We start from the raw sequence: 72,089 nt of genomic DNA on the forward strand, positions 1-72,089 counted from the left end.
GACAATACTAGGTTGTTCTTCGGGAATATAAGTCTGGTTTATCAATTGGTTCATGTTCACCTTGATTTATCAAAAGACTGAATAAAACTCATAGGTATATTCATGGGAGACAGATTTATCTATCACCATAGACTTTTCTGTGTGATACAGATTTGTTTATTAAAGTCTTCGACTTTGGGTCGTAGCAACTCTTAGTTGTGGGTGAGATCAGCTAAGGGAATCAAGTACGTAGCATCTTGTTAGGATCAGAGGCGTAGGAGCATAATTGTACCTTGGATCAGTGTTAGATTGATTAGGGTTCAACTACAGCTTCCTCTGGAATATCAACAAGAGTGGAGACATACGCCTTATTGCACTTCCTAGTTCTTCTGCTGGGATAATGTTTTGCCATATGTCCGATTCTACGACACTTGAAGCATTGTACTTCATCGTTATCCTTTTTATGGAAAACTGATAGCGTATCAGGAACACATTTATCAAAAAGATAAAATGTTCTTAATTCGTTGTGCTAAAAGCACAATAGTTGAGTCAAGCTCTTTCTCAACGGGTGCCTTAACCTCTTGTCAACGTTTCTCAGTTTGATTCTTCAGTAGAATTTCTCTATCAAAGATATTTAGCTTTCCTACAAGAGAGCTTTGAGAAAGTGTAGAAAGATCATTTCCTTCTATTATGGCATGTTTCTTAGACTCGTATCTGGATGGTAACGATCTGAGAATTTTGCATACTATTTCCTTTTCAGGTATGGCCTTTCCAAGGAAAAAAGATGCATTAACAATCTCATAAAGTTTAGAGTTAAACTCCTTGAAAGTATCGTTATCATCCATATTGAGATGTTCCCATTCAGATGAAAGTGTGAGAAGTCTAGCTTCTTTTTCAGATTCATCTCCTTCGAATACAGTCTCAAGAATATCCCATGCTTCTTTAGAAGTTATACAAGCCAGCACATGATGTAGAAGATCATGACTAACTGCATGTATAATGGCATTCAAACCATCAGAATTCTGCTTTGCAAGAACTCTTTCTTCAAGAGTATAAGACGCTAAGCGTTTAAACTCAGACTCTGAATAATCCATCGGACGTTGGTGTCCCTCTTCGATTAATAACCATGTGTTAAAATATCGGTATTGAAGAAAGGCTTTCATAGCCGATTTCCATAATGGGTAATTTGTCCAATTAAATCTTGGTGGTACGTCAACTGAATCACACATTAGATTCATTCTTATAGGTTGGATCGCACCAAACACAGATTGTTAGATCTTTTCGTGTTTGCCTGCTCTGATACCTATTGAAAAGGTGAGGGTACCCAAATATACCTCAAGCTAAAACTTTTCCTACCTATAAGTCCTTTCTCCGAAAGTGATTGTCTATGGACTGAGTCGAGACAATGCAACTAATCGGTACATACTTCGTGTGATCGTCTATGGATACGATATCAAGACAATACAACAACGAAGTATGTTACTTGACAAAAAGGTCCGGACTTAACCAAACACAATAGGATTCACTTATCAAGTAAATAGGAATTAACGTTTGTCAGATTTACTTTAATTATAATAAAACAATTATAATGCGGAAATATAAAGTAAATGACACAACAAGATTTTGTTAACGAGGAAACCGCAAATGCAGAAAAACCCCGGGACCTTGTCCAGAATTGAATACTCTCAGGATTAATCCGCTACACAAAATTACACCTAACTTCGTATAGTTGAGACCAAGCAACTAAACCTATAGTTCACCTAGTTCCGTATGTATTCCCACGCCTCCGACCTATGAATAAGTCATGTACTTGGAACAATTCCTTTGGTTCGTATTCCAAACAGTAAAGGAACAACAAATCTGTTTGGTATCAACTCTATTCAACCAAGTGATATGAGTCGGACAAAGGCTCTTTTATTTATCTTAACATAAACTTCTTCGTCAGGTCCTTAGATCTATCTTATGTTTAATTACTGAGGTAATCGTTTAAGATTAAGCCAACAACACTATTAATCCAAATAATTGTGTTGATGCCGATCTACTCAATTAATAAATACAATCTATCACAAGGATAAACCAATTATTAATTGGATCCTCTTTTACCGAAACAAGTATTGTGCACACCAAAAATTATGAACCCACAGATCAGAAATCTTCAATATATTCTTCGTCTTTAAATTTTCTTAGATCTTCAATAAAAACATGCACACAATAACTTGAATCTCTTGTGATCAATCATACACAGAACGGAGTCTGTTAACAATGGATTATCACAAGATCATCTTTAGAACTAACAACAGTCTAAAGATCCCTGTCGAAACTCTGAACTAGTTTGAGTGAATCTTATATCAGAAGAGAAGATTCTCAAGCATAAACAAACTAGGTGCAATCAAAGTTCAACCACCGTTAGTCAATCAAATGAATGAAAACAAAAGATAAACCGCAATTATCTATTTTCCTACCAACGGTACTCGTAGAGCTTCTCAATGCAGAGATTTCGCCTAATTAGGTTACTCTGCTCTCCGAATAGGCGGCTAAACCAGTAACAACACAACAAAGAGGAAGTTTGTTGTTACGAAGGATTCGTTTGCAAGACAGGCAAACTTTAAGTATTTATATTCAAGGAAGTTTGGACACCAAGGAATTTCCAAAACCGAAAATATTCTCAAGATATTCATTAAAGCACAATTCGGTTTTCATAATTCCTGAAAATGCTCTGTCCAAAAATAATGATCGAAATCTCTCAGAAAATCTCTAAGTAGTAAATGCACATTACTAATTCTTATTTTCCTAAAAATGAAGTTAAATACCTTAATTAAAAGATTCTTAACTTATTTATGTTTCGATCCTAGGATTAAGGAATAACTTTGAACAATTAAAGAAATAACTTAGCTATTAAGGAATAACTTTGAACAATTAAAGAAATAAACATTCATAGCACGTGTTCAAAGTATGTCAACATCTTAACTTTGTAAGTTCTCTTTCACACTTACAACCTTGAAACCAATTTGCCACACTTCCAAACAAGTTTAGAATTGGTTCATCTGACTTTCAAGAACTATGCGATTGATCAAATAACATTCAATCACAATCATGGGTTTAACGTAACTACCAAAACAAGTTTCGGTTCTACCTTCCGTGTGAGTAATGTACATAGTCACACTAGCTATCCAAAATTCGGTTGACTAGGTGCTAGGATCGGTTCCCCACATATATATGGTATCTAACTTATATGTGTTGCACATGTCCATAAGATCGGTTCCCCTTTGTCTAAAAACGTGTTGCACATGTTCATAGGATCGGTTCCCCTTTCTGCTATAAACCTTGTTGCACCTCATACAAGGATCGGTTCCCCTTTATGATGTACTACACCTCTTACTAGGATCGGTTACCCTTTTCCATATTTGGTCAGACATAAAATCACAAACCCGATCATACCATCTCAGGTGATTACTTAAAATCGGTTTCACTAATAAAAGTCATACCAATACATAAGTCAGGCCTTTTTGAATAGTTCTACCAAGAACACAAACAAGTCATGAACGGTTATACTCAATCACACATATTGGTTGTTCATAAGATATGCAATGAATAACAAAACCAATAACGCCTGGCGATTTCCTTTTCAATTCACAAACAAGTTTATGAACTTACTTCCTTAGAACACATGTAAAACATTGTTCCCTAGGATGAAATCCCCACCTCATACCCATACATAATCACAATAGCATTCAAATGATTATGTCGCTGTCTTATCTATAAAGTTTAATGGTTAATCAATAAACCTCGTATTGTATTCCTTAATACTATGTCTATCTAGAGTTCAAATATGCTTCGTATTTTTGTTTTCAATATGCACGACTTGAAAGATAGGTTAGGGAACGGAACAGTTCAAGTCAAATATCACTAACCTCAAGTGGAAGGATGATTGTTGTCGTTGTAGCTCCTTGCTTCTTCACATCTTCAAGTCTTCACAATACTTGTAAAGTCTCATTATCCTAATACTTTCAAGCTAACCTATACGAAGTTGACTCTAGTACATAATCAAGCGACTCTTAACATGAGTTTTGATTCACTAAAATATGACAACCAAACTTGACATACCAACACTTGGTGGCTTCAACCGAGCTATGCTCTAACACCTACTTCAAACAGTTTGTATAGAAATTTACACATTTCAACCAACGGCATCAGACATGATTTGAACTTGGTTTCGTTCTTCCTTGACCTACCTGCATACATGTAATATAGAATGAATTTAATTATATTGCATCATACAACTCAACTCAATGTATATTTTTTACCTTTTAGTTCTTGCTCTGGTTTGCCATCTGCGGCTACTTTTTCTTCTTCCTCTGGTTCCTTTTTATCTTCTTCTGATTCTGGCTCTGATTCTACTTCTTCATCCTCTGAATCTTCTTCGTCTTCTTCTTCAATTACTACCCTTTTCTTTCCTTTACGTAGTGGTTCTTGTTCATTTTTCTTTTTCTTCTTCGCCTTTTCTTCCTATTGTTGTTCATTATTCTTCTTGTTCTCCCTTTTTCTTTTTGTTGCTCCAACTTTTTGAATTTGTTGCGATTCTTCTTCTTCTGAATGTCCTTCTAGTTCTTCATTGTTGTGCTTTCTTCTTCTTTCAATCTGTTGTTGTTCCTCAACCAATAACTTCTTGTTCACCCTCTTCCTTTTGGGGGTTACATTTTCATCAATCGATTGTGTACTCTTCGGATTTATCCTTGGTGATCTTCTCGTTCCTTTCATCTATTTCAAACAGTATTAATCTAGTCAGCCTTCATATAATCACAACAATAACAGTTGAACAGTTAGTAAAAAGGGATCAACATTTGTTTTTGACAACAATTTACTTGTATAACTCCTGTTGTTGATACCATCAAATGGTATCAACTCCTATTGTTGATTCCATTTTATGTGATCAACTACTGTTGTTGATAACATCAAATGGTATCAACTCATGTTGTTGATTCCATTTTATGTGATCAAATATTGTTGTTGATCTATATAACATTAGCATTAAAACCAAAACCTAAGATGAACTAGCATTATATCTCTAGTTTCAAGCATTCAACAAGTAATAAGATCACATGGTTCAACAATAGAAGTTCATTTGTTATAATGTTCATTTGTCATAGTGAAAGAACCTAAACTGAAACTTCAATTGTCATAGTGAAAGAACCTATCTAGCTTTACATGTGAAAAATAACCAACCTAATCACAACATTAGCATAAGCATAAACATTAGCATGAAGAACTCAGAGAACAATAACATTAATGGATCAACTTCTGTTGTTGAACCTTTTTACTGCTATAATATGGCATCAACTTCTGTTGTTGATCCCATAAATTGCATCAATTACTATTGTTAAACCATGTTACTGGTATAATATGGCATCAACTCCCATTGTTGACCCTATTCTATTGTTTAACATCAACATCAATATCAACTGTAACTTCTATTGTTTTACAAAATCATCAATTGTAAGCAACAACTGTATAATCATCATGCAAATACCGATTAACACACACACAAATAGTAGAATAATCTGAAATCAGTTCCTTACCTCTGTCAACTTCATCTGCAACTTTGAAATTAGATTAACCTAAAATCAAAATGAAAATCAAACAAAAACAATTAATACAAAAATAATTATATCTCAAACTAAATCATAATATCTAGTAGCAGTAATCGGCATCAAATCATACATGCAAAAAAAATTTGTCAGAAACTAAAAATCAAAATCGAAATCAAAACTTTAAAAAATCACCATCAAAACTAAAATCTCCCCAATAACAGTAACTAGAAGATGAAAATCGTGTTTATCTGTTTGAATCTTGTGTTTAAATCTTCAAACTCAGAAAACCCAAGTTTTCTATCATTTCTTCTCAGATTTTTTGATTGTTTAAACTAAAAAAGATTCTGATGAGATCTGTTACTGAGTTTTATATAGATTGACGGTTTATTTTTTCAGTTTTGATCGAAGGTTTTCGGTTTTGATTTTTGATTCAATTTTTTTTTCTTCCGTAGTTACAGAACGAGAGAGAAGAGAAGAAGAAGGAATGAGAGATCGTGTGCGTAACGGCTACAGCAGTTAATAAGTATACAACGTTATAATGTTGGTATATATTGAGGGGTAAATTCGTAATCTAACAATCCGAGAATTTTAGGGGGGTATATTTATTTTGGTGGAGGGTATTTGTGTTGGGCCTCTACTATAGGGGCATTTTATTAATGTGCCCTTATTATTATACGTGTGCCCTCCTGTACCGGCCCAGAACCTTGCTATTTGGCTAGCTTCTCAAATAGGATCCCAGCCATTTACTCAACCCCTATAAACCCTTATGATCTAAGATGGTGAACCCTTAAGACCGCGGTTCAGCCATGGACCAGTACCCTTGTGACACATATGAGCTAGTTATATGGCTAGCCAAAAATCATTTTCGAGGCGTAACACTTTGGATCTTAACTTATCAACCAAATGTATCACTTGTTTAATGATCAAAAGAAGTAGTTTTTAGAAACCAAGGGCTTTTGCTTTTCAAAAAACTTATTTTTTCGCTTATAAAATTGAGTTTCCAATCTACTTTGACTTTAGTGCGTTTGGATGCCAGAAGCAGACGTCATAAACAAAAGTATTTTGCTTCACAAAAGGTTGAGCTTTTTTTTACTTCGAAAAGTCGTTTTGAAATTTTATACCCAAATTAATTTCTTGGTTTTTGTCTTTTAGAAGTCGAAAAGCTATTTCTAAATGTGTATCCAAACATGTCACTTATGGAAATACCAACTTTGCAAATAATTATTTTTTTTGTTATGGATTGACAAACTCGGTTTTATTGAACCTTGCAAAGAAAGCCTGAGAATGTTGGGCTGATGTTATTTTGTTTCTACCGTAGAGCTTTGGATGGTAACTAGAGTAGATCTTCTCCTTGGGGTGGTGCTAAGGCTAAGGATGAGCTGGAGTTGGGGATGGCATGGGGCGCTTAGTTTTTAAATCTTGTTAAGATGAATCCTTACTCTTGTCCCATCGTTGCTGATAGCACCTATGGATATTTTATATCTTGTTGACTAGACTCTACTTCCATGGGCATCTCCAAGACCTTCTTCTCTGGCAGGCCTTGCTCTCTCAATAGGGCAGGAGCAGTCGTTGCAGATCGCTTGGCAGCCTCATGAAATGCAGAGAGAGTTCGAAAGCGAAAATTCTCTAGCAAAACACGATAGACGCAATTCATATTATTGATGCAAGGTTTCACCAATTGCAGTTCAGTTACATTCGGTTCATGACGCGAGAGCCTGTGAACCACTTCACGTAGTCGTTGGGTGTTTGTTGTTTCTTTAAAATATTCTCCTAAATCTGACATAGTGATTTGCTCGGATTCAAAGAAATACTATTTGTAAAAAACACTGACCATATTACACCATTTGGTGATGTTGTTATATTAGGTGTACACCCCTCTGGTAAGAGACTTTGAAAATTCCTTGAGTCGCCATGCCTGATTATACCCATGCTCTCCTGGTGACTCCAAGAACCGAGAGATGTGCTCTCGAGCATTTACCGTCCCATCATACAACCAGAATAATCCTATGGATCTCTACTGCGTAAGGAGGATTGTGCCAATGAAGTGAAGACGAGTCCTCCTTTCCACGATTTTGAATGATACTTTCTAAATATTCACCAGCGATGAAGTTATATTGTTGAATCATTTTTGGTACATGATCAGTGACGACACGGACCTCGTCATCTTCCTGGATGTGAACCCTTGAAGTGTTAGCATCAACAATGGACTTGGAAGTATTCCTGGCATGTTCCTTCTGACGTTATCGTTGCTCCGATAATAATTGTTTGTCATAGTATTACATAAGTGAGCATCTCCTTCTTATTGGTAGCTGTATTCCCTTGTGTTTTGGCCAGGGTTTCTTATCTCTACATCAGATCAGCCATGTTGGACGGAGCTTGAGTGCTTCTGGTACCTTTAGAAGAAATGCCAGAGGGAGTAGGACTGGTGTCACCAAGCGTGGTTCCCGAAGTGGTATTGTTACCAGTAGGAGGAGTGATCTCACACCACCACTAGTATTACTAAAATTGGAATTTGAAGTAGAGGTTATTGATCCTGACCTAAGATCCACCATTCTGAACAATTAAAGAGCTGATTTTGTAACCGAGAGGTTGATCTCCACCATGGTTGCAAAAAAAAAATGGTGAAAAACAATATATTGTGAAAGTACTTTCTAGGTTCGAGAAATCAAAATAGTACAAGACGAGCCTAAACAAAGTTGAGTGATAATGTTGTCATTGATTTTAGGCAAATGTTCTGTAGGCCACTTATGAGAAGGATAACTTATTTAATTTAATTGATGTATTTCATAACTATCATATCTCAGATTCTTTGATTATCACATATTTTGATAGAATTGGTTCGGATCAGGATTGTCGGTTGAAACATCTTAGCATGTATATACCAAGATCCGCCCCACCCTCTATAGGTTTACTTCATCTAACCCTTCTACTTTTGGGCTAACTAATGCTAATGGTCTCCGCCGGACCAACCCTATAATATCCCGACAAAAAGGAAGAAGATTGAGTAATGCTTGCTACGTTGACTAGAATGTAGTTGAGACCGAATTAAACTGTCACATCAATTCAGTTACAGTCACGCTCCTTACGCCTCTTGAATCCCAGCAGGACTCCGCGCAATTGATTCCTTTAGCTGACGTCCTTTATAGCCTAAGGGTTTCTTCAACATAATTGAAGACTTTAAATAAATCTGCCTCCCACGTATAAGCCTATATGTGATTTTCGTTCTGATCAAAGATCAAGGTGAGGTAGGAAATCGATTGCAATAGACAAAATCTAGCAAACCTCAAAATTTGGTCTTATGACTCCCGAAGAGTAGCCTAGATTATTATTCACCTCAAAAGTACAAACTTGTAGAATCACAAACTTTGAGACGGAGAAACTTTGTGATTTCTAGCTATCTTGTTTGTTGGAGAAAGGCTCGACAATCAAAATAAAATCTGGATACACGAACTATCAAGATAAAAGTAGTTGGACCTGGCTTCACGAATCCTTAGGTGAATTGTTTTTGGTCGCTAAACCCTAGAAGGGTTTTAAGGAGAGGACAACTCTAGTTTACAACTAGGACACACAAGAATAATTTCAGGGATTCAAAGATCCTAGTTGTTTGTGGTTCTCCTTTTATAGACTTTCAAGATCAATGTTGCTTTATTTTAAGCTAAGGTAGCTTTGGAATCAAGCAATCAATAGTCACCGTTAGATGAAAAACTTGACTCGAGATTAACATAATAGAATATACACTCTGGTAAGGATGAACCGTAACCGAGCCGCGTATAATGCTTGGTTCATAAAATTTATCCGAAACTAGCCAATTGAACAATAAGCTTAACCATTTTCATATAACACTTTAAGACTTTTCTTGAGTCACAAATATGATCAATCATGTCTAGATGTGTTCTTAGAGAGTTACTCAAATGCCTATTATCTCATAAAAATAATTCTGATGCATCTGAAAATATTCGAAAGGGTAAGTACGTGTACCGGGTACGTATACTATACATGTTCGTGAATATTCTTGTCATAGTACGTGTACCGGGTATGCGTACTCTTAACACAAAAACAAGTTCATGAACTCGCAGATCTTTTATGGTATGCGTACCTTTCCGGTTTGCATACTGGGTATGCATACCTTCCTGGTTCACGAGTTCACAGACTTTTTATGGTAAGGATACCAGGTATGCGTATCAAAAAGTCGTTGCCGAACTATAGCTATGCCGTTACGTGTACTGGGTACATGTAGTGCGACTCTAGACTTATAGCAGTTCTCTCAGTATGTGAACTGGTATGCATATTATCATGTATCTAGATCTACAGTAGTTTTATATCTCTTTAATAATCAATATGAAACATTCCCTAATAACATTAATGACACGTATCACTGTTCCAGGCTATCTTTAAATGATTAAATCTTGAATCACAATTTAGGTTATGAGAAATAAATTGTTCTTAACCAAATTCATCAAGCATGAGAAAATGATCTTAGCATATTTCGAGAACGATATTCAAGATAAACTTGACCCAAAATTTCTATTATGCATGTACTGTATAATTTAGTCATGCAAAAATATCTCATAGATAGAAAGGTGAAAACTTGAGAAATAGGTGGTTCAGTCTTTACTTACCTTTGTTGAAGAAGTTCTCCAGAGCTCCTGTTGATCTTCGCCCTCAAACGGTATAACGCAGTGATATCCAAATCTCAACTACATACTTCTATCCTAATCCGAGACTTGACTAAATGTAAAATAGAAATCAAGATATAGTTTTGACAACTAAATTTGACAACAAGCTTGAGATAGCAACACTTGTGAGTTCAACCGAGAAATGATTTAACATTAGTTACTCCTTACGATGGTACTGAGGTGATCAATACAACAAATGGTGTAGGTATGTCTATAACTCACAAAAGACACTCTAGCAGAAATGTTAATGATCATTCCTGTATGATAAATGATACTATTCTAGTGCCCCATACCTCTCATCTCATAATTTCATATCCGATGATAATTGCTCTTAAACCCTCGACTCTAATGGTTTTTCTCTGATTGATCAAATTTCTGGGAAGATTCTCTTCCAAGGTCCACATAAAATGGGTTGTATCCAATCACCGTCACCAAATCTCCTCATGCTCTCTCATCTATGATAACTGACAGTGCTCTTCTTCATAGAAGATTTAGTCATCCATCTTTTCAAACCCTTCAAAAAATCTATAATACTTTGCAGTTGTCTAACGTTTCAAATAAGCCATTCTAAAGTAATGAATGCAAACCATGTAGGACTCAGAAACTACCTTTTTAAATTTCTTGTATTATACCACAACAACCTATGCAGTTGTTGCATATGGATATTTGGGGTCCATGTCATGTTGCCTCTGTGTCTGGTAGTTTGTATTATTCAAATATTAATGATAAATATACAACATTGCTGGATTTTGTCTTTGTCTTCTAAATCTGGTTTTAAGCATACCTTTGTTTCCTTTGTCAATAATTGAGAAATTGTTATCTCATTTGTTACTACTATTAGAACTGATAATGAAGGTGAGTTCTTAAACACCTTTCTTAACGAATTTTGCAATGTTATAGGCATTTCTCATGATGTTTCTTATCCCATATACACCTGAAAAGAATGATGTGGCTGAGTCTAAACATAAACATCTCCTATGAGTCACCAAAACTCTTCTATTTCAATCTGGTTTGCCAAATACATATTAAAAAGCTCTTCAGACTGCTAACTATCTTGTAAACAGATTACCTAATAGGTCCATACACTCTCTTACTCCGTTTGAGAAACTTTTTAATAAACAACCTGATTACAATTTTCTTAAAGTATTTAGTTGTGCTTGCTTTCCCTGGATGAAACCATACACATCTAGTAAGCTTGAGCCAAGAAGCAAGCTTTGTGTCTTTCTTGGATATATCCTACAACATAAAGGCTATATGTATTTAGACCCAATTACTGGCACTATCTACATCTTCATACATGTGTCATTCGATGAATCTTCATTTCCTTATATGGATACTACAATCTTTATTTCTTCATCTCCTGCTCGGCCCATTCCTTTAGAGTCTCCTTCTTCAATATTTCCAAATATTTCTCTTTCTCCTTCTGCTTCATCTCCTCTTGTCACTAAAAATGACTATTGCATGACTACTAGAGGTAAAATGGTATTTTCACGCCAAAATCCTATTATGCAACAAAGCATCCTTTGCATACTGCTTCTTAGTGTCACATTCCAAGGAGCCTTGCAGATGCTAATAAGAAAAAAGTACGGAGATTAGCATTTGTTGTTGAATCCACCGCAATATAATAGACTGGTGCTTGATCTTTAATAGCTCCTAATGTAACTGAAAATATGATTGGATGTAAGTGGGTATTCAGTATTAATCATAATGGAGATTATAGCATCACAGATATAAGTCTAGGCTTGTTGCTAAGGGATATCACCAACAACCTGGTCTAGATTTTGAAGAGACTTTTAGTCATATAGCCAAACCAACAACCATCAGAATTATCTTGTCCATGGAAGTTCAATTTGACGGGAAAATACATCAGCTAAATGTATGTAATACATTTCTACATAGATTGAAGGAGAAAGTTTTTATATTACAATTGTCTGGTTTTATTGATCCCTCAAAACCAAATCATGTTTGTCTTCTTCATAAGGCTATTTATGGTCTCAAACAGGTCCCAAGGGTTGGTATGAAAAATTGGGCTCTGCACTGCAATCTCTTCATTTTGTGAATTATGTTGATGACCATCTTTATATGTTCACAACGAAGGAAATCAGATTACAATGGCTCTTATCTATATTTATGACATATTACTTACTGGTTGTTCTTCAAGTTTTCTTCAATACATCATCAAACAACTACAACCGTTGTTTCCAATAAAGGATTTTGGTGATCTTTAATTCTTCTAGGCCTTGAAACCAAAAGAAATTCGGATTCATTATTTCTATCACAAACAAAATATGCAGTAGATTCGTTTCAAAATTTTCATATAAAGCGAGCTAACCCTTGTTAGACTTCAATTGCAGTTTCAGATAAACTTAGCAAAACTGATGGAGTTCTACTTAAAAATCCAATATATTACAGGTCATTAGTTGGTGCTCTATACTATCTCACATGGAAAAAACTTGAGATCTCTTATGTTGTAAATTTGGTCTGTCAACACATGCAACATCCAACATCTAATCATCTACATGTTGCAAAGATAATCTTGAGATATAGGTACTTTGGACTTTGGGCTTCATTTCAGAAAAGGATTTTCTTTTCTTTTGGGATTCTATGATGCAGATTGGCAGGCTGCATTAATGATAGGAGATCAACATGGGGTTATTGTATTTTATGGGTTCTTATGTTGTGTCATGGTCTTCTAAAAAGAAGACAATTGTTGTTAGGTCTAGCACTGAAGCTGAATACAAGACTTTATCTCACAATGCAATAGAAATTGTATGGATTTTCTACATTCTGAATGACTTGCATCTTCATCTTCATCTTCTTGGCATGCCTAAACTAGGCTGTGATAACATTGGTTCATTGCTCTTGCCTCCAATCAAGTTATGCACTCAAGAATGAAGCATGTACAGTTGGATTACCACTATATTAGAGAGCTAGTTCGGTCCAAGGCTCTTGAAGTGTTTTATGTTCATACTATTGATCAGGTTGCAGACATCTTTACCAAGGGATTGCATGGTCCAAGATTTTCTATGTTGAGATCCAAGCTCAGTGTTACTTCTCCATCCATGGGCTTGAGAAAGAGATAATAACATATTTTATTGAAGAAATGTTACAGGATACTATAGTGCAGGATAACCGAAGAAGGTACGGGATAATCCAATTCTCTCATATGCCTGCCACGTGAAATTTTTTTTATATCTTTACACGTTGTATTCATATATGTGTTGTTAATTCTGTTTACTATTTATTACGTTAAATATAAATACGCCTTAGATTTTCTTATCCCTGTAATGAGATTTATTGGTAATAGAAATGGTGTATTGTAATCATCCTCCATCTGTGTCACTATTAGATACTACTTTAGCTCTTGTTTACTACGAAAATTAACAGTCAAAGTTATAGATATTGAACTTTGAATGAATGTGTGAATCAAACTATCAGGTGAGATATTAAAAATGCTACTGTTTAGATTTGTTTGAGAACTTTTAATTGGGAACCACTTTAAATGAACCTATTTTTATTCCAAAAAAAAGACCACTTCAAAATAATTGATTTTTATACTTAAATACGCTGGATTGAATAACACTGGAACATAAATGGGTTTTGTTCTGATTTTAACCAAATATCTAATGGACATTCAGAATTTGAGTTATATGAAACCCTAAAATTAGTTGTTTAAAAATAATTTCACTCATCGAGAATCTTCATTATCCAATTATATAACAACAAAAACTTATAAGGTTATTTGAAGTTTGAATATAAAGAAACTCAACAGATCTCTCTGGAAGGTTAGCAATTTCCATTAAGTTGATTTTGTTTCATTTAGTATAATTTTATTTGTGATTTACAATCGCACATGCTTCACCACCATTAGGTATGATTGTACTTTTGATTTACAGTTTATACTTAAAAAACAAAAGAGACGAAGAAAGAGAAATCGTGTTGGATTTGAAAAATGAATGAAATTGAAAGCCAGAGACATGTTGTATTTGATTAACAGAACCAGGAGTGTGGCTTCTTAGTTTTGTGTTATAGTCCAGATAGCTGACACATCAGTTGTTGTACGTACTATACCAAATACCTATAAAATTTCCATGGCCTACTTCCAAAATAATGTTTTGATTTGCTAGCCTTAATTCTTTGCTTAAACATTTCCAAATTCAAGAAATTATGGAAGTTTTGAATATTAGTGTTGATTTTCTTACAGCGTTTCTCCTCTTTTTACTCCCATCTCCTCTTTCCTAAAACAAAATATCAGAAACCCTAAAATTTTAAAACCGCCTCTGCTCAGATTGGCTCCTTTGGAGTTTTTTTTTGAGCAGATCATCCTTCGTAGCACCTTCAATTCTAGTTTATCTTTCACTATTAGTCTCCAGATTAAGTTTTACTTGAGTTTAGCTTTGTTTACGCTATTTGCAATTTCAGATCTAGTTTTTTCTTCTGATTTTAGGTGTTTTTGGATTTTGTTTACTTGCTGCACTTTCACAACTAACTAAATATGATTATTGTCTTGTTAACTTAATCAAAGGGATGTATTTATTGTTCATACAAGAAGAACAATTTCTAATGTGTTTGAAGAAAATGATACAAACAACATCAATAAGATCAAAGATAGTAACATCAACAACAACTCCATCAACAAAAGTATCAACAACCTCATATGGAACATCATCTTTTGCAGCAACTTTGGTTATCAAGACTCCATTCACTAAGACTCATATTCAGACACCAACTCAGACACAAATGCATACCTATTCAGACCGCTTCCTACCGATTCAGAGCCAGCTAGTTACCAGATGCTACCGTAGTTTAATTTTAGTGTGGTACATTTTTTACTTTAGGGAAAATCTTGAAAAATTGATGGATCATTTGTTGATCCTAACACCATTGCTTACTGCACTGTTGTTAAATTGTTTGGTGTTGTCTTCAACAACCCAAACATTGCCATTTAACTTACTTATAAAAAAACTTGAAAAATGGATTGATCAATTGTTGATCCTAATATCTCTGCCCAGTGCAGTCATGTTAGATGGTTTGGTATTATTTTTAACAACTCAAACATGGACACTTAATACTGATTTGTATACTTGTTTGGTTGTAATGGTTGAATATTTTGAACTGTTCTGAGATCCAAGAGCGAGTGGTGATAGTTTTTAACTCCGTAAACTTAAAAACCAGGCCTGTAAAAGCTTGTTTCAGATGTATTGTATGTATTGTATGAGGTGCACCTCTTTTCTTATAAAAAAGTGCTGATATTTTACGAAAGTATTTATGGTGTGTTTGGTTCAAGGTTCAGGATTCAGGGTTCAATACTGGGAATCACGTGATTATAAATAACGAGAATCATGCAAATTTTTCGTGTGTTTGGTAGCTAAGTGAAAGTTCCCAAATCCTTAGCATTTTCTTGTTTTAAATCCGATGTAACGTTTGGAGACTGTTTAGAGGGAGAAAACATGACTTTTTAAGTTAAAAAAAGATGGGTCCATAAATCCCTCATAAGTTTCCCAGCAAATCTTGGGGAACGGAGGGAGGCGGTATTCAAAATGGGGATTTGGCGGAATTATAAATCTCGAGAAAAATGTGAATCCAAGGGATTTGGACAACCAAACATACCAAAGGAATCGTAATTCTACCAAATTCCCTAGAGCTATAAATTCCACCTTTAGAATTCCACATTCAAACCTACCATTAGATTTTAATTGGGACGCCCATAAAGGATCAGGACTGCCAATGTTCGTCAATTAATCTCCATGCTACTTAAGCTGAAATAGCCCAATTAGCTTTAGATGCATCTGTGAGAGCTAGCCCACCTTTAAACATTGTAACATACTACTCCAAGATTTTAAGTAAAGATATTTATGATTTAACTCTTGTCACCTCCATTAATCCCTCGGAAGGGTCCTTACTAGTATGGCCTTTCTGTTTATTTCCTTTCAAAAATCAAAGCTAGTCCCTGACTCCCTACCCCTGGCACCTGAAAAATTATCAGTGGTTCTTTATGAACCGAGATATTGGACCAGGTGAAAACCACCTAGACACATAAAGGGTGGGTCCTGCCAGCTGAGGAAAACATGGGGTCCATTTACGGGTTTTAATGAGAGTAGGCGGTGTAATAGGTACAAATATCATAGTAGAGTTGGAAGTCTAGGGGTGTAAATAATACCCGAAAATACTCGGCCTGCCTGTACCCGTCCGAGCCCGCCTGTACCTGAAGTAGCCCAAAGCCTGTTATGCCCCATCATGGGCCACCCGGCCTGGTCTGGATTAATTTATTGGGCGGTCTCGGGCTTTGCAATTAATTATGATGCCTGGACTGATACCCGGCCTGAAAACCTTCTATGTTCCATTAATCATTTAATATCCTCTTAAAAAGACTTAAAAGTTACCATTTTACAATTGTCAATTTTGTGTCAAGAAAAATTAAATATATACTTGTTTTTACTTATAATTAACTTTTTCAAAACATTAATGGTAATATATTTTCTTATTAGAAATTTTATTGTACTCTAATTAATTATTTATTATAGGCTATAATTAAAAGTTTGTCATTATAATTTAAATATAAAATAATACTATCACTTCCGGTATGCAATGTTAGAAAGGAAAAGATATTATATTAAAATTAAATAAATTTAATTGCAAGCCTGGAAAAATAAATTTAATACCATTCATTTGAAAATTTGAACTTAAAAAATAAGAAAAAAAATTTCAAAATAGTGGCTTATCCGGCCCGATTTGGCCTGCCCGTATAAAAAACGGGCTTCCGGCGGTCTTTGGGTAGCAAATTATCATCTTTTGCCCGGCTTGCCTGGCCTGAATTTGTTTACGGGCTCACAAATATTAAGCCTGGCCTGCCCGACCTATCTTAGTTTTTGGGCCGGGTGGCCTGGCCTGCCCGAATTTACACCCCTATGGAAGCCTACTCTAGGAAGTAGTACATGATAAACCACAAGAAATTAGCTCTGACCCTCTTAGTTGAGAGAGGATGCCTATTTATAGACATTACTTGAAATGAGAATGTCAAACATGTATCCTTTCCTATCTTTTCTTATCTTACATCTGTCCCTACATCATTACAAGTGTACCTTAGATTCTTCTTTATGAACCCACGTGACTTGAACTGTGCACGTGCTTGTCAACAAGGAAGGGGCGCTATGCAGCGCTTTCTCTAGGATATGGGGAGACTTCCGCAGTCTTGGAGGGAATACTCTCTAGCATCTCTTCTTGGATATGTGGAGGCTGACATTCTACTTTGGCATTTTCCCGGTATCTACATTAAGTCCCCTGGTTGTTTGGCAAGGCGTTAGTCTTCTCAACAGTCTATCATCTGCTTCCTCGGCTCTTCTGTCGTTGCGCGCTTCTTCTGACGCCTTCACCTTGAGACTTGCATGTTCCCGCAAGTCCTTTTGTTTTCAAGCTCGGATGGTTTCGACTTGCACGCTTGGTGCAAGTCCCCTTGCCTATTGGTGATTTTTGACTTGTGCGCTCGCTACAAGTCTTGTAGTCTTGATTCAGAACCGCTTGGACTTGCTCAATTCTGGCAAGTCCCCTAGCGCGGGTGTCTCTTCGACTTGCTATATTCTCGGCGTATCTTTGGACTTGCACTCTTTCTGCAAGTCCCCTAGTGAGGTGTCTCTTCGACTCAATCTCTTCTCTGCGTCTCATGGGCTTGCTCTCTTCCTGCAAGTCCCCTTGTATGGTGTATCTTCGACTCGCCCTATTCTCGGCGTCTCTTGGGCTTGCACTCATTTTGGCATGCTTTGAAATGGGTCGACATAGGCGTTAGTGGAGTTGTTAGAACTGGCCGCTTTCCCTCGCTGGCGTGTTTCTTTTGTTCCCAAAAGTTGAACTGGTAGCGGCTGGAACTGATGTCTTGTCCTCACCGATGGATGTCAGAGTTAGCAACACATGGTGGCGCTTTCTGTTTTTGAACTCGTGGCGTGAAATGGAGCCGGTGGTGACATTAACTGTGAAATTTTCACAAGCGGTTGACGCAGAGGAATCCTCATTCTCTAATACCCCCACTCTTATCCGCGGGACTAGGGTTAAGATGCCTGGTGTTACCTCAATTCTTCCATTTTTGATATAAATCTTGTTGAAGACATGCATGATGCTTTTATTGATGAATCTTCATTAGTTGTTGGTGATGAATAAGGCTGAATGCTTGTCTCTATCTTCAAATTTTGACCTTAGGATCGACTGGCGTTCAAGGACCTGATAATCATTGTTGTCGTCGTTTTATGATTGTGTTTGTTGACGATATTGTGCTAGCATTCTGACATTCTCTGGGTTCTATCTTCGATGAAGGTTACCCGCGTTGGTGTTGGTGCAAATTCTCCGGATTCAAGGCGGTAATGGTTGCAACCGCGCATGCAGGTGCAAGTCGAGGGTTGTAGTGGAATCTTCAGTGGGTGATGGTGATGAGCGTATGATAGTTGAGGCACTCCTTGGAGGCAGATGAAGGCATTGAAGAGAAGTTGGTGAGAGATGGAGACGCTGAAGAGAATGGGTCATTGAGGCGCTGTTTGGAGGTAGATGGAAGCATTGTTGTCATGGTAGCCGCTGTCTGTGGATGGTGATTGCAGGCGCGTGATGAAGAGAATTAAAGAGAGAAATCTGCTTCTTGCTCTTGATGGAAGGGCGTAAGAGCCGTTTTTGGAGTTGGAATTTTTTCTACTCTTATTCAATACATAAGGGCCTAAGAGCCGATTTCTTTCTTATCAAGGGCTTAGGAGCCGCTATTTCTTCCTTCCCTTTTATCAAAGGATTAAGAGCCGCTCCTTCTTTTTTCATTTTTATAGAGAGTTTAAGAGCCGCTTTGAAGGGCTTGAGATCCGCTCCTTCTTTTTTTATCGAGGGCGTAAGTTGTGCTTTTGGAGACCAAGGGTATCTACCCTCTTTTCCTCTTTCCTTTTCTTGTCAAAGGCTTGAGAGCCGCTTTCTTATTCTTTCTTTTATACTTGGCCTTAGAGCCGATGCTATGGCGCAGGAGCCGTGTTTTAGTGTTTTCTCCTTCTTCTTTTTTTTGACAAACCTGAGGAGGCTAAGGATCTTAAACGCTGAGGCACGTTGGGAGCAGCAAAAGCGCTTCCTCCAAGGGCTTGAGAGCCGCTACTTTCATTCGTTCATCATCATCATCATTTTTTTTTTCCATTTCAAAGGCTTGAGAGCCGCTTTATTTTTCTTTCTTTATTTTTTTGTCAAAGGCTTGAGAGCCGCTTCTTTCATTCATCATTTTTCATTTCATTTTTTTTATCAAGGGCGTAAGAGCCGTTTTTGGAGTTGGAGGTTTTCTGCCCTCATTCGTCATTCAAAAGGGCTTAAGAGCCGCTTTTTATCAAGGGGTGTAAGAGCCATTTTTAGAGGCTTAAGGGCCGCTTGTTAGAGATGAAGAAGGAGACGCTTTCTTCTTCTTTCTTTATTTTTATCAAAGGCTTGAGAGACGCTTTGGAGACGAAGGGTTTCTAGCCTCTCTCTTTCTTTATTTGTTTTTTTATCAAAGGCTTGAGAGCCGCTTTTAAGGACCTAAGAGCCGCTTTTGAGGCTTAACAGCCGTTTCTTCTTCTTTTATCTTTTTATCAAAGGGCTTAAGAGCCGCTTTTAAGGGCTTAAAACCGCTTTTTGTTTCCTCACTTTTTATCGAAGGCTTAAGAACCGCTTCTAAGGGCTTAAGAGCCACCACCTTTTTTTTTCAAACTTTTGGATTTGCCAACAGAGGCAAAGATAAAGGCGCTAGGGCCGCGTTTATGGAAACAAAAGTGTTCCCGCTTTCTTTTCTTTTTTTTAGGAACTTTTGGACTTGTCAGTGGCGGCAAAGATAAAGGCGCTAGGGCCACGGTTATGGAAACAAAACTGTTCCCCTTCTTCTTCTTTTTTTAACTTCTGGACTTGACAACAAAGTCTAAGATAAGGCCGCGTTTATTGGGGCAAAATTGTTCCTCTTCTCTCTTTTTAAAAAATGTTTGGACTGGCCATCAGGGGCAAGGATGAGGGTTTAAGAGCCGATATCATGGCGTAAGAGCCACTTTATCAAAGGGTCTTAAGAGCCGCTTCTTCTTCTTTTCTATTTTTAACAAAGGCTTGAGAGCCGCTTTCTTTTCTTGGCATAAGAGCTGATTCTTCTCTCGGCTTAAGAGACGCTTTTAAGGGCTTTTAAGAGCCGCTTTTAGGGCCTAAGAGCCTCTTCTTCTTTATTTCTTTCTTTTATCGTGGGCGTAAGAGCCGCTTTTGAGTTGAAGGATTTCTAGACTTTTTTTTATTAAGGTATGGAGAGCCGCTTTTAAGGCTTAAGAGTCGCTTTTTAGAGATGAAGGGTTTCTACCCTTTGTCTATATTTTTTTTGTCAAAGGAATAAGAGCCGATATCGTGGCGTAAGAGCCGCTTCTTAGAGTTTTATCCCCTCATCAAGAGTGGGAGGATTTAGACACTCAAGTCTCAAAGAGTGAGCACAAGAGGATTTAGACACTCGAGTCTCAAAGAGTGATTACAAGAGGATTTAGACACTCCCCCTCTTATCGAGGGTGGGAGGATTTAGACACTCAAGTCTCAAAGAGTGATCACAAGAGGATTTTAGTCACTCAAGTCTCAAAGAGTGAGCACAAGAGGATTTAGACACTCCCCTTGTTATCGAGGGTGGGAGGATTTAGACACTCAAGTCTCAAAGAGTGATCCAAGAGGATTTAGGAACTCGAGTCTCAAAGAGTGAGCACAAGAGGATTTATACACTCGAGTCTCAAAGAGTGAGCACAATAGGATTTAGGCACTCGAGTCTCAAAGAGTGAGCACAAGAGGATTTAGACACTCCCCCTCTTATCGAGGGTGGAAAGATTTAGACACTCGAGCCTCTTGGTTGTCGAGGGCAGGAAGATTTAGACACTCAAGTCTCAAAGAGTGAGGACAAGAGGATTTTAGACACTCCCCCTCTTATCGAGGGTGGGAGGATTTAGACACTCGAGCCTCTTGGATGTCGAGGGCAAGAGGATTTGTTTTTAAGTACCTACTGTTGAGGAAGACTTTCATTTTTCACATATATATTCTGCCAAAAGCTTTTCGGATTTCTTTTCTATCCTTAGCTTCATACAAAAAAAAATAATAGTTATATTTTGAGATTTCAGCAATGTAAGCTAGCATGTCTATTAATGTAGTAGGGCATTCATGAAGATAATATCTTTAACGAAGCAAAGTTATTCTGCAGATGTAACTATATTAATTCAACACAAAATTGGTCAAAAAGACCAAAACCAACAATTCATGGGTGAAATAGATTTCTAGCTTTTGATACTGTTTATATGGACCAAAATCAGAAAAATACTGTTCAATTAGCCAATTTGGATATTTCACCCAGGAAAAATAAAATAAAATATTATGTTTTACCTAAAATAACCCTCATGCTTTAAACTCAACCAAAAACAGAAAGGTTCTCTTCTTTTTTTCTCTCATCACCTTCTCCTTCTCCAGAACAATTTTATTTTTCGTTTTCAGATCTTGAACGATTTTCAGAGCTCAAGCATGGTGAAATAGATCCTCTCTTCATGTCGATCTCTCTGCCTTAGATCAGTATAAGTTATACCCATACTAATTTCGTAATGGTGAAATGCAGATCTGAAGTAAATGAGCTTCAACTTCTTTATCCGTTCGACATTCGAGTTCGGATTACTATCAGATTCTTAATCTTTGTTCGATCATGGTAAGTTTTATTCTAATGATTCGAAATTTTTTTGATTAGTTTGATTCTAATTTTATTTAATTCAAAACTGATTTTGTCCAATTTTGATTTCGTTTTCGTATAATTGAAAGTTTTATATAAATTTTAATCCTTTGATTCATTACAATTAGAAGTTTCAGTAGTTATTGATGATGTGGGTTTTTGTTGATTTTCTAGGGTTGTCTAAATTCAATAACAAATTAAGACTAATTGTCCAACCTTAGATTTGTTTAGTGTAATTTAGTTCTGAATCAATTTTAAGTTTAATAATAGTATGATTTTCAATTGTTACAAATTTATTTAATTTTCATATTTGTTGGGGTGGTTGGTTAGTGCCTGGGTGGTAGTGCTTATGGGTGGTAAGTGATTAGTGGTAGTGGATGTTGTTAGTCAGTGGTAAGTGATGAAGATAGTGAATTCTATTGGTGGTCAGTGTTCTCATCAGTAACTAAAACGTAGATAAGAATGAAATTATTAACATGATATATTTGAAATCATCTTGTGTTGTGAATGGAGATTCCCATGTTGGTGAGGTCAGTAAATGTGCAAGTGGTGGATAATGCAGTGGTGAGTCTTGATCGGTAAGGATGTTGAGTGTTAAGTGGTAGGTGATAATTGGTGTGGTTGGGGAGGAAGATGCTGGCGAGGATGGTGGATTGTGTTAATTTGTGCGCAGTGGGTGGTGAAGGTAGTGTAATGTGCTGGTGGTCAGTGTTTGAATGAGTAAGAAACCTAGATAAAAATGAGATTATTAGGTTAATTCATAAAAGGATTTGAATAGTAGCATACCTTTGTGTTTCTTGAGTGTGAATTTAGTAGATGTTTGACAATAAGAACTTTGATTCTTCTTCGGGTGGATTTCTACTTCGAAACTTTTTGTGGGGATAATGTGTTTATAGTTGGTGTTAATTTTTCATATGCAAGAGCCTTTTTTGACAGTTTCTAAAGCTACTATCACAAATCTCTTAGAGCCATACTTTGTTTTTGAAGCATCTAAAAGCCATACTTGGTCTTAAACCAGGATACCATTCCCTTAACCCAACCTTCTTATTTTAATTAGTATGTGAATATGTTCTTAATTGCCCATATACTTGTTTGTGTCACTTGTAGATGTTAGATATCATCTTATTATAACTGATTACAGACATGGAAAGGTGTGCAACATGATTTAACAGTTAACTCTTCCTTTGCATGAACAACAACATAGGATGGACTACGTTATTTTCTTTGACGAAAATGCTGAATTTGTGCTTGCTAAGTCATGCCTAACTCAATGTTTTTACGGTATCATTGACGATAATGTATCTCATAATCGACATTTGGTCTATCAAGAAGAGGATGTTCCATTTAGTAATGAAATCCAGTCAATCGCACTGGAATGTGTACGCTACTGCTACATTTTTAAGGGAAATGTATTTTTAATATATCATTTTGTGGGATATTTGATAACTTTGTAATAAGATATATTTATTTGGTTGTATTGATTGATATATAAATCTTGATGTCTTTTTTATTTTTTCAGTTGCTTTACAATTTTTATGTTCAAACTTCAATGAATACAGGTGCGTCATGAATAATACCTTGACGAAACTAGTTTCATCTTACATATTCTGACGAAAAAACAAGTTTGTTCACGATGATACTGGTTTCATCATGTAAATTCTGAAAAGTTTCATCAGGATGTAACTGGTTTCATCTTCTATGTTCTAACAAAACATATATCTTTTCATCAGGATGTAATTGGTTTCATCCAACATATTCTGATATAAGATTATTGGGAAAGTAGTCAAAACTAGAGTATACAAATAAAAGTTTAAACAAACTGCATCAATAACTTTACTGTGTAGTTTTCTTTATTTTGAGGCTAAAACTGTATCAATAAGGCTATAAGCGCATCAATAAGGCTATAACAAACATCAATAATTGCATCAATAAGGCTATAAGCGTCTTGCTGCATTCCGCCTTGCATAGTTTTCCTTCTTTGAGCGCACTTATCATATTCCAAAATTTTATCTTCTTCCATTTTTCCACATGTTTGGCTGTGATTTCCAAACCTTATTTTGTAAACTTTTCATCAGTTTCCCAACCACCTTCAAATCATTCATGTACTTCGTTCTTAATTCATTAACGGCCTTCACATCATGCCTACTCTTTGTTTTTAATTCGGTACTCTTCCCACTTTTGCTTCCTACAACAATATCAAATAATTAAATATCAATTAAACCTGGATGAAACCTGTTTCATCTTAGTTTTTTTTTTTGATGCAAAAGTTTCATCTTAGTTTAAACATGGATAAATAAAAACTCATCTCAATTTGATACACAATGATACCTGTTTTATCCTAGTTAAACTATGATGGAGGAAAATTCAACTCCATGCAAAACAAGATGAAACTGGATTTATCCTAATTTAATTTTAGATGAAAACACATTCAACTCAATCTAAAACAAGATTATACTAGTTTCATCCATGTTTAAATTGAACAAAAAACTCTTAATATGCTAAATGAAACCATTCATCTTCATAGTTCTCTCAAGAAGTTGTATAGGCGCACTAATTAGTTCATTTGCAGGATGTACCTAGTTTCATCGTGCATATTGTGACGAAAATCCAGGTATATCAAAGTTTAAAACTAGATGAAACTGATTTCATCCTACATATTCCGATAAAAATACAGTTATATCATAGTCTACAACTAGATGAAATTGGTTTCATAATGCATAATTTGACGAAATTACAGTTATATCACACTCTACAACTAGATGAAATTGGTTTCATCCTGAGTATTCTGACAAAAATTAAGTTATATCAATATGTAAACTATATGAAACTAGTTTCATCTTGCATATTTTGACAAAAAAACAATTATATACTTATAGCAAAGTCTACAACTAGGTGAAATTGGCTCCTAGCTGAGTATTTTGACGAAAATTAAGGTATATCAATGTATAAACTATAAGAAACTAGATTCATCATGCATATTTTGACGAAAATACAGTTATATGACAGTCTATAACTAGTTGAAATTCGTTTCACCCTGAGTATTCTAACGGAAATTAAGGTATATCAATGTGTACACTAGATGAAACTGATTTCATCCTTCCCACCAAATACAACCCAAAAAAACCAGTTTCATCCGTGTTTAAACTTTCATGAAAAAAATTTCAGCTCAACAAAACATGATGAATCATTTATCAATGTTTAAATTCAATAAATTTCAAACTAGATTTTACACCAGCTTAACATAGATGAAACGCAAGTCGTTAAGAAAATAGAAGTAAAAATAAAATTAGGGTTAGGAGACTTACGTGATCAAGGATTATCAAGAACCAATCCATATTTTTGAGTTCCCATTTTGTGAATTGACGGATTTAAAACCTAATTTAGCTTCCTGAACTTATGAAATTGAGAAACTTTAACGAAATTAGGGCATTAAAAATATTATATGGTGGTGGAATTCTAAGTCAGTGGTGGTGTTTTCAATTCAAATAAAATCATGGATCAATCAATTTACAACCCTAATCTGCAATTCGAGAACCAAATGAAGATAATAGATGGAGATTAGGGCTTTAGGCTTATTGAAAACGATGATAGTGGTATTGGAATTGTTGACGATCGTGATCGTAACCGTGAGAAAAGTTTGCGAAGGTGGTGCCGATGGTAATTCTTAGGGAACCTGAGTGGTGGTGCTGGTGGAATAAGAGAAGCTTCCGATGGTGAATAGATTTGGTTTCGATGGGTTTTTGGTGCTAATGGTGGAAATGGAGAAGATAACGAAGTGGTGAAGGAGAAAACTAACAAGGGTATAAAGGTCGGTTTCATTTATTTGTTTTGACTGTCCATTTGACTAGACGGAAAGCTTACCCTTCCATTTGACCCAGAAAAAATACCTTTTTAGCTATATAGCCCATTTTCTGTTAATTCAAATGGGTGGCTTTACTATTGACCCGGCGACTATATCAGCTGTGAGCTTTCATGCATGCACATTATAAAATTGGAACACGTATAAGCTTTGCGGCATAATGATGTGTCAAATTAAAGTACTTAGTATTTCACCTATTGTACCGCTAGTTGGTGACTGCAATCTGTACTTAAGACATGCTTGAACACGAATGTAAATATTCGTTATTTAAGTCACATGTAAACATGCTATATCACTTCATTTTCAAATCTAAATTCTCAAAGAGTGAGCAAACGGATTTTCGAAACTCAAATTGTTATGTCGTGGTATAATATTTACCAAGTTAATTAACTACTTTACAAGAGAAACATGTGGACATGCTTTAGAAGTAGTAATAGATCAGCGCATGCAAACAGACAGGCAGCATATATATTTCTTAGTGCTTACCTAGATGACTCATATACTAATTCATTATATGGGTGCATTGGATCAACGTGCATGGACAAGCTCACAAGCATTTGATGTTATACAAAGCTGTAAACAGGTGGATATTCCTTTAAACAAGATTGAGATTTCAGAAGTCAGAGGAGCGAGTAAATTATAACCGCCTGTGTTGTGGATTTAGAGTTCATATCCATTTCTCCATCAGCGGCGGAGACATTGTGTTACGCAACGCTTTCATTCGACAATGCTTTATGGAGGAAACAGCGTGCTTTGAAGTGAGTCTTGTTGGTGTTGAGTTTCTTCTTAATATCGAGTAGCTGGTCTCGTGAAGGTCAGGTGGGGAACATTAATGGCATCGTCAATGGTTGGACAGGTAGAGGACGGAACTGCCAAACTGGTGCTAACTTCCCCATTTCTTTTCCAACTGTTCGTATAGTTTTGACCCGCTAGAGGAGTCCTCATATGTACTACCATAATGAGTCTCTACCGCTGATACAAACAGACAATTTAAGAAGATTAGCGCTAATGCATTTTAGGGTATCAATGTAACATCATAAAGCAGAAACGTTATTCAATTAACTTGATGCGTCGAGGATTATCATCAGAGTCTCAGACAACTAATGTATATGCTGGCGTGAAATACTTATCTCTCTCTTTCTTTTAGAAGCTTCTGTGCGGATCTTTTTCAAGCGGTTTATGTGCAGGCGATGGTCTCTTCACATTAAATATCAAAATGAACCTCATATATGGAGGTGCTGGGTAAAGAAAAATGAATGACGCCGCTTCCTGTTGTTGAAGGCTCGGCGTTGCAGATGGGTCAGCGTAGAGTTTTCGGCGGATGATGGCGATGAGCGTTTGATGATAATATTTTAGATGCTGATATGGGAACGCTGATATTGAATGACCAAGGTTGATTCATCAAATATTATAATCAGAAGTCGAAGAGAGAAAGTTGCGGCTTGCTCTTGAGAACTCGTTAACTATTGAGTGGTAGGAACTGACAATGCTGGTGGCATGAGGAGATAGCCGCTGGATGTAGGTGGTGGTTGCAGGCGCGGAATGAAGAAAAGTGAAAAGAGAGCCGCTGCTTGTTGTTGAGAAACGAAGCTGCTGAGGAGGAGGGAAAGAAAAACGGCGTGCTGATTGCATGAAGCGACAGCCGCTGAATATAGGTGATAGCCGCGGGATTTGGGTGATGGTTTCTACCGTTTCTTAGAGTTGGTGGTGGTTGTTACCGCTTCTTAGATTTGCAGGTGTTGAAGACGACGCGTTGAGCATTAGATGTTGGTGAAGACGCGTTGAAGAGTGATGAAGACGCGTTGATCATTAGATGATAGCCGCTGGTTGTAGGGTGTGCTGAGGATACAAGCGTTGATAACGAAGGTGACGCTGTTGATACGTTCAAAAGGCGCTGGCAAGAGTGAACAGACGCTGGGGAGGTGAAGGCGCTGGTTAAGAAAATAACGGGAGCAATTGAGGCGCTGGTGATGAAAACATTGCGAGTAATGGAGGCGCTGGAGACTCCGGCTAGGGGAGTGAAACGCGGATTGTTATTGAGAGGTTGTAAGAAATAGAACGGTTTATGACGCTGGATTGTTGGATGGATCCGCTGTTGTTAAGTGATAGTGGGTGGAGAGCCGCTTTGGCCCACTGGTTCAGGCGTGTGTTGCTACGTACTCAGGTTGACTGCAGAAAAGGTTGGGCGCCGCCATTGCAAAAGATGAAATACAAAAGTGAAAGGTAAAGTGTGGATGAAGGCGCTGGATAATATACAAAAATGACGCTATGATCATCAGAGGGAGCGCCTCACGGGAAGTGGGAGGCGTTCTATTTTGGTAAGCTTTTAGTGGCTGAACCGCTGTCCTAATTCTATGAGTAGACTCCCACTGTGGTCGCCAAAATGTCGCCAAAATGTAATAGGTACAAATATCATAGTAGAGTTGGAAGCCTATTCTAGGAAGTAGTACATGATAAACCACAAGAAATTAGCTCTGACACTCTTAGTTGAGAGAGGATTCCTATTTATAGACATTTCTTGAAATGAGAATGTCAAACATGTATCCTTTCATATCTTTTCTTATCTTACATCTGTCACTACAGCATTACAAATGTACCTTAGATTCTTCTTTATGAACCCACATGACTTGTCCACGTGCCTATCAACAGGGAAGGGGCACTATGTAGCGCTTTCTCTAGGATATGGGGAGACTTCCGCTGTCTTGGAGGAGATACTCTCTAGCATCTCTTCTTAAATATGAGGAGGCTGACATTTTACTTTGGCATTTTCCCCGTATCCACAAGCGGTTTCTATGGAGTTCAATATCACGGTTCGTGAAGAATTTTTGAAAAACTATTTGGAAAAAAATCTAGTCTCACAATAATGACCAAGGACGAAAGAGGGTATTGGTAGGATGCAAGTATCTTTTAGCCATGTTATGAAAGGAAGATGAGCTACTCGCCGGATTTACTATGCTTGCTCAGCCAATTCTTTATTTCATACTAGCAAATTAGCGACTAATAAGCTGACTCTTGTGAAGACAAATTACTTAAAAGGAGTTGAACCTGATGATTCTACTGAAGATTTCGGAATGGTAATCAAAATAACACCACCAACATTTTAGACAATCTGCCGCTAATACACGATAAAACACACTGCCAAACAAGACTAAAAGTTCAACATATAACAAAAGCAAACACCGTACGTTTCATCGAACAAGCACAAACTTACAAAAACAAGTCTTCTACTGGCATGTAACAAGATAAGGCGAGTTACCCATGAACAAGCACAAACTTATTAACACTAGTCTTCTACTGGTTGAGTAACAAAATAAGGCCAGTTACCCATGAACAACAACACACGATATGGCATCATCAAGGGCATTTGGTCTTATTACCATGGGTAGTCATGTCAGTGTAACATGTTCCACAAACTTCTCTATTTCCAAATGTACCCGGTGGTACACATTTGCACCTCACGCAACATGTCCCGCATGCTCTTGTGCACACATTTGGTCTTGAATGCAGACTGCACCTTGTTAAACATAACCCATCACAATCTACCTCTTCCATCAGCCTTCGGTTTGCTCCACTTACAGTCTTACTCTGTATCTCAGTTGAAACCTACACAACACAAGAATATCCAGACTAAATTTTAGAAACACCACTTGTACGAGCAGACAACAAGACGTTGAATCTGACATTGTAATAGCACAAACTAACCGATATAACGAAATAGTAACCGAGAAGAAATAGATAACCAGAGCTGGAGGCTGCCAACAAAATTATGTAAAACGAAGAAACTGCATGCAAAACTTCATGAACTTTTTTCTAAAATGATGTGTATTGTTACCTGAGAAACGAAGAAGATCAAAATCCCCATTAGAAGAATCATGCGTAACTGCGCCATTTGAAGTGACACAAACAGAAATATTGAGAGAGTTTGATAGCTGCTTCTTTTGCGAAGTTTCAGTCCTTGTGTGTGTGTATGAACTCCAAAGAAGCTGATCAAAGTCTTCAAATATAGTGTGTTTTCTTGGCTGATAAAATAAGGCCCCCGGCTTCATTTTGTGTTTACTGACTACACCACCATGCCTTTACCTTTACTCAAGGGTAAATATTAGTGGAGTACATGCTATAAGTAGACTGGGTGGGGTGTAACAATAGTAGTCGTGTAATAAGAAGAAAACAATAAAAGAACTGTGGGGTGTGCAGTTTACAGCTAAGTGTGGGTTGGCCTTGGAGGAGCGAGGGAGGGACTGTCTGACGAAAGAATTGAAATGAACGGATGTACCTCTCTAAAGTAAAACTATTCCCCGTCACTTTTGTTTACCAACTTCAACACCTGAGTGAGGAAACACATACATGCCACAACAAGGTGACATCTGATGGTTGTTCAGTGTATGGTACTGTGTGTGTAGTAGGTCTTGGTCACTCGCATTAACAATGAGTAAGAAAATATTAAAGTCGTCGTTATGCCAACTCATAATAACACTGAAGATTTTCCCCACCTTCCTTATTTTCAGTTTTTATCTTACAGTGGAAATATTTTAACGTTTTGTCAAGCTTTGGGAACCTAGTTTAATTGGGGGCCATAACTTCTAATCGGAGGCCATGAAATTTTGTTTGTCCCTAAATTTTTCAGGGGTAAAAATCGGAAGATGAATATACTATTTTATCCTTGATTAATATTTTTTTTTTCAAATCACGACCTTTCACCGACATTAACGACAGTTTAGGGTCGTCATATATATCTTTTTAGGGTTATCAAAACAATAACGATTCTAAAATGTCATACACTAACGACTCTTTTTAGAGATTAACGACAGTCTATAAAGACATTTCTAAAACATTAACGACTGTTTAAGTCGTCAAATGCGTAACCAAAACAGTAACGACCATTCCAAAGGGTCGTCAGGGAATTGATCATTTTTATGACGACCCAAAATTGTCGTACATTTCCGCCATTAATGAATCTTCGACAATTTAGAGTCGTCACTTAAACAGTCTAAACATTAACGACTGTTGAGGGTTGTCAATGAAACTTTTTAATATCTTGACGATTTTTCATACTATCTAGGCAAAAATAAAAGTTAGACTAAAAATTGCAGACAAAAAATCCGGAAAAAAAAATTAAACTCTAATTAAATAAGATCATCACTAATTAATTAAATTTTAACACTAATCATTTAGGGGCATTTTAGCCATTTAAAAAACATTTTTATAAGGGGTGGCCCAAATTAGGTTCTGGTGATCTTTTTTGTCCTCTAATACATGGCCCTCAGTTAATTCGGATGGCCCCAATTAAGCTAGGTTTGGTAAACCCATTACCCCATGATGCCGATTTACTTCTTATACTATGTTTGTGATGCTATTCTACTCTACAGTACATCAAGGATTCAAGGCCAACCAGAGACCATAAAGATGTCTCTCCCTCCCTCCCTCCCTCTCTCTTGCTGTGCAATCACTGACCCACAAAGCTGCTTACTTGCTCAACTAGTCATGCATCACGTCAGTCAATCACCATCTTTATTTATCCGCATTACGGGCACCACCAGGTGTACGCCTGCCTAAGATTAGACTGTCCATGTTGACGAATCATCCCCGACTGTTGGACTCTAATTCCAAGCATTTCTCTAGCCATCGGGAAACCATCCGAATGGGGTATTTGGTTTAGACATTAGAGTACTCCACCACAGAACAGTGGAAAGTAATTCTAGTAGCAAAGAGGAAGTTTGATTTTCCACTTCAAAGATGATTCATGTGTATATAGTGGGTTTTACTTGGACGTGTTAAGAGGGTAACACATGCTTGTCATGGATTGCTTAAACATGTCAACAAAAATGAATCACTTTGTAGACTCAAGAGTTTACAGGACATTCTGAATGAAAAAAGATGGGAAAATACTTCAAAGATGAAATGAGTTTGTATCATTAAAGAGGAATTTCAGTGACAAAAATCCCAAGCCATTTGCTGTACCAATACGAGCATTACAAAGAATTCAGCCGCTGGAACAAAAAAGAGTATCGAACTTGCATGTGTTGTGGACTCCTAAAACTAGCCTCAAACTTGTATAATCTCATTTTCATTTCCATTCTTTCAAAAAAAAAAAAAATTAAGGTATTTACATGAAAATCTCTTCTACTGAGTGCAAGGGTTCAGAAAAAAATATTGACCTCCTTCTCAGTCATCTCGTATACATGATCTCTTGCGTCTGTCAAAGCCACCTGTTTCGGATGAAAACTCTTTTTAGCTCTTGGACAAAGCTCTTAGACAAAACTAGATAATATAGGAATTGGATTCTACTGTTTCATTATTTTTATCTAACCTAATAATTGTTGTGGGTTTATAAATTCATAAAATCAGCTATTTTTATTAAATTTTACCCGCTCCATCCTGCACCAAAAGCTAATACTTCAAATATGGAACTAACAAATGTTTATCTCACCTGTCCTAATTTTGTAAGAAAATTGCTGGCAAAATTCATAGATGTGATTGTGATATCTCCATTTGATTTGAGTGCTTGAGCTATCGCAAAGGCTCCTTTATCCTGTATCAAAACAAGCAACCAAATTTATACTTTAAACCATGTGAAATCGTGATCCGTGAAATTAAGATGTAGCAAACTATACGTACCCTTATTTCGTTAAAGCCTAAATCGAGTGATGTTAGAGCTTCATTAACCACTTTCAAGCTGCGCGCCAAACAAGCCGCACCCTGAAAATAGATTAATTTAAAAGAATATCAAGATATAATAAATGAAACCAGTAGAATCTTATTACCCATTTGGGCAAATGTCATATATATATACAAGAACCTACATCATCTCCAAGGCCATTTGCCCGTAGATCAAGCGTCGAAATGGTTGTGTTGTATTTCAAAGCATCCGCAATATATTCTGCACCTTTTACTCCAATCTGCAATATCTCACCAGTCACTGCCAAAAACTACATTTTGCCATCTTAACTGAATCCAGGTGACCAAAGGTCAATCTCTGTCAAAACCAATTACCTGACACCAACCAAGCTTGAGAATCTCTATCTTTCCATGAAACTTAAGAACTTCAGCGAGAGCCTTCGAGCCCTCTGGTCCAATGGGATTATATCCAAGTTCTAACTGTGAAACAAAATGTGTAACAGGAGATAAATATATAATTGATGAATTTGGACAAACTACATTCAACAGAGAGCACTCACAGATGTGATGAGTGAATTATCTTTTAGAACTTGGGCAATGTCAGTGACTCCCTTTGTGTGAATATTATTTCCCCCCTAGAATTGACATCCAATATCTCGAGAAATAGTCAGTAAGGGGAAACGCCATAGATATTATGAACATAAATATTGAATATTTTTAGACAGACTTCCAACTTACCAAATCTATGGCAGTTAACGAGCGATTTTGCTTCAAAGCATCTGCAACCTTTTCAGCTCCCTGATGAATTTTCCAAGTTTTAAGAACATGAGCATGAAACAGCTAACTCATGTACAAAACAACTCCAAAGACGTAATGTCATGATCTTACTTTCTCCATTTGATTCAGTAATACTCAATCACCACACAAGAATAAAAATTGCTATTTTCAAGGACTTTCAGCAACCAAAATAGAGAAGCAGCAACAAATGTCAGTACCTCATCACTGATGTCATTCATATAAAGATTCAACCACAATAAATTTTTGCTTTTTTTGATGTACTCAGCAACATGGTAGGCCCCTTTTGGGCCGATTTCATTATTGCTAATGTCTAGAAGCGTGATTTTGCCTGCATGTTCACGTAAAAATAATCTCAAAAAACACATACTAAAAACTAGGGATTCACAAAAAGAAAACTAACACTAAAAGGGCAATTGGTTAAAGCAATGAAAGGTGCAGGAACTCAACAACCAAATGACCAAATGAAAAAGGCATACCTCTATGTGCAGACAAACCAGTCATTAAAGCCCGAACCCCTTCATTACCAATAGCATTTCCATGCACATGGAGTTCCTGAATTCAATAGTTCGCCGGTAAATTCCACAAAGATAAAATGGTGTTTTCTGTTATTCAAATAGTTTCCACTATGAGATGGACAAAAATTAGAGACGATGCACAAAAAAGACCTATACCCTCAAAGACTTGTTCCCCTCAATCCCTTTAGCAAGTGCAGCTGCTCCAAGAGCTCCACCATAATTTCCACTAGAACAAAATCAACTTCCACATGAATTTCCAATATAGCAGGATGACAAAATATAGCTAGGAATGATCGAATACAGTATCCACATGTAACATTCAAACATATAATTTCAGTTCATTCACGGAATGATAACTATTTTTATTTAATCAGCGCAACAGTTTAGCACAATTGAGGAGGAACATGAATCAAGCCAGCTCGAAGAGAGAAGGATATTCAGGATTAAATCGTTACTCACTTAAGATGTATTGACTGAATAGTGTTATTCTCTGGAAGAGCTCCAGCAAGACTTGTAAACCCCTAAATCATGTTCAAAGAAATAACAGACAAACAGAAGTTTAGGCACTAATAACACAACAAATGTAGGTCTTAAATAAAGAAAAACGAGTGAGAATCAGAATGGCGTACAGAGTAATCAATTAAGTTATTGTTAAGCTCAATAGCCCGCAAGCTTGTATTTTTCTTCAGCAACTCTGCAATCGCCTTTGCTCCCTGTTTGAAGATCCATGCATACTCATCAACTTATTAACAAAATCAAGGAACCATTACAGAGAAAGTTTACTTTCAACTTCTTTATAAGATATGCAGACCTCATCCCCAACATTAGCACTGTTCAACTGGAGCTTTTGAATACTGCTATTGCCCAATAAAATATCACACAAACACTGCAAACAAGAAGACCTTTAATTAGATAGCTCAGAAAATAATTCCTAGCAGCCATCCATGAACCCGAGATAAAGGCAAAACAGAATAAACACACCCAAGCCAGCAAGGGACTTACATAATACTCAGAGTGGTTCATGCCTACATAGTAATCCAACAATCCCAATTCAAAGACGGAACAAAATCGAAGGACTTACTTAACAGTCGGAGTTCTTTTACCGCTAAGAGTTGTTTACTCCGACCAGAAAAGGGAGCAAACAGCAGCAGAAGATGAAAACTAAACGTATCTGGTGCATACAGTGCGATCATGTTTCGTATTCAAAAAGACAGCTAGGACTCTACATTTTACACCTCCTAGACTAACTTTGAGTGCACAAGTTACCTACCCTAAATCTGATCACAATTGGCATCTGCTATGGGGAAACTTTTCATATGACTCTAGGTCTGCCAACTGGAATGGGAAGAGAGGGTAGTTATGACCGCGAACTCACAGCCTATTTTCTGGGATTAGGCTAAAATGGCAGTACCCATTATACCAACATTTAAGCAGAATCGAAAATGCTAAGCTGATCCAAAGATTCAGCACCTGCAATTTGTTTATAATATGCAACTAAGTGTGTAAGTACATAGCATACATAAGATATACATATGGGTCAATATCTAGATTATACCACACTTCAATTAACTCTTTGGCCACCTCAAAGTCAAAGGCTCTTGTCATTTCGGTCAATAGCAATGTAACAGGATACAGGTTAATCTCTCTTTTGGTAAGTCACAGATGCGTAAAAGTAAGAAATCTACTTGCACTAGTTGCAATGGCATATCAATAGAGCAACATGATTTAGATGCTAACCTTAGCTCCTTCATCCCCAATAAGATTTCCAGAAAGATTAAGGGTCTTCAATACGATATTTGATTGAAGAACACCATCAAAGGCTTTCAGTCCAGCTGCAGTTATATCATTTGCAGAAAAATCTACTTCCTCGGCAATCTGTTTAGCAACGGAAAAGAATTAAAGTAGTTTATCGAGGGCTAATAAAGAATCGATTACACCAATGCATTCAAAAACAACATTTAAGAGTTAAGACTGAGAAGGTAAAACTTAGTAGGAGCAAAAACCTGATTGTAGGCTAAGCTTTCGGCTAGAAAGAAGAGCCCATCGTCTCCAAATCTGAGACCTATGAAGAAACTTGTCATTGGTGAAACCAGACCACATCTTATACCAATACAATGTGTGCTTTCAGGATTAGAAAAATCATTGATGTTCATGATGTCTAAAAATAATACTAGTAATATGTAACATAAACTGCAATATGACTTTTAAGTTTTTAACTAGTGGAGCCTTAAAGTTCTCAACCAGAAGGCGAGCAAAGCAAAGACCAGTAGCTCGGTTTTAAAACCTAGCACCCCATCAACATACCTGACATGTTAACACTTCTGAATGACTTAAGTTCTTTAGCAAAGTCATTGAGCATTTGTTTCTTCATCCTACGGTCCGTCTCATCCGTGAAACTAAGGCCTGATGACATGTTTGTACCAGGAGCAAATGACCACTTTATTCCGGGTAAAGAAAATTTACTTTTACCGGAGGAGGGAGCCGAAGAAGCAGTATTTCCTTGTTTTGGCACAAGAACTTTTTCGACCAACTTCCATAAAACTGTCAGCTGAAAACACAAATTAGTACACAAACTGAAGCCAACGGAGAAAATAGGTAAAGACTTTACCATGACTTGAGGACTACACCTCAATATATTCAGAGGAAAAAGGAACATAAAATGTATGTCATGCATTTGAAACATGTTCTAATGTAGGAACATGATTATCAAGAAGTCAGTGTTTTTACAAGAAATCAATATACTGTACAACATGCAGCATTTCTGGTTCAAGATGTGTTGGCAGAAAACAAATATATGAATATTAATGTAACCAGCTGTGGAAGAAACTGACATTTCAGATTGATAAGAAACCGCTAAATGATAAAATTGAAGTTATACAATTTTGTGATTTCATCAAAAGCAACAGTAGATACCACATTAGATGAGGACAGCATCCTTGAGAAAATCTCATGAACAATACAAGTTATAATGTGTAATCAGCATTGCAGAACCTTAGCTAATTACAAATCCTAATCCCTAGCTAAGGTGAAGTAAACCAAGAAATTATATACACTAAGTTTCATGCATATAAATTGAAATATCAATAAAACATTATACGAATCAAAATCAGGGTTTATGGTTTAAGAAAATGAAGTTGCCATACCGAACGTAACGACGACGAATACACCAGCAGGAATAACCATAGAGACGGCCTCCTTTACTCTAACAGATGATAAAGCTGGTTCAGCTTGAGATTGTCTATAAACTCTTCGACCACCGGTACCTCCAGTTGAACTAGATGAAGAAGCCCTAGGAACTAAATTTATCAGTCTAGCAAATCGTTTCTTCCGATTGAATGAGATTGACGGTTGGGGAAATACAACGAGTTGGGCAGAATAACCAGAACTCGAAGTAATTAAAATTGAGCTATCAAAACCCTTTTTTCTTGCAAAAGGATGAAAACCAATCTGAAAAACAAGCAAGAAAATGAGTTTTCATTGGAATCAAAAGACAGTAGTATGATTCTGAGTAACGAAAGAGAAAAGAGATAGAGAGAATTTCACCTTTGGATGCGTAGATAGAGAAGCTGCCGAAGTAGAAGCCATTATTGTTGCTCTGGCTTTTTAGTTCTTGGGAGAAAGAGAAGAAGAGGAATACTGGAGAAGATAAAAGAAGCTGCAAACTACTACTCCTGTGAAATGCTGATTATTGGTTAAGGGGAGCATTTCTTCAAATGACTCGGCCGATTTCAGATGAGTCAAATGGCTCGGTAGTAAACTCGCGTTGTCAAAAAGCGATTTGGGATCAACTCATAATAACTTTGGGAGTTGGGACTATCCAACAACAGTGACTGGCATCGAGAAATCATTCTCATATATAGAGTACTAGGGCTTACGGCACGGGCGTGTTAGTCCGTTGGTTATACTGTTGTTTACGTCTTATTTTAGCTAGAATTTCTTCTTTTTTTTTTCCTCGTTTTGTTGGAGAGTAATGTTGTTATTTATTTATTGGTTTGATAAATAAAGAAGAAGTTATTGATCAAAGGAAGAGGTACAAAAGGTTTGAGATAAGAAGAAGAAGGAAAGCGAAACAATAGCAAAAAACAATCATCGCTTTTGGAATAGTAAAGTTATAAAGTCTTTAAATGCCAACCAAGTAAAATGTTTGATGTAGTCTATTGGCTGAGTATCTGTGCTTGTCTTTGAGTTAAAAATCCTTGAATTTCTTTCCAGTCAAAGCTTTCAGACCACCGCAGCCAAAAGGAAGTTCTGCATAAGATTGGGTTGCTTAACCAACAATTGCCTTACTGATGCTGATGCCTTCTTGTACAAAGAATCTGATCTATTATACATGAACATCACTCTTTACATTATTAGTTATCTGCAAAAACAACTAACTTAAAAGCCTATATACTGAAACATCATCAAAATCAATCCAGCCTACCATTGTTATGTTCATCAGAGAAAAGTACATAATTCAAGATTTCACGCAATTCATGTCAACATAACATATCTGCTGGAATGCAAATCATTTTAACCCATCAAATATTCATGAGCCGCCGCAGTGGACGTGTTGTTGCTTATGGCTTCGTGAGCTCTGGAACTGATCCTGCTATCGTTGGGGAGCGTATTTCCTGGCTGGATAATACAATATTTCATATCTGTATGGGGTGGAAGTAAAGTGGATTCACTAAGAAAGAAAGAGACATTTGGAGACGAATAAATTTTTTGTAACAGTGTCATTACCGACATCTGGTAATGGATCATTAAAACCCACTAAGAAAACATTCATCAAGATTCGTGTGCCATGTAATCCCATATGTAAAGACAATATCCAAATGAATGAAGACAACAACAACAACAACAACAAAAAATTATGTTCCATCTGGTACAATGAATTAGGAACGGGAAGACATTAAACAAACCTAAGAAAAGATCAAGGTAGTCAATATCGGTTGTACATGCCGATATTACAGGTTTTTATCGGATATCGTAAAATACATATACGATATCGAAAATATCGGCGATACAAAGACGAAATGATATTATCGGTTGTACATGTCGTTACGGACCGATATATCGGTTTTACTTGTACACCGATAATATCGGTTTCGTGAATAAATTTTTCATCAACATGCATCTAGTCTTTACAGACAAGTACAATGTCAATTAGAGAAGGTAAAAATCCCTAATATATTTATAATATAAAATCAATGACTATATGGTAGGATATAAGATGAAAACCGTATTTCAATTACAAGGCAGAGAAATATAAAAGATAAATATGAAGGATAAAAAAAAAGATTTACTGGCATAATGGGACAACAATCACAACGTTGGCTAAGAGCTTCTCCAATGGCATGTGTGTGGAGATAAATGTCAAAATCCACCTAAGATACACATTCATTTGTTCTAAAATCATTCTCCAACCCTGATGTCTTAAACCAATGTATAAATGACTTTGGGTAGACAATGTCAAGGTGAATGTCTAGTTTTAGACATTTCCATTGACATTGTCTACCATCCTAGTCAGCTTTTACTTAATTGAATTGACTTTAATATATTAACTAACTATTTTTAGCTTTAATAAAATCTTAATTATGAAAAATAAAATTTATACTAATTAAAAGAAGATGTTACATGCAATACTGTTAGAGATGGATTTTTTCTCTCCCCAATTTTAAGAAAAAATAGATTGAGGATGTCTTATTTGTGTTGCCACATAGGAAGCACACACAATGACCATTGGAGATCCTCTAATAAACCACCTTATATTTTGGAAATTTGAGATAATTGTATGATTCTTATTATTTTTTGCTATGGTTTTATAATTATTTGAAATTCTATAATAAATGATGTATCGCCTGTAAAAACAGATATTATCATTTGTATAGGTGTATAGGACCCGACCGATACGATACAGATACGCGATATTAACTACCTTGGAAAAGATGTGTAATTAAAATAATTCGTGCCTACGTCTATGAATTAGACGTGCTAATAAAACTGCGACAAAACTAATCTAACGCAGTATACATAGGCCAAAGTCTATGCATTTTGCTACACTACCATTTGAGCACCAAAATTATTTGTTCATAAAATCATATAAAATAAATAAATACAGACGTTCCCATTTGAGATTTTCAACTGGTTCAAACTCATTCTTACTTTCATAAAGATCTACTTATATTTGCATTCTCACTTGTTGACCTGTTATCTTTGATTTTGTTGCTTCCCCAAAAACCTGTTTTACAAAAAAAACAATATATGTCTACTTGTTATTATGGGTAAATGAATGGATTTCTTCCACCAAAAGTAGAAAAAACTTATTGAAATAAACTTTAAAGAGCTTGATCTGTAAATCCTATGAATTGACAATTCGTAGTACTGCTCAATTTATAAAAACCTATAAATTGCACTACAACCACACTAAATATCCAAAGAAACAAAAAAACACTTTAGAATCAAATTATCATCATGAGGAAGTTCCACCATTAATTGTAAAATGAGTTCGAAAGTACCTTTTTAAGAAGGAGAAGTTCAACCATTAATGAAATTCCCCTCCCTTCAAGTCTTGTACTTTCAAGATAGTGTTGCACAATAGGCTTCCATAGTGCACGTATAGTACAATCCAACATAAATGACCAAACACATTGGAATAAAGAGTCATACACATTATTTGATGTAAGTACATATAAACCACTAAAGATTTCTCAAATTTCCAGCTGAAGTGATTCAATCTCCAAAATCAAAAGCACATTAAAAAAATAAGTAAAACTGAGAAGTCCAAATTAGAGTACTCTCACCACGATAAGATACTTAAAACCGAAGTTCCAATCTATCAGTAGTATTCACCTAAAGTTAAGCATGTCCAATGGATTCACCTCGTCCAATATGCTAAAAAAAAATTACTCATCTACAAAGTAAAATTGAAGTCATCTATAAGTACAAATCAATCATTATAAGAATGAGAAATCATTTCAACCTTAATCTGTGCATACCATTATTATATCTAAGAAATAGATCAAAATAAGCTTAAACATATGCAATTACATAGAAATATCATTACCAAAAAATATCTTCTCAAGATTGAAAAGGGGTGAAAAATTTATCCTCATTGTGTCTTATAACTCAGATGACTTGTATGACACATTCTCCCTGTAGTATTGTAGTATTGGGTGATAAAAGGCATCATATCCCAATCCTAAACATCCACAGTTTGTGCGGTATGCACCTGAGAGGAATCATTTCTTAAACATCTCGAATAGTCGTGTAATCCTTTGTGTTAAGAATTAGGTTTAATTGTTTCAGGGAAAAGAGAACTTCTTGAGTCAAAGAAAGTTAAATCTTACTCCCTCCATTACTTTTTAGTAGGCCAGTTTCTTTTTCTGAGAAAATTAAGGAAATTAAGAGAACTAATTATTGAAAGTGGTCCTCTAGACACTTGTCAATAAAAGAAGCGAAGTGAAATGGTCCCCATGACACTTTTCAGCCAAAGAAATAAATGAAATAGTCCACATAACACTTGTCATCAAAAGAAGTTAAAAAAAAGTGGTCCCAGAAAATTAAAGTAATATTTGACTTTCTCAATTAAAAAACTGGCCTATTTTTTTGAAATATTTATTTATAGAAACTGGTCTATTAAAAAGTAACGGAGGGAGTATATAACATACTCTGGCAACGGTTCCTTAACCATGGGTTTACATTTTGTGTGACCACAGTTGCCGACATCACCAATTATTTGCACTTAGAGCAATAACAAAACCAATGCTAAAGAAATTCTTTTGGCGCAGACGGTACATCAGAGAAACACCAATCACTACAATCTTGGTTGGTTGCTTTCTTACTGAATTCTTCACTCCAATATTCGCGACTTGAGAAGGGATGCACCAAGACACATCAAACGGATCTGCAATCAAGCACCATAGATTTACATGATATGCCATTAAGTATAGAAATGACATTTAAATTTCTAACAGTAAGCATCTTCTCAAGTGTACCGTTGCAACGTTGAGAGCTCTAAATGAATCAGTAGCTTTTAATAAGAAATATTCACCGACCTGTTGAGAGTTCACCAAAAACTAATGTTTAAAAGATCTGGGATATCCATAAAGCAAATAACATCAAAATATGTAAAATTCCTCCACTACTTGTGTCATTAGAAATTCTTATGAATAAGTCAATAACAATACTTACCTTATCACTCATCTGTCTTGATCATAACGTTACTCTGCCGAAACTCATTTTAAAGCTTTTTCTCAAACATTGGAAGGAAATAAGTACTCTTTCCCTGTTGACAAATCACCTTAAATCACCAAAACTTTATAAATAATTATTATCGTAGAACTCTTTATAATCACACCTAAAGAAGACGACCTAATCCTATACAATATTCAATAAGCATACATAGAAAAAAATGAATGAAAAGCTCAAATAAACCCTAGAATTGAAACTTTAAACTTAAGCTAAAGAAGTCCATTACAACCCTGTCTAGAACTGGAGAAAAAAAAAGAAAAAAAAAACTGCAGAAATCGGATCTCCATGGACGGCGACTTATGATTACCGGAAAGTGGATGTTGCACAGGATATACGAATGATGAAGCACATATAATTTCTAGATTATTGATCAATGTATCATTTAACTTTGATCGATTTTATCTTTTAATTTCAAATCCATCAAAAACGATTGGATTTCTTCTTTCTAGATAGGTCTAACAACACTTCTCAATTTTTGTTCCTAAAATGCAGCTACAACAATTAGGTCGACTATTCCTTTTTTCTAGTACTCCTAAAATATTAGAAAAAAAAAAGATAAAAGGAGTATCATCTTCTTATTTATCAATACACGATTCATAGTAATCAAAAACAGATTCTTCAGAAGAAATGGTGGAGCAAAAACAATAATAATCAAAATCTATATATGTAATTAGCAAAATTCTTTTCATGGAATTGAGCTTTAGAAATGGAAATAATATGGATAAGATTTTATTGATCAATTACAACATGCACAAAGATAGAAAAGAATAATGTTTAAATATTGTAAAGGGAAAAAATATACAGAAACCACTTACAGCTATGGCATGATTCAACACAGATCCAAAATCATCTCTTGAATTGAACTCGAATGAAGAAGTCGAACGATTGTCTGCAAGTGTAAAACCCTCTGCCTCCCTCTTTCTCTCTGCTAATGGTGATCTCCCAAGTATATACGTAAATGGAAGAAGATGAAGGAGAAGAGGCCTTTTATTTTGCAAGGAAATAAAACCAGAAAACCGTGTGAGAGAAGCGTCTCATGGGAATACCAAAACCGTGGATTTATGTCTTGTGAGATGAAATCTGGACCACCACTTATACATGCAAACTTAGCCAAACTGTGGTTTATACTCTTGATATCATGAAACCATTTTGTGCACACTTCATGGAGAGTGTGAATTTGAGATTTACACTTGATTCAATAATTTGTGTTATTGTCGCATGTGTTAAGAATCTCATCCTCATAACTGTTGAATTTAAGTAAACCGATAAAATTTACATGTCATGTGGACATTTATTAGAAAGTGCGTACAAAATCAGAATCAACATAAATTGAGAATAACACCAATCCAATAAACACGTTAGCACAAGTAATAATAACGAGCGGTTTGTTTGTTTTTCAGACTCAACTTACTCATCTGAATCTGACCCATTACAATCTGACTTATTATATCCGACTCAAAAATTATTAAAATAATATTGTTATATAAAACTTTTGAATCGAGCCATATATGTGCCCAACGAGTCAGGTAACAATTTTACCTGACTCAAACACTTATGTGATATTACTCAACATAAGAATTATATCTTCTCTAGCCATGTACGGACGTAGAGATTAGAGTTCACCGCTTATTCCTTGTCGGTTATGCAATCATGGAGAGATCAATAATGCAATTCTGAAAATGATTTACTCCTCTTTCAACAAGAGTTAAGAGTTTAACCTATGAGAACATATGAGAAATTTGTTATGATCACCAAAATATGATAGCAAAGAACAAATCTCACAAAATAAGCAATACAATCCATGAAGATTAAGTATTTCAAGTCATCTTCCAAAATAAAATTTAATTAATAAACTTTAAACATGCAAGATGATAGTATTTGGGATAGCTAATGTCACATATATTCCAAATACTATCATCTTGCATGTTTAAAGTTTATTAATTATCATATTAGATTATCATAATGGCTGGCTGGTATTGCGCGAGCTATCAACAAGGTTTTCAATTGGAAAGGTAAACTGTTGTTACGACCATTGAATGGAAGAAAGGCGTTCTTTACTTCTAAATCTGAGGATATATATCATAAACTCAGTTCTCCGGCATCTTTTTCTCTGGGAAAAATGAAGGTAGTAATTAAACAGTGGGAAGACTCAGATAATTTATTCAATGGGGATTCACAAAATAAATCTCATTGGTTTGGAATTCGTGGTCTTCCTCTTTCCTTGTGGAACTGGGAATCCCTGGAGAAAATTTGTTCTCAATGGGGTTCTCTTAAGTCCATTCATGACAGTACAATGAATTTTTCGAAGCTTAATTGTTGTAAGATTGAAGTAACTTGTGAGATTTCCAAAGTCTCAGCTACAAGTTCATTCAACAACATTTGGTTGTCAATTGAATGGCTACATGATCTTCAATCAAAGGGTTCTTCTTCATCATATTTTACTCATGATCATCATGATTGTGATTCTCGGGTTATTCAATCTGATGTGCCTTTTCCGGTCAAACAAAGACTACGGTCAGCTATTGTTAGAAATTTCGCTTCTCAATCCGATTCTGCAGGCATGGGAGGTCATCTACATAAGAATGGTTCTCATGGTCCGGCAGTTTTAAATTTATCGGCACCTTTACAGGGTGATATTGCTAAGTCAAATAATAATTTTGAATTATCAAATTCAAATGTTAAGAATCGAAATAGGAAAGGCGGGACTCGGTCTGGGTTGCAAATCCTCTTTTCAACTCTGACTCGGCTATTAAATCGGTATCTCATTCTAGCCGACATGAAGATTATGGAAAGCAGTCTTCGAATTTGGGTCAAAATATGGGCCAGGTGGGGCGGTGGAACCCATTGAGTGGCTTTAGAAACTCGGGTTTCGGCTTAGATCCTGCCCATGACTCAACCAACTCAGCTCAATTAGTTCACTATATGGGCCAGGTGGGGCGGTGGAATCCAACTTCATGTAAAGATTTCGGGTTATCTCATGCCCATGAACTTTTTGTGCCTATACAGTTGGATACTCTTTCGAACAGAGTCAACCTGATAGGAGGTAGTATTGGTAACTTGTCGGGTGCGGGTTTAGAACCGGCATTGCATACCCAATCTACCAAAGACCAATCAGTAGTTGCCTCGTTAAGTATGTCTTTAACGAAGTCTGTTGGGTATCAAAGTGAGATTTCAAATCCGTTGGATAAAGATATAGCTTCTGGTCCATTGGATCAAAAAGAATCTATCTCAAATTCAAAAACTTCGACGGATAATTCAAAAGAAGCAGTCGCATTGATTCCTGAACCTCTTGTAACACAAGAGCAAGACAGTAACAAAATGGTGGATTTCTATTTTTCATTCAACAAATGTATGGGTATTCACTGTGATGATCCCTCATCACGAATCTTGTGTAAAAACATGCTAATTAGACGTAAAATGTCTGAATTAGAAAACCAGAAAGTTCAAAATTCTTTTGATGGGTTGGAGAAGCTGGATGAGGATTCAGTGGATGAAGATTGGTCTCTGGAAGAACAAAGAGGAGCATTAAGTTCAGATAGAAAAGTGTCGAACTCTCCTGCTGAGGTAAATAGTTATTCTTCTCCTAACTCATCAGACTCACCTGCTAGAGACACCATGGATTTGAATGGATCATAAAATCCTGTCTTGGAATATTAGGGGTTTAGGTGATGACGTAAAAATCACTGCAATTAGGAATGATATAAGAAGAAATAACCCATCAATTGTTACCATTCAGGAAACAAAGAAAAAATTGATTGATGATTCTTTAGTTAGGGTTTTATGGGGGAATAATGGATGTGACTATGTGTATCTACCATCTGAAGGTAGATCCAGTGGTATTCTTATCATGTGGAATCCAGCAATTGTGTCCAAAGAAGAGGAGCTAATTGGAGCTTTCTCTGTCACTGTGAAGTTCAGGAACATTACTGATAATTTCACATGGCTATTTACAGCTGTATATGGGGCTTCAAATTCTTCTGATTATGAGAAGTTTTGGCAAGAATTATTTTATATAAGAACTATCTTACATGATCCATGGTGTCTAGGGGGCGACTGGAATGCAATCTTGTATCAGTCTGAAAGAAATCAAGATGGAGGTTGTGTCACAAATAGAAAAAATTTCATAAAGTTCATCAATCGTAATAATTTGATGGATGTTTCTATGTATGGTGGTGCATTTACTTGGAACAACTCTCAGAATCATCTTATATTGAGCAGGCTAGATAGGTTTGTGTTCATAACTGACTGGGAGGAAAGATGTATCTCAATTGTCCAATACAGATTAAGGAGGCCAATTTCAGATCATGCGCCAATCCTTCTTGATTGTAATGCAGGTAATCAGTCTAAACCTCCATTTAGATTTGAGAACTATTACCTTTCTCATCCTGATTTTTTAAAGCAAATGGAAAATTGGTGGGCCAACTTAACTTTCAGTGGGAGACCTAGTTATGTGTTTGCAAAATTAATTCAAGGCTTAAAGTTTTTCATTAAAAAATGGGGAAGAGAGGTTTTTGGTTCTTTGCAGAAATAAGTGGATAATTTGGAGGTTAAAATTGATGTTTTAGATAGTTTAGAAGAAATCAATGGTTTATCTCAAGATGATTTCATTGAGAGGGAAGTTTCTAAATTCAATCACAAAAAAGCTTCTCTTAACTTAGCAAGGAAATGGTTTGCAAGATCAAAAGGGAAGTGGCTAGCTGATGGTGAGAGGAATTCAAAGTTTTTTTCATAAAAATGCTTCTTATAATCAAAGAGTAAACTCTATTAACTCTTTGATCATTGAGGGTGAAATGTCACATGATAAGTGAAGAAGCTACAAATTTCTACAAGAATTTTTTCAGTGAAGATACTACTAACAAGCCAAAATTTGAAGGTTTAGCAGTTCCAACTATTTCTGTCCAGCATGTTATTATATTGGAAAAGCCTTTTGAGATGGAAGAAGTAAAGAAGTTAATATGGGGTTTTGGCTCAAACAAATCTACTGGCCCTGATGAGTTCACTATGGAGTTTTATAAGGCTGTTTGGGATATTATCAAATTGGATCTTATGGCTGTCATTAAGGAGTTTGAACTCAGTGGTGCATTGGACTGGAAACTCAATTGTACTAACATTATCTTGATTACCAAATGTGAAGGTATTGTGACTATGAATAACTTCAGACCTATAAGTTTAATTGGTGGTGCGTACAAGATCATAACTAAATTGCTAGCAAACAGGTTGAAAGTAGTAATGGCATCTATTATATCTGAGTTCCATGGAGCATTTGTAGACAATAGACAAATCACAGATGGCATTCTCATTGCATCTGAATTAATTGATTCAAGGTAAAGATATGAAAATCCTGGTTTGGTGGTGAAGGTTGATCTTCATAAAGCTTTTGATAGTATTAGCTGGAGTTGCTTGGATTATACACTTTCAAGATTTGGCTTTGGGGTGATCTGGAGGAATTGGATTAAATGGATTGTCTCTAAAACAAGATTTGCCATGTGTATTAATGAAGGTGCTTCTTCATTATTCAGAAGCAGCAAGGGAATTAAACAAGGAGATCCACTATCTCCTTTTCTGTTTATAATTGTTGTTGAAGTTCTTTCTCTTCTCATCAAAAAGACTGCTTCACTTGAGCTAATTCATGGGTTTAGTCATGTTGCTGGTGTTGAAGCAATACATCATTTGCAATTTGCAGATGATCTCATTGTCTTTTTAGATGATAATGTTGATCAGATATTGAATCTAAAAAACATCTTACTTGCTTTTGAGCTTATTTCAAATTTGAAAGTTAAGTACAACAAAAGTGCAATTGTTCCAGTGGGGGATGCTCAGTCTGCAGCTGAATGTGTTACGGTTTTTGGTTGTCATCTAGCTTCATTTCTTATAAACTATCTTGGCATCCCTTTAGGCAGTAAATCAAAAGCTGCTGGATTTTGGGAGATAATACTTCAAAAATTTCAGGAGAAGCTGAACTCTTGGCAAAGAAAGTACTTATCTAAGGGTGGTAGGTTGATGCTCATTCAAAGTGTTTTATCAAGTTTGCATGTCTACTAACTTTCTCTTTTTCAATTACCAGTTTTTGTGGAAAAAAAGATGGAGAAGATTATGAGACATTTTTGTGGGGAGCATCTGTTTCAAAACCTAAGAAAAGCTGGGTAGGCTGGATGAATGTAACTTTGCCAAAGGATGGTGGAGGTGTGGGTATAAAGAAGCTAAGATTAATGAATAAATCTTTACATGCCAAGTGGATTTGGAGATATGGTGTTGAGAAAAATGCATTGTGGAGAAGAATTGTTAATCAGAAATTTGGAGGCAATATCAATTCTTTTTATCCTAATCTTACAAAGAAGCCAATAGGGAAGAGTTTATGGACAGGAATTCTAAAAAGTAAAGAGCAGGTAGAAGACAGTTCAAGAATCCATGTTAACAGTGGCAACAAATGTGTGTTCTGGAAAGACAATTGGGTCAATGGTCATTCTATGAAGGATTTGTTCCCTGCTTTATATAAAATTAGTAGATCAAAAGATGCTACTATTAAAGACTTTTGTTAAAATGAAGGTTGGGACTTGAATTTTTGCAAGGCTTTAAAGGAGGAGGAAGTAGAGGAAGTGTCTCGGCTAATTCCTCTTTTGCCAGTCATTAACTCAGATGGTGGAGATGATCAAATAATTTGGAAATTTGGTGATTATTTTTCTGTTGCAGGTTGCTACAAGGCTTTAGAAGATGATGGCCTTATTTCCTTCCCTCATAAGAGTTTGTGGAATCCAACAATCCCACAAAAAGTTATATTTTTTGTGTGGTGTTTGTGTTATGATGTTGCACCAACGTGTGATAAACTGAAGGGTATGATTATGGTGAATGGATGTCTGCTATGTAAAAAAGATGCTGAGTCAATTAATCACATTTTTCTGCATTGTCAGACTACAAGAGAGGTATGGTTATATTTTATGAAAGGTTATAGATTGCAGTGGGTATTTCAGCAATCATTTAGGAAAACTCTATGGGAATGGAACATGAAAAAGGGATCAAATTTATCTAAAAGTACAAGAATTTGGGATTTAATACGTTTTGCAATATGGTGGGCAATCTGGATTGAGAGAAATAACAGACATTTCAATGAGAAATACAAGAAGTTGGATGAGATTATTGATAGTGTCAAAATTCTCATTTACAACTGGTCTATTACTCATAATATTTTTGATGATATTTCTATCAGTCAAGTAATGAACAATTGGGAAGCAATGCTTGGCCCTGTGTAACTCTATCTCTACTATAATTGAGCTCTGTATTTTATTTTTTTTTGACAATACACCATCTCCTTATTGGTGTTACTGTCCTAATCTAATATATTGCCCTTTTTGAGTAAAAAAAAAACATATAAAAACTACTCCAACAACTAGTGTTCTTCCTTAAACAATAAGAATAAAAATTCCTACAAGGAGTTAACTAGTAAAAATAAAAAGGAAATCCTAAAGAACATTGAGAAAGAATTAAACTTCATTGATCTCTTCATACCTTTCAACTAGCCTGTCATAGAAGGTGTCGATGATGTCCTTGACTCTCTTAACAGCGGAAACGCCATGATCGTGAGTAAGTATGCCAACCTTGCGATTGATGATACGAACAAATTCCCTGGTTTTTCTGCTTTCTGAGATAAGATTCTTTTGATTTCTAATTATTATCTTATGTTCCTCAAGGATTTTGTCTTAACTGTCAACCAGGTTATTTAATTGCAATTGTAGGTTTGCAATTTCAAACTTAGAATCATTACAGGTGTTAACCAGATCCTTAATGGTCTTAGCATAAAACGACCTTTGTTTATCCATACCCATAGCTACCCTTTTTGAAGATCCACTGATTGAAGTTTCTTCCTTACCATCCTCTTCCTCAAGAACAACTGTTTCATATGGTCGATTTAAGCTGCTCATTCTTGCAGGTGTCAAAATAGTTGAAGGAAAGCTATCAACTATATATTTTTTTTCATAGACAAGAGTTAAAAGAGAATAGTGTTAGATCATTGCTCGGTCGAACTTACAAGTGTTGCTATCTCAATATTGTTGTCAAATTTAATTGTCAAAACTATAACTTGATTTCTAGTCTACAATTAGTTAAGTCTCAGATTAGGATAGAAGTGTAGTTAAGAAACAGACTTCACTGCAATCATCATTGCGTTCTACCATTTGAAGGTGAAGATCAACCGAAGATTTTGGAGAACTTCTTCAGGTAAGTGAAGACTGAACCACTTATTTCTCAAGTTATATTCATCTTTCTATCTATGGGATGTTGTCGCATAACTATTAAGACTATCATAAGCATATCAAGAATTTGAGTCGAGAACCAATTACCAAGTTAAGAAACTTCTCGAAATATGGCTAAGCTTAATGAATATTTATTCATACTTGATGAATTTTGGTTAAGGACAATTTATTGTCCGCAATCAAAATCATGATTCAAGAATTACCATTCGAAAATATCTTGGAACAGAGATATGTGTCATTGATGTTATTTGGGAATGTTTTGAATCGATTTAGAGAAATATAGAACTATTGTAGATTCGGATATAAGACAGTGTACATACCAGTCTTAAAAACTAGGAAAACTGTTATAAGTCTGAAGCCGTAATGAAGATACTCAGTATACGAAACGGACTAGTTATATATCGACAAATAGATTTTTGGTATACATATTCGTATGCACACCTTTGGAAGTCTGTGAACTCATGAATCTAGATCGATAAGCAAATCAGTATGCGTACTAGAAAGGAACTGATGGTTACGGAACCGGTTTGGTATCCATACAGGTACACGTATCAGAAAAGTTCTATGGACTCCGGAACGCGGCTATGTTTAAATTGCGTCCATACGAGTACGCATACCAAAAAAAAAATTTGGACTCCGGAACTCGTTATGTTTAAATGGAGTCCATACCAGTATTCATACAAAAAAGTTATGTGAACTCCGGAACTCGGTTATGTCTTAAGGTTTACATACTGGTACACGTACTGTGAGATAACTGTTCAGGAACGGGTTAAGTGATTGTACCTTGTACGCCTACTTACCATGTCGATTAAATTCATATGCATATAAGTTATTTCTCCGAGATAATTTACATTTGAATAATCTCTGAAAACACTATGGACATATTTGATCACTTAATTGTGTTTCAAGTTAATTCTTAAGTGTCTATGAAAATGATCAAGCTTCTAATTCAGTTGGCTAGCTTCGGTTAACTATTCATGAGGGTGATCTTATACACAGTTCGGTTACGGTTCATCCTAACCAGAGTGTATATCTCGTTATGTAAATCAGATTCAATGATTCATCTAATGGTGGATATTGTTTTCTTGGTTCCAAAGATATCTTAGCTTAAACCTAAAGCTTTTTGAATGTCTATAAAAGGGGAAATTCAAACAACTGGGATCTTTGAATTCCGTCACTACTTTTCTTGGTGTGTCCTAGTTGTAACTAGATTCGTCCTCTTCCTAAAACCCTTTTAGCGTTTAGCGAATACAAAGACTTCATAGCGATTCGTGAATCCAGGTCCAGCTATTGTTTATCTGATAGCTCGAGTATCCTGATCTTTTTTGACTGTTGAGATGCTCACTTGAACAAGGTAAATAGAAATTATCAAAGTTCTCTTCGTCTCAGACTTTGTTGATTCCAAAAGTTTTTTTATACTTGTGAGGTGAATAATAATCTAGGATGCACTTCGAGTTGCATAAGTCCGAATTTTGAGGTTAGATAGACTTTGTCTGTTGCTATCAATTTCCATCACCTTGATCTAATTTTTTTATTGCAAAGGAAATCACATATATACTTATCTATGGGAGGCAGATTGGTTTAAAGTCTTAAATTGAGTTGAAACAACTCTTAGTTGGTGTGACTCAGCTAAGGGAATCAATTGTGCAGATTCCTGCTGGGATTCAAGAGGCGTCTGTGACTACAACTGAATTGCTGGGAGGGTTTAATTCAGTCTCAACTTCATTCAAGTCCGAAGTTAATTGGTAGTAGGCTAGTTTCTGTGGCGGCTTAATACAGTTTGGTGTTCAATCTGGACTACGTCCCGGGGTTTTCCTGCATTTGCGATTTCCTCGTTAACAAAACTTCTGGTGTCGGTGTTATTACTTTTCTGTATTATATTGTTTATCGTTATAATTGAAATATCACAGGTGAAAATGCGGGGGTATAACAACCACACCCAACAATTCGTTTGGCAATCTGAGAGGACTTACTCCAATACACTTTCTAGAGAATCAACTAGATAGTCAGACTCAATCTAGAATAAAGTATATCAAAGAGTTTAACATCTCTAACTCTTAAGTCAATCCGCAATCATCAAATAGAAATCTGCGATCCCGATTGAATATAAGAGGAATTACTTGAACGGTACCAAAGACCAATGTTCAAGTGTCAATCAATGTAAATCAACAACCCGAGGTTGGATATTCTAATTGATTGATCTTAACGCACAACTGATAAGTTCTTAATTTACATGTTTACCCAAGGTTGGATATTCTAATTGATTGATCTAGCTGTTATTCTACGGTTGGTGATGAATGGTTCTAACGAAAGAAAAATAAGTATTCTAATCCAGTTATCGTTTGGTAACAGCGAAGGATTCCTTGATCATCTCTTTTCTTTATTTTTGTCTTTTTATCCATCTTACAACCAACCCCCCTTTTGTTTTATCTTATTTTGCTATCTAAATGACATATCAATTACACAGCTCTCTGTGGGAATGATCTCTTACTACCGCTATATTACCAGTTAATTAGTGGGAAATATGTTAATTAATTTGTTGTGGTTACGACACGCATTAAATTTTGGCGCCGCTGCCGGGGAAATAACATGTACGGAGCACAAGACCAATCAACATACAACAGTGGTAATCAATATGGTTTTCAATCTCATTCTTATGACAACTACCAACCATCCTATGGGTATAATCAAAACCAATCTTTGGGCTATGATCAATATACCACGGAACCTTATGCATATTCTCATACATGTCAACAACCTTATGACGGGCATGTAAGTGAACAATCACGAGGATGGAAGGATATTTATATTTCTGATCAATTGTTTTCTAGTAATGCGCAGATGACCGAGAGTTTTGAACTCAAAACTTATGATAGTGTAACCAAACCCACTCGTATTGCTCATATTTCATCCATTCAAAGGGAAGAGTTGCGGTCTAGGTACTCTATTGTGAGTAATGATAGAAAATGTGTAAATATCATAAAACTTATTAAGAGATATAATCAACTGGAAGAAGATGGATCATTAGCGAAGACTCTTCAAAAATTGAAAGGGCTATAAAAATGAAATTCCAATATCGTTGAGATAGGGAAGATTATGAGGTTGACGGAGACTCTGATGAAGATGAGTAACCTTTGGAAAATCCTTGCAATAGTGGTAATGTTATTTCAACTCCGGATCATAATAGCGATCACTCTCCTATTCAGAAGGAGGAATATACATAACCATTGTTATAAATGGTGTAACGTACTCAAGCGAAGATTTTAGGAGTTGCACCGAAGAAATTTTTCTTGAAGAGGATTCGGATGACAAAAGTGTTGAAAATATTGAGATTGAGAATGAAACCAAATTGATTGATGTCGTGGAAGACCCAATTGAGCTTGTCAAGGAATATAATAATGCTGAGATTTCGGTTGAAGCAGATTTTAAGAGTTCGATAGAGGACCAAGATACACTTGAGGTAAATAATTTACTATTAATTAAGAAAGATGAGGATCTGATAAAAAGTTTGTCTAATCCTTTGCATAATTCTATATTTATTGATCCTTTTCATCCAATTGAAGTAGATTCTCAAAGAGTTGTTAATCCATCTTTTAGTAAAATACCTCACTTGGGATTGGAGTTGTGCGCTTCCAAAATTTTAACGGATTATTTTGCTTCTAAGTATTTAACACTTGATGTGTTTGATTCTAGTATTGTGCAGGTTCACCATGCTGAAGAACTTTTTGAAGTTCCCGAATTCTATGTTCTTTATCCACTTCAAAGTGTAGAAAGGGCTAAGTGTGGGGGAAACTTCCATAAAGTGATAGCTTTAATATTTTTATCTTGTGCTAACGCATTTATGAAGCTGTTATTAGAATTGCAGATTGTTGTCTGGATGGACTACCAGATTTTCAGATTATTGGTTTATGGCCGATAACCAGAGGGTTAGGCTGAGGATGTTAAACTAAGCGTTGAATGTGAGGCAACCCATTGTATATTTTCTATCCTTTTGTTTTTAGTTTTCTTCTTTTTCATATCATATTAGGATTTCCCACCTTGATTTTACTTAGGACGAGTCAATTACATTGAGGACAATGTAAACTTTAAGTGTGGGGGAGTGTTTGAATATTTTGCATATAGAGTTTTTTCAAAAAATTTGTAAATATTGCATTAAAAAAAAAACCTCCAGTTTATAGAGATTTTAGTGTCACTAGCATACTTCTAGGTATGTTTACATAGAGAATTCTGACCGATGTAACTGAACTTGGAAGCGTTAGGGAACTATATTCGGATTTCTTGCTTGTTAGAGTGTTAAATAATGGATTTAATCATGTCGGTGATGCAAATGAGGAGCAGGGAGAAATGCATTATTAGAGTTGCTGATCAATCATTAGTGGAGACTACCTATTTTCATATCAACTGAGGCACCAGACCAAAATTTATTTGTAGCTGACTAAAGATCTTTCTTTTGAGTGTGTGTTACCGTACATTAATTCCGGGTAGAATGGTAAGCTACCCAACCTCCCACCAATAGAAGAACTACTCTTTGATCTCTTGAGTGCTAATTTTGTCAATCATGAGGGTGATGTCTATAGATGAAAACCACCTTCTTGTAGTTTGATTTGAAGTTAGCACCATTCTCTCTCGCCAACAACAGGTCCATAGAAACACCATCATCATCAACAAGTGGAGCGACATCAAAGTATACAAGGAAAGTTGAGGACGTTTGAGGTTTACAAGCAACAATACAAGGAAGAGCAAAATTTCATATCCAAGTAAAGCAACATACAATGAGCAGATTTTTATATACATGTTGAAGACTTACATATAAGGGGCAGAATTCTATATCCAAGTATGAAGACTTATTTATAAGAGCGAAGAAATTCAAAAGATGAGAGATATTGAAGTTTATGATACGAGACAATACAAGTTGTGAAGAATCAAGCGGTAAAGTACTTCACCATGGCCATTTTCATTGTTATTTTTGTATTATTTTTCTTGTCTTAAAAAAAAGACGGAAAAACTAGTTATATTGTTTTTATTTAATAAGCCATGGGGAAGAAAAATATATAAAGAAGTTTCAAGCAACAAGGAAATTAAGGAAAATAGTTACAAATTGTCAAAGTTTTATGAAGTTCAAGATTTTATCATTAACAGTTGAAGACCGAAGACCAAGAAGATGAAGAAGACGATCCGAAGGAAGACGTTTCTATTGGATGTTGTGAGAGTGGTGTTATCATCATTGCAATCATATGTGAAGGTGGTAAGTACTCTCATCCTCGCAATAATGGTTGATTTCCTTTCTTAGAGATCATCAGAAAAATATCTTTATTTTCCACGATTTTGTAGAGTCTCCAGAAATAATTCGTAATCTTTCCTTCCCACCATCCAACGTCTGTAGGATTTCTCTCTTCATTCCTACCTGCACACATGTGAGACCCATAAAAAATCCGTCTTATTGAGTCAAATTATCATAAAATCCTTTTAACTGAGGCAGAAGTTGAGGCGAAATGCTTATTGATCGCTCTCAAACACGCGTTCTCTCATTATGGTGTGGTTATTTGTCACTCAACATTTAAGAATGAGAATATGTTCTTTGGTATTTCTAACTTCTTATTACCAGCATGCAAAAACTCTATGTCCTCATAGCTCTTTGGATGTTTGGGACGCTGGAACGCTTTGAAGTCGGAGTAGGTTTTGTGGGTATTCCTCTCGTAAGCCCTCACGAGACTATAAATCGACCACTAGGGACACCTAGGGGTTTAAAGGCATGTTGCATTTGCGAAGTGCATGTGCATCCTCGACGACATGGAGTTGTTGTATTTTAGGTAGTTTACTCTAGGACTAGCAAAAGCTAAGTGTGGGGGAATTTGATAAGTACTTAATTTACATGTTTAAAATGTCAATTCCGTACTTGTTTTAACTATAATTCTTGCATATTACTTATTATTATAATTATTTTCTAGTTTATGTGTCATATCAGGTGAATCATCCAAAAAGGAGCTGCAAAGTGCTTAAATGAAAAGGGAAGTGGAGTCTATCAATGAAGGAAGGACAAAGTCCAAATTCAACTCATTCAAATCTAGTAGTTCTTAACATCATCTTGAACAGAACGAGAATACGAAAAGAACGCAAAAAGAATGAGGTCATTCCGAGTTCGGACGAAGAAGTTATAGGCAAAACAAGGTTGAAATACTTGAAGTTACAGAGAAAGGTTCGGATGATAACTTCATCAGCTCGAGTCAGCCGAACCTGGAGCTTAAAAATCAATAATTTCGAAGAGTATACAGGAGGATGTTCGGCTCAAAACCAATATGATCAAGTGAGCCGAACCTAACACTCGCCTGGAGTAATTTTCACTTGTCAGGTTCATCTGCAAAAGGTCGGCAAGTTATGAGCCGAACCTGACAACTTCCTGGGACATATTTGGACGCGAAATTGACTTGCAACTCAAGGAAACACGGTCCCGAAAGGATTCTAAAGCCTAACATCCAGAGCCTTAAGAAGACATCCTTTATTATCTTTTATATCAAAACCTAGGGTTTACCCCTTTAGGGGGAACCTATTCTTCTTGTAATTATGTTAGTTAAACATTTGATTGATTGAAGATGAATTCAATGTGCTAGCGTGAAGCTTTATTATTATACAAGTTTGTTTGGAGTTTTTATCATCATCGTTTGTCTTTACTATATTTAGGGTTTATGAATGATTCTTAGATTGATTTGGGAGGCCTACTAGATTAGTCTATTGATTGTTTTATTGCTAGTGGAAGTTATGAGATAAGTAATCGCCGATTGACTTTATACACAAGTAGACATAGCGAGACCTTGCAGAGGGATTCTGTGGAGCTATTGCGAGTGAAGATAACATCAGCAAGTGGACCTTGATCTAAGAGTTCAACTACTGGGATCAACCTAAATTCACAAAGCTTAAAGCATTCGATTGGATTACACCTTGAGTGATCTACTACTTGGTGGTTCGTTGAATAGAATCTGGTAGTTGAAAACTTCTATATCCAGTGACACAAGGAGTTTTGGGAATGACACTGATCTAACTGTTATTCTACGGTTGGTGATGAATGGTTCTAACGAAAGATAAATAAGTATTCTAATCCAGTTATCATTTGGTAACGGCGAAGGATTCCTTTATCATCTCTTTTCTTTATTTTTGTCTTCTTATCCATCTTACAACCAACCCCCCTTTTGTTTTATCTTATTTTGCTATCTAAATAACATATCAATTACACAACTCTCTGTGGGAACGATCTCTTACTACCGCTATATTACCAGTTAATTAGTGAGAAATATCTTAATTAATTTGTTGTGGTTATGAAACGCATCAAATTTTGGCGCCGCTGCCAGGGAACAGACGCTAATTGATTTGTTATTTGTTTAGCTTGTTTTTGTTTTTATATTTTTATTTTGATTTTATCTTTCTAGTGAGTCGTCATGTTTCCTTACGGAAATAACATGTACGGAGCACAAGACCAATCAACATACAACAGTGGTAATCAATATGGTTTTCAATCTCATTCTTATGACAACTACCAACCATCCTATGGGTATAATCAAAACCAATCTTTGGGCTATGATCAATATACCACGAAACCTTATGGGTATTCTCATACATGTCAACAACCTTATGACGGGCATGTAAGGTAACAATCACGAGGATAAAATGATAGTTATGTTTCTGATCAATTGTTTTCTAGCAGATGACCGAGAGTTTTGAACTCAAAACTTATGATAGTGTAACCAAACCCACTCATACTGCTCATATTTCACCCATTCAAAGGGAAGAGTTGCGGTATAGGTACTCTATTGTGAGTAATGATAAAAAACGTGTAAATATCAGAAAACTTATTAAGAGATATAATCATCTGGAAGAAGATGGAGCATCAGTGAAGACTCTTCAAGAAATTGAAAGGTCTATAAATATGGAATTCCAGTATCGTTGGATAGGGAAGATTATGAGGTTGACGAAGACTCTGATGAAGATGAGCAACCTTTGGAAAATCCTTGCAATAGTGGTAATGTTATTTGAACTCCGGATCATAATAATGATCATTCGCCTATTCAAAAGGAGGAGGATGAATATGACATAAACGTTGTTGTAAATGGTGTAACGTACTCAAGCGAAGATTTTAGGAGTTGCACCGAAGAAATTTTTCTTGAAGAGGATTCTGATGACGAAAGTGTTGAAAATATTGAGATTGAGAATGAAACCAAATTGATTGAAGTCGTGGAAGACCCAATTGAGCTTGTCAAGGAATATAATAATGCTGAGATTTCGGTTGAAGCAGATTTTAAGAGTTCGATAGAGGACCAAGATACACTTGAGGTAAATAATTTACTATTAATTAAGAAAGATGAGGATCTGATAAAAGGTTTGTCTAATCCTTTGCATAATTCTATATTTATTGATCCTTTTCATCCAATTGAAGTAGATTCTCAAAGAGTTGTTAATCCATCTTTTAGTAAAATACCTCACTTGGGATTGGAGTTGTGCCCTTCCAAAATTTTAACGGATTATTTTGCTTCTAAGTATTTAACACTTGATGTGTTTGATTCTAGTATTGTGCAGGTTCACCATGCTGAAGAACTTTTTGAAGTTCCCGAATTCTATGTTCTTTATCCACTTCAAAGTGTAGAAAGGGCTAAGTGTGGGGGAAACTTCCATAAAGTGATAGCTTTAATATTTTTATCTTGTGCTAACGCATTTATGAAGCTGTTATTAGAATTGCAGATTGTTGTCTGGATGGACTACCAGATTTTCAGATTATTGGTTTATGACCGATAACCAGATGGTCAGGCTGAGGACGTAGAGATATTACTCAACATAAGAATTATATCTTCTATAGGCACGTACGGACGTCGAGATTAGAGTTCACCACTTATTCCTTGTCGGTTATGCAATCATGGAGAGATCAATACTGCAATTCTGAAAATGGTTTACTCCTCTTTCAACAAGAGTAATAGTTTAACTTATGAGAACATATGAGAAATCTGTTATAATCACCAAAATATGATAGCAAAGAACAAATCTCACAAATTAAGCAATACAATCCATGAAGATTAAGTATTGCAAGTCATCTTCCAAAATAAAATTTAATTAATAAACTTTAAACATGCAAGATGATATTATTCGGAATAGCTAGTGTCACATATAAAAACTACTCCTAAAGCTAGTGTTCCTCCTTAAACAATAAGAATAAAAATTCCTACAAGGAGTTAACTAGTAAAAATAAAAAGGATTTCCTAAAGAACATTGAGAAAGAATTAAACTTCATTGATCTCTTCATACCTTTCAAGTAGCCTATCATAGAAGGTTTTGATGATGTTCTGGACTCTCTTAACAACGGAAACGCCATGTTCGTGAGTAAGAATGTCAACCTTGCGATTGATGATATGAACAAATTCCCTGGTTTTTCTGCATTCTGAGATAAGATTATTTTTATTTCTAATTATTATCTTATGTTCCTCAAGGATTTTGGCTTGGCTGTCGACCATGTTATTTAATTGCAATTGTAGATTTGAAATTTCAAACTTAGAATAATTACAGGTGTTAACCAGATCCTTAATGGTCTTAGCATAAAACGACCTTTGTTTATCCATACCCATAGCTACCCTTTTTGAAGATCCACTTATTGAAGTTTCTTCCTTTCCATCCTCTTCCTCAAGAACAACTGTTTCATATGGTATATTTGAGCTGGTCATTCTTGCAGGTGTGAAAATAGTTGAAGGAAAGCTATCAATTATATATTTTATTTCATAGACAATAGTTATAAGAGAATAGTATTAGAGCATTGCTCGGTCGAACTCACAAGTGTTGCTATCTCAAGATTGTTGTCAAATTTAATTGTCAAAACTATAACTTGATTTCTAGTCTACAATTAATTAAGTCTCATATTAGGATAGAAGTGTAGTTTAGAAACAAACTTCACTGCAGTCATCATTGCGTTCTACCATTTGAAGACGAAGATCAACAGAAGCTTTTGGAGAACTTCTTCAGGTAAGTGAAGACTGAACCACTTATTTCTCAAGTTATATTCATCTTTCTATCTATGAGATGTTGTCGCATAACTAATTAAGACTATCATAAGCATATCAAGAATTTAGAGTCGAGAACCAATTACAAAGTTAAGATACTTCTCGAAATATGACTAAGCTTAATGAATATTTATTCATACTTGATGGATTTCGGTTAAGGACAATTTGTTGTTCGCAATCAAAATCATGATTCAAGAATTATCATTCGAAAATATCTTGGAACAGAGATATGTGTCATTGATGTTATTTGGGAATGTTTTGAATCGATTTAGAGAAATATAGAACTATTGTAGATTAAGATATAAGACAGTGTAGATACTAGTCTTACAAACTGGGAAAACTGTTATAAGTTTGAAGCCGTAATGTATGTACTCAGTATACGAAACAAACTAGTTATATATCGACAAACAAATTTTTGGTCGCATATTCGTATGCACACCTTTGGAAGTCTGTGAACTCGTGAATCTGTACCGATACACGTATCAGAAAAGTTCTATGGACTCCGTAACGTGGCTATGTTTAAATGGTATCCATATGAGTACGCATACCACAAAATTTTTGTGGACTCCGGAACTCGTTATGTTTAAATGGTATCCATACTAGTATGCATACCAAAAAAGTTCTGTGAACTCCGGAACTCGGTTATGTCTTAAGGTTTACATATCGGTACACGTACTGTGACATAACTGTTCACGAACGGGTTAAGTGATTGTACCTTGTATACCTACTTACCATGTCGATTAAATTCATATGCACATAAGTTATTTCTCCAAGATAATTTACATTTGAATAATCTCTGAAAACACTATAGACATATTAGATCAGTTGATTGTGTTTCAAGTTAATTTTTGGGTGTTTATGAAAATGATCAAGCTTGTAGTTCAATTGGCTAGCTTCGACTAACTATTCATGAGGGTGATCTTATACATGGTTCAGTTACGTTTCATCATAACCAGAGTGTATATCTCGTTATGTAAATCAGATTCAAAGATTCATCTGATGGTGGATATTGTTTTCTTGGTTTCAAACCTATCTTAGCTTAAACCTAAAGCTTTTTGTATGTCTATAAAAGAGGAAATTCAAACAACTGGGATCTTTGAATCCCGACACTACTTTTCTTGGTGTGTCCTAGTTGTACTAGATTCGTCCTCTTCCTAAAACCCTTTTAGCATTTACCGACTACAAAGACTTCATAGCGATTCGTGAAGCCAGGTCCAGCTATTGTTTATCTGATAACTCGAGTATCCTGATCTTTTTCGATTTTTGAGCTACTCACTTGAAAAAGATAGATAAAAATTATCAAAGTTCTCTTCGTCTCAAACTTTGTTGATTCCAAAAGTTTTATACTTGTGAGGTGAATAATAACCTAGGCTGCACTTCGGGTTGCATAAGTCCGAATTTTGAGGTTAGCTAGACTTTGTCTATTGCTATCAATTTCCATCACCTTGATCTAATTTTTTGATTGCAAAGGAAATCACATATTGGCTTATCTGTGGGAGGCAGATTGGTTTAAAGTCTTAAATTGAGTTGAAGCAACTCTTAGTTGGTGTGACGTCAGCTAAGGGAATCAATTGCGCAGAATCCTGCTGGGATTGAAGAGGCGTATGCGACTGTAATTGAATTGTTGGGAGGGTTTAATTCGGTCTCAACTACATTGAAGTCCGAAGTTAATTGGTAGTAGGCTAGTTTCTGTGGCGGATTAATACAGTTTGGTGTTCAATCTGGACTAGGTCCCGGGGTTTTTCTGATTTGCAATTTCCTCGTTAACAAAACTTTTGGTGTCCGTGTTATTTCTTTTCTGCATTATATTGTTTATCTTTATAATTGAAATATCACAGGTGAAAATGCGGGGGTCTAACAACCACACCCAATAATTCGTTTGGCAATATGAGAGGACTTACTCCTATATCCCAATTGATGTACTCAATCAAGCTGTCGGCCCTAGACAGTTTCACGTTGTCCTCCAATATCGTCTAGCCATTCCCATGTTTTCAGCAGACTCTAAATGTTCAAGCTGCGCCAAACCTATGGACGTTTATGGAGATCACGCCGTGCATAGTGTTAAAGATGTGGGCCTTAAATTCAGACACGATATGGTTAGATACGGGGTTTACGATATGTGTTTCAAGGCCGGTGTTACTGCACGAAAAGAGGCTTCGCTTGGTTTTTATCTAACAATGCAACTGGAATGAAACCTGCTGATATCTTAGTGTATAACTGGGAAAATGGGAAAAAGGTCTGCTTCGATGTCACTGGCGTCTCTCCATTCACAAGCGCGAGAACTTGCTCTTTTGTGCCTGTTCAGGCCATCACTGTTGCAGTTACACGTAAGAAACAAAAATACTTAGACAAGTGTATTTCCAATGGTTATGGTCTCGGGGTTCTGGATTTCATCACTTTAGGCGAACTAAGTGAAGATTTTATTTTTATTTTCTAAAAAGGTTGAGTAACTGCCTATCCATCCACGATGCCAACTATAAGATATGCAGTCTACTCTTCCATAGGTTAGGCGTAATTATTCAGAAAGGTGTTGGGGCCCAGATTATTGCTAGGCTACTAACCAACACTGTGTAAAGACCTTGTTATTTGTTTTGCAATAAATCGCCCTTGGTGGCCCTCTTCATAATAATAATAATAATAATAATAATAATATAAAGAAAAGACCCCTTTTTGGTGAAGCCTTCATTTTGTTTGGTCACGAAAAGACAAAATAGCTTGGTGTCACCCTGATATTACTAATATTTAAAAATCGGGGGTCTAACAACCACACCCAATATTTCGCTTAGCAATCTGTATGGACAAACTCCAATATAGTTTCAAGAGAATCAACTAGACAATCAGACTCAATCTTATTAAAAGTATATATCAAAGAGTTATATCTCACTTTCTCGATTCAATACTTACTCAAGCAAATAAATATCTGCGAGTCTAATTGAATACAAGAGAAATCACTGTACCAAAGACCAATGTTCAAGGATCAATCAATTTCAATCAACAACCAAAGGTTGGATTTCCCGATTGATCGATTCAACACACAACCTGTGATATTTCAATTATATAACAAAATATAATGTGGAAAATAAATAACACAGACACCAGAAGTTTTGTTAACGAGGAAATCACAAATGCAGGAAAACCCCGGGACCTGGTCCAGATTGAACACACACTGTAGTAAGCCGCTACAGACACTAGCCTACTACAAACTAACTTCGGTATGGACTGTAGTTGAACCCCAATCAATTTCACACTGATCCAAGGTACAGTTGCGCTCCTTACGTCTTTGATCCCAGCAGGATACTACATACTTGATTCCCTTAGCTGATCTCACCCACAACTAAGAGTTGCTACGACCCAAAGTCGAAGACTTTAATAAACAAATCTGTATCACACAGAAAAGTCTGCGATAATAGATAAATCTGTCTCCCAAAGAAATACCTACGAGTTTTTGTTCCGTCTTTTGATAAATCAAGGTGAACAGGAACCAATTGATAACCCGGACTTATATTTCCGAAGAACAGCCTAGAATTATCAATCACCTCACAATAAACTTAATCGACTAGCGAAACAAGTTATTGTGGAATTACAAACAATGAGACGAAGTGTTTGTGACTACTTTTTTATCTTGCCTATCGGAGATATAAAATCTCGGGCCAATTATTTCGATTGCACTCAACACGATAGAAACCGCAAGATCAGATCACACAACTACAAAGATAATAGTTGGGTCTGGCTTCACAATCCCAATGAAGTATTCAAGTCGTTAACCTGCAGGGTCTCGAGAAGAAACCTAAGGTTATAGGAGAATCTACTCTAGTTATGCAACTAGTAACACACAGGAGCTGTGGGGATTAGGTTTCCCAGTTGCTAGAGTTCTCCTTTATATAGTTTTCAAATCAGGGTTTGCAGTCCAAGTTACCTTGGTAACAAAGCATTCAATATTCACCGTTAGATCGAACTTAGCTTGTTACACACAAATGAAATATACCCTCATTTAGGTTTATGTAACCGTACCCAAATTTGTACACCATGTTGGTTCACAAATAGTTAACCCGAGGTTAGCCATATGATTACTCTCACATCAACCTTATTCATCTTAACCATAACTAGTTCAAATGACTCAAATGAAACTAGTTAAAGATTTTTTCAATTGCTATATTCTCATGGATTTATACAAGAACACAATTGTAGCAAAATCGGTTTGATTCACTCTAATCAATGCATGAACATTATAGTCACGGTTTGCAAAGATTCATTCCTTATTGATAAATGTTTTAGGTTCATGTACAATCGATTTTAGAAAGTAACCACTTAAGTATGCGTACGGGTATGTGTACTTTAGGTAACCAGATTTGAGTTTGTTTTAGTTTTCAAACTCAGTAGAAATTCACGGATGTGAACTTTCCACCGGTATGGGTACGATTACGCATACTTACCCAATCTCCTACAAGCTTTTTGTATACACACAAGTATGCATACTTTAGGCTCCCGGATTTGGACTTATACGCTAATCTGCGAACATACTATGCTTATATACAAAGATGGTTACAAGATTCTAAACTCTTTATTTCAATCATTGAAACATTCTTCTATAATGACAATAGCCGTTTTCACACACTATTAGCATCAAAGCAATTTTCGAGATATTGAAATAATCATTATCGAAACACTCCAAGTCTTACACCAAATGATTGTATCACACAAACCATGTAAGATGTTACTCGCAATTTTCTCATGATATAAGATGAACTTGGTCGAAGCGAAAGCTTACCAACACATATTTCGAGAAATATGTGAGCGAGATATACAGAGCTCGAAATCTCAAATGTGTATAGAGAAAACTATATCGTAAAACTTATGTATCAATATAGGAGATAGAGTAGAAATAGCATTTCCAAGTGATAGATGAGTTTAAGTCTCCACATACCTTTTGTCGATGAAGTTCCACAAGCTCTCCTTAGTAGTTCTTCGTCTTCAACTGATAAGCGTCGTGAAGTCTAAGCTCAACTACACAAAGTATGTCCTAGTCCGAGACATCTATAAATAAGATAGAAATCAAGACTTATAGTTTTGATCACTAAAATTGACAAACATGCTTGAGATAGCAACGCATGCAAGTTCGACCGAGCAGTGCTCTAACAATATCCCCCTTTGTCAATTTTAGTGACAAAACTATCAATACATATGAATTACAAAATAAATAAAAATTGTAGCTTCTCATCCAAATGCTTGATCTCCTTGGCATCTTCAACGCGACTTGAAATCTTCGTCACTTCCAAGTACTCCATGATCCTAAAGGTTGTAAGTTCAACATCATAGTTGTCGAAGATCCGTAGCGATAACAATGAGAAAACAAATGCTCTCAATCATTGTTATACAATGTCATAGTATTATTACACAACATCAAAGTCCAATTGTATCACAACTTTGACAACAATACTATGATGATATGTATCACTCCCCCTTAGTCAATACTTCATCTCGACATGAAAACCACTCACCCTTACATAATGATCCGTAAACCATATGTATTTGTCAATGTAAATTGGCAAAGGTACGAAAACTAGTGGGATCCTCATGAAATTTTCATAGAGATACTTCATGACCAAAAGAGAATACCATATCAACTTATTTAGATGCCATCATAAAGCCGAAGCTAAATGCATTCATCAAGGAGTTTATAAAGATACAAGATAACCCCTATAATATTCCAAAACCGCACTCCCCACAAAGATTTGGCAATTAAGCACAAGTTCAAAAAGAACTTGAAAATGCGGGGGTCAAACAAACACACCCAACAATTCGTTTGGAAATCTAAGAGGACTTACTCCAATACACTTTCTAGAGAATCAACTAGACAGTCAGACTCAATCTAGAATAAAGTATATCAAAGAGTTTAATATCTATAACTCTTAATTCAATCTGCAATCAGCAAATAGAAATATGCGAGCCCGATTGAATAAGAAGAGTAACTTGAAAGGTACCAAAGACCAATGTTAAAGTGTCAATCAATGTAAATCAACAACCCAAGGTTGGATATTCTAATTGATTGATCTTAACGCACAACCTGTGATATTTCAATTATATAACAAAATATAATGCGGAAAAGAAATAATACAGACACCAGAATTTTGTTAACGAGGAAACCGCAAATGCAGAAAAACCCCGGGACCTAGTCCATATTGAACACCACACTGTATTAAGCCGCTACAGACACTAGCCTACTACCAATTAACTTCAGACTGGACTGTAGTTGAACCCTAATCAATCTCACACTGATTCAAGGTACAGTTGCGCTCCTTACGTCTCTGATCCCAGCAGGATACTGCGCACTTGATTCCCTTATCTGATCTCACCCACAACCAAGAGTTTCTACGACCCAAAGTCGAAGACTGGATAGACAAATCTGTCTCATACAGAAAAGTCTATAGGATTGAATAAATCTGTCTCCCAGAGAAATACCCAAGAGTTTTTGTTCCATATTTTGATAAATCAAGGTGAACAGGAACCAATTGATAACCCGGACTTATATTTCCGAAGAACAGCCTAGAATTATCAACCACCTCACAGTAAACTTAATCGACTAGCGAAACAAGTTATTGTGGAATCACAAACGATGAGACGAAGTGTTTGTGATTACTTTTGTATCTTTCCTATCGGAGATATAAAATCTCGAGCCAATTATTTCAATTGCACTCAACACGATAGAAACAGCAAGATCAGATCACACAACTATACAAAGATAATAGTTGGCTCTGGCTTCACAATCCCAATGAAGTCTTCAAGTCGTTAACGTATAAGGTCTCAAAAAGAAACTTAAGGTTAAAGGAGAACCGACTCTAGTTATGCAACTAGTAACACACATGAGGTGTGGGGATTAGGTTTCCCAGTTGCTAGAGTTCTCCTTTATATAGTTTTCAAATCAGGTTGCAATCCAAGTTACCTTGGTAACAAAGCATTCAATATTCACCATTAGATGAAAAACTTGATTCAACCAAGCTAATATCTTTCAACCGTTAGATCGAACTTAGCTAGTTACACACAAATGAAATGTAACCTCATTTAGGTTTATGTAACTGTACCTAAACGTGTACACCAGGTTGGTTCACAAATAGTTAACCGAGGTTAGCCATACGATTACTCTCATATCAACCTTATTCATCTTAACCATAACTAGTTCAAATGACTCAAATACAACTACTTAAAGAGTTTTTCAATTGTATAGAAAACACAATCGGAACCAAATCGGTTTGATTCACTTGAATCAGTCATGAACATTATAGCCACGGTTTGCAAAGATTGAATTCCTTATGATTTAAATGTTTAAGTTCATGAACTGACCGATTTGACAAAGTAACCAGCTTAAGTATGCGTACGGGTACGGGTACGCATACTTAAGGTGACTAGTTTAGGAGTTTGTAATTCCCAAACTCAGCAGATATTTTTGGTTCGAAAACTTCCGCCAGTATGCGTACGGGTACGCATACTTATCTTGTCTACTTCACCAATTTCGTATACACACATATGCATACTCTTGGTTCCCGGTTTATGGATTTATACACTAATGTGCGAACACACTATATATGCTTATATCCAAAGATGGTTACGTCATCAACTCTTGTTTCAATCACTGAAACATTCTTCTATAATGACAATAGCCGTTTTTATACACTATTAGCATCAAAGCAATTTTCAAGATATTGAAATAATCATTATCGAAACATTCCAATCCTACATCAAATGATTGTATCACACAAAACATGTAAGATATTACTCGGCAATTTTCTCATGATATAAGATGAACTTGGTCGAAGTGAAAGCTTACCAACACATATTTCGAGAAATATGTAAGCGAGATATACTCAGCTCGAAATCTCAAATGTGTATAGATAAAACTATATGTTAACATGACTTATGTCTCAATATAGGAGATAGTATAAATAGACTTTCCAAGTGATAGATGAGTTCAAGTCTCAACATACCTTTTTTCGAAGATGTTCCACAAGCTCCCCTTAGTAGTTCTTCGTCTTCAAGAGATGAACACCGAGACATCTAAGCTTAACTACACTATTTATATCATAGTCCGAGACATCTATAAATAGGCTAGAAATCAAGACTTATAGTTTTGATCACTAACATTGACAAACATGCTTGAGAATTATTAATCTAGGTGAAAGATCTTGACATAGACTGTCTCAATGATAAACTCACCAAAACCATTGTTCTAAAGGAGAAAGAGATTAATACTCTCAAAGATGATCTACAACGATTGTCTGGAAGTTCTGACAAAATCTCAGCAATGTTATTTGGTCAGAAATCCTTTGGAAACACAAATGGTTTAGGATTTAAAAGCAAGACTGCAAGTATCGTCAACCTTGTTTCGAAATGTCATGGGAAATTAAAGGTTGATAGTTGTGATAAACAGAAGGCACTTCAACAAGACAAAGGATCCTCGATTTGTTCGTTTTGTGGAAATGCGAATTATGTTCAAAGCACGTGTTGGAGGTTCAAGAGGATCAATAAAAGAATGCCCAGCCTGCAAAAGAACATGCAAAAGATGAATCTGGATAATCAACATAGGTCTCATAAAACCAATGCTTCCAGAATCAGAAGAGGTAGGAAACCTGTTTATACAACAAACCTTGGTAAATCACTATGTGATAAACAAGGGGAGCGTTTAGCTCATAAAATCTCTGTCTAGTCCCAGAGACGTTCGCATCCTCATCTTTAACTTGAGAAAATGAGGCTTTGCATCTTTGTGGTTCAAGTATTGTATTTATTTTTGTTAAAAAATATATATATTCTCCTAACAATATAGATATTGAATCCTTAAACAATGGAAGACTTATTCTTCTAGGGTTTAGACGTTCACATGTCTATTTATTTCATTTATAGACTTCTTTTTCCCCTAAAAGATACAGTTTCATGGCTCCTGTAACTAGAGGCATCACAAGCAGAGATGCAATCGAAGCAATCAATGTGTATCTTTGTAAAGGAATCTCCTCCTCAAGGGTGAAGAAAGTGAAGACTACGAATTGTGGAGAAGGTTCTTCCTCTAATTACCTCTTGTCTTTTTATCATATTGATGATAACTTTAGGGGTTTGGTGAAAGATTTCATCAACAAAAGAAATAATTTAAAATCTTAAATTGTTTTGTCTTTAGAAGAGATAGATCACTATGAACAAATGTTGTCTCTAACCAAGAACACCTTGCGTGAACTAAAAATAGAACTTAGTGAGTTGACTGATATTTCTGAAGATTTGGAGGAATTGAACGATCCCATAATCAATGGGTTTTTCAATAATAAGAAGGAATTCTCAGTAGAGGCTCTGAGAAAGATCTACAATGACTAGTAAGTCTTCGGATGATAATTCTATTTTCTTGTTTTTGTTTAGAAGAATAACCAGAGTTTGGAATAGCCATTATTGTGATTACACATAGTTATGTCAAACGTTTTCATCTTCATGTTTTTAGTTTTATTGGTTTAAACTCTAAACTTGTTTGGAAGATGATTTTTGCAGTTTAATCTTTATGGTTCTATATATTGCAATATTGTTATGCGATTTGTGTGTTTACATCCGTGAACTTGACCGTCCCATATCTTGTCAAAAATAAAGTCTTTCGTATGTCGATATGCATGTATTATTAAAAAAATGAATAGAATTTTGACAAATACAAAAGTTAAGCCTATATTGTCAATCTTTGAGGGAAGATAGGTTAAAATCTTTTGTTTTCAAGGTTTATGTCTATTGTATGTCATTGTGCAAATGGTGATGGAAAATAGAATGAATCCTTGTGTATTCCGCAGTAATTGATCTTCCCTGATCCATATTTTATGTGTTACTGTGAGGCTCCGTATTGTGTCTTATGTTGAGCATTAAACGACCAAGTTGATTATTTTTTATTAGCTATGTTGTTGTTCCGCGAGGTACTTTATGTTGAGAAATTTCAACTAGATTAATCATCTTGTTTGGTTATTTAGTTGTTGCTCCGTAATTTTTCTTATGTCGAGCATGACCAATTAAATTGATTGCTTTTGTGATTAGTTTGGTTGTGTATTTCAATTAGATTAATTATGGGTTCTCTTGTGATTAATTTAATTGTATTTTTTAAGTCTCCATAAGTTCACTTATGTTTGAGCATTTGTCGATTAAATTAATCATGGGTTCTCTTGTGGTTAATTTAATTGAACCTTTTGGATTCAAATTCATACTTGTATGTGATTTGTTATGTCCAAAGAAATCCTTCTGTTCTTTCGAAATTAAGGTCGCTCTTGTTGTTCTTTCGGGAATGACATTTAATGGGGGAGAGTTCTTTTGAACTTGCGCTTAATTGCCATATCTTTGTGGGGAGTGCGGTTGTGGAATATTATAGGGCTTATCTTGTATCTTTATAAACTCCTTGATGAATGCATTTAGCTTCGGCTTTATGATTGCATCTAAAGAACAATTTGATATTTTTGCTTTCTTTTGGTCAAGAAATATCTATTTCGGAAATTTCATTAGGATCCTGTTCTTGTACCTTTGCCAATTTTATTGACAAAAAGGGGGAGAATTAATATGTAGTTCATACTACAAATACATATTGTTTTCGGATCATTATGTAAAGGGGAGTGGTTTCCATGTGAGATGGAGTATTGACTAAGGGGGAGTGATACATATCACCATAGTATTGTTGTTGAAGTTGTGATACAATTGGACTTTGACGTTGTGTAATGATACTATGACACTGTATAACAATGATTGAGAACTATTGTTTTCTTATTGTTATAGCTACGGATTTTCAACAACGATGATGCTAAACTTACAAACTTTGGGATCATTGGAGTACTTGGAAGTGACGAAGATTTCGAGTAATGTTGAAGATTAGGCATGTGGAATAGGAGCTACAAAAGTTAATTTATTTATTTTTTGTATTCCATGTGTATTAATAGTTTTGCCACTAAAATTGACAAATGGGGAGATTGTTAGAGCATTGATCGGTCGAACTCGCATGCGTTGCTATGTCAAGCATGTTTGTCAATGTTAGTGATCAAAATTATAAGTCTTGATTTCTAGCCTACATAGCTAAAGGTCTCAGACTAGGATAGAAAGTGTAGTTGAGCTTAAGAACTCCATGTCAATCATCATACAAGACGAAGGACTACTCAAGGAACTGGTGGATCTTCATCGACTAAAAGGTATGTGGAGACTTGAACTTATCTGTCACTCAAAAGTCTATTTATTCTATCTCCTACTCTTGAGACAAAAGTCGTTTTGATATATAGACTTTTATTATACACATTTGCTATTTCGAGCCGAGTTTATCTCGCCTATCTATTTCTCGAAATATGTGTTGGTAAGCTTTCGCTTTAGCCGAATTCATCTTTACCTAGTGACGAAAGTCATGTTATGTTTCAATCACTTTGAAAATTGCTCTGACGAAAAATGGTATGTGAATAACGGCTATATCCGTCCTCTGAGAATGTTTCAATGATTGAAATGAGAAGTTAGATTACATAACCATTGGTAGGATATAAGCATTATTGTGGAAACACATATATGTATAAGTCCTTATTCCTTGAACCAAAGTCTGCGAACTTTGTTGATCAAGAGAAATGGAAGTGGCGTGAGCCAAGTCCGCGAACTAAGTCCGCGAACTGGCGGAAGTTCTCGACCCGAGAATTTCTACTGGAGTTTGTGAACTCCTTCCATAAGCTTAAGTCTGCGAACCCAGTCCGCGAACTTGAGCAGGTTATATCTAAAATCGGTTGTTCTTGAACTCATGTTTATATAAACTAAGGAATTCTTTTGCAAACCGTGGCTATAAAGTTCATGAACCGATTCGAGTGAATCAAACCGTTTTT

General features: G+C 35.8%; 2 protein-coding genes across 3 annotated transcripts; both read right to left on the minus strand.

The window, feature by feature from the left end:
- Positions 1–29,091: 29,091 nt before the first annotated feature.
- LOC113293179 (snakin-2-like) lies at positions 29,092–29,717 on the minus strand. Its single transcript, XM_026541903.1, has 2 exons — positions 29,639–29,717; positions 29,092–29,409 (listed from the first exon to the last, which is right to left on the minus strand). The coding sequence occupies exons 1-2, from the start codon at positions 29,693–29,695 to the stop codon at positions 29,161–29,163; spliced, it is 306 nt and encodes a 101-aa protein (XP_026397688.1). The 5' UTR covers positions 29,696–29,717; the 3' UTR covers positions 29,092–29,160.
- A 1,975-nt stretch (positions 29,718–31,692) lies between these two features.
- On the minus strand, positions 31,693–37,400 carry LOC113297971 (NLR family CARD domain-containing protein 3-like). Of its 2 annotated transcripts, XM_026546597.1 has the most exons (18): positions 37,278–37,400; positions 36,878–37,181; positions 36,039–36,275; positions 35,738–35,796; positions 35,472–35,609; positions 34,546–34,620; positions 34,364–34,447; positions 34,194–34,255; positions 33,891–33,960; positions 33,696–33,771; positions 33,417–33,547; positions 33,160–33,219; positions 32,982–33,056; positions 32,797–32,901; positions 32,607–32,702; positions 32,422–32,502; positions 32,234–32,335; positions 31,693–32,012 (listed from the first exon to the last, which is right to left on the minus strand). In XM_026546597.1, exons 1-18 carry the CDS (start codon positions 37,317–37,319, stop codon positions 31,944–31,946), a joined length of 1,866 nt encoding a protein of 621 aa, XP_026402382.1. In that variant the 5' UTR covers positions 37,320–37,400; the 3' UTR covers positions 31,693–31,943. The 2 variants fall into 2 exon arrangements, with proteins under 2 accessions (XP_026402382.1, XP_026402383.1); XM_026546598.1 differs by lacking the exon at positions 37,278–37,400 and having other exon boundaries at positions 36,039–36,282; positions 36,878–36,994.
- Between the last annotated feature and the right edge of the window lie 34,689 nt (positions 37,401–72,089).

This window comes from Papaver somniferum, chromosome 7, assembly GCF_003573695.1.
Source record: "Papaver somniferum cultivar HN1 chromosome 7, ASM357369v1, whole genome shotgun sequence".
NCBI lineage: Eukaryota > Viridiplantae > Streptophyta > Magnoliopsida > Ranunculales > Papaveraceae > Papaver > Papaver somniferum.

Excerpts from the sequence above, each read along its gene's own strand:
- LOC113293179 (XM_026541903.1), bottom strand. The coding sequence starts at position 29,695 with ATGGCGCAGTTACGCATGATTCTTCTAATGGGGATTTTGATCTTCTTC. Across the intron at positions 29,410-29,638 it reads TGATCTTCTTCGTTTCTCAG|GTTTCAACTGAGATACAGAG; the intron begins GTAACAATACAC and ends TGTGTTGTGTAG.
- LOC113297971 (XM_026546597.1), bottom strand. The coding sequence starts at position 37,319 with ATGGCTTCTACTTCGGCAGCTTCTCTATCTACGCATCCAAAG. Across the intron at positions 34,256-34,363 it reads ATAACTTAATTGATTACTCT|GGGTTTACAAGTCTTGCTGG; the intron begins GTACGCCATTCT and ends AACATGATTTAG. Across the intron at positions 33,772-33,890 it reads AGGGGAACAAGTCTTTGAGG|GAACTCCATGTGCATGGAAA; the intron begins GTATAGGTCTTT and ends TATTGAATTCAG.